This window comes from Saccostrea cucullata, unplaced genomic scaffold (genome assembly GCF_032062105.1).
Source record: "Saccostrea cucullata isolate Sc308-1 unplaced genomic scaffold, CSIRO_AGI_Scuc_v1 ctg2798, whole genome shotgun sequence".
NCBI classification, from domain to species: Eukaryota; Metazoa; Mollusca; class Bivalvia; order Ostreida; family Ostreidae; genus Saccostrea; species Saccostrea cuccullata.
Genome location: NW_026935147.1, coordinates 1 through 63,277, shown reverse-complemented (window position 1 = coordinate 63,277; position 63,277 = coordinate 1). Strand labels below are relative to the sequence as shown.

Sequence of the window (63,277 nt, the reverse complement as noted above, 5' to 3'; positions counted from 1 at the left end):
AAGGCACCACTCTTAAGAGTTTCAAGGCATTGGATCCTACCGTCTGGGGTTGAATCAGGTCACAATAGACATACATGGATTTCAGATTTTCATATAAATCCACAGTATTGTTTCCCAAGTAACTAATGTTGATCCATTTGGTCATGTTTTCTGTATCGTTCTGAAGAATGACTTTCTGACTGTCCATGCCTAGCTTATAAGCTAAGGATGTGGGGAAACGAATGCATAAGGGACTAAGCATTTTTTCATTGGTTTCATACATCACTCGATCATAGGTCTCGTAATATACTAATTTCATAGATTTGTCTTCATTTCCATCACCAAGGGTTTTCCATATTTTTTTCAATGATCTCTGTAGTCCTAGACTTATTTCCTCTGTTAAGGCCTTGGGGTGAGTGTAAGGCCCGGGTCTGAAGTGAATTCGTCTAATTTCCATCTTGCTATCTAGTTCAACGAGTGCAGGCCGTTTAGTATGGGCCCAATCGAGCAGTACAGGACATTGACGTAATGGCATTGGGTCTAAGGTTTTCATTTTAAATCTGCCATAAACATTGGGGTTTTTGATATGGCGAGCATAAGACTGAGGAACCAGGATGTCAAAATAAGCCTCCTTTTCTGTAATGTTTTTCAATGAATTGGGATACATCATTTCTGTTAAAGCCACTTCCCATTCTCCGTCGGTTAAATCTAGGGATTGTGGTAATAAGGTTTTAAACTGAGCAGTCGTATTGCTAGAAAAAGAGGCCATAGACCCATCACTGGGTAAAGTCATGTAAAACCCACTGCTCTCGCCCATGTTCAATCTAAGACTGAGACTCTAGACCTTAAGACCTTTGTATTTATAACAACACTTTTTGAAAAAAAATTTAAAAAATTTATTCAAAAAAGTTTACACATCTATTTCTTCGTCTTCTGATGATCGGTCCTCAATCAGTCGCTTCTACACCCCAAGTCCTTTCTTTTCCATCCAGTCTTTAATCCGGGTAAAGGGGATGCGACAATACAGGTACTGTGTATAAGTGTCTGGAAGAACTCTTTTTAAGGCTTCTTCTTCTTTCTTGGTCCTCATTAAATCTTCAATACACGCTTTTAAATACATGTACCAGAGACCTTTAGCTAGAGTTCCAAGATCATCGTGGATCTCCCATTTGTATTGCTGATAATGTTGGTTGGTTTTTACCCTCACTCTATATCCTTTGAGGGGGCAAGGGATTTTGACTCTTTTTTCCAACCACACTTTTTTTTCTGGAAATATTTTTGCAAGAAATCCCTGGTCAGCCCATGATTCTTTCCTGAAATCCTTCATGAATTGTCCTGGATGATGTTCAAAATAATCCATCACCGCTCCCAGTTTAGTTTTCATCCAAGGCCCAAAAGTTTCTTCGTCAATAGACCAGCGATACTGCATCTTTGAAACAAAAACACGTCTGACTTGTTCCGTGTCCTTTTTCAAAATTGAGTACAATGAGCGCAGGGTACTCTCAGCTCCGCTTTATATACCTTTACTGTTGCATCATCTTTTTGATATCTGTTGCATCATCTTTTTGATACTTGTTGCATCATCTTTATATATCTATTGCATCACCTTTTTTATATCTATTGCATCATCTTTATATATCTATTGCATCATCTTTATATATCTATTGCATCATCTTTTTGATATCTATTGCATCATCTTTTTTATACCTGTTGCATCATATGTATATAGGAAAAAATAACAACACTAGAATTTTTGGGTTTTTTTCTTTTTTATTTTATTGATTCATAACAAGAACATCATTATAATAACAAACATTCAAAACTTCTGTTCAGTTCTTTTTGTATGGGAAAAGGTCTCCTCATGTACAAATAGTCTGTTTCACAAGCACAGTCCATGATATCGTATCCTTTTACGACCACTTCTTCCAAATAGTCTTTTATACAATCTCCGGCTTTTTTCACCCATTTCCCATGAATCCAAGTCTTCTCGGGTCCCTGTGTTCGGTGAGCCAAGACGTAATTGACTTTCCATTTAAATTCTCCATATTTAGGTGATGTGGGTCATATTAAGAGCATATGTTTGCTTCTTTGGCGGTGCGGTAACTTGAATCTCTTATACAGGTAGATTTCATTGAGACCTGTTTGTCCTGGATTCTTATCAAAGAAATCTTGAATACATGTCTCTTTGTTTTTCATCCATTCTCCTTTGTGACTAGTCCCTTCAGGTTCTACTATTTTCCAACGATACTCTGAGCTTAAAAAATCCATGATGTGTGCTCTGTCCCTCACTCAGATCAGAAATGATCCTCTTAGGGTTATGGTGTCTCCTTTTTATAGGGTGTATCTATTTTTAGATTCTGGGATTAACTGGGTGAATTGGTCTTCTTGACCCTAGGGGTATGATGTATCATGGTAGGACTAGGCATGATGTAACCGACCGAAGAACTCACACAGACCATCCAATATTCTCGATTAGAATCGTGTAAAGCTAACATGACCACACTGGTGATGATGAGGGAAATACAAATGAATAATTGGGCAAAATACACAATTTCTTCTCGAGGAATATTCTCTCCACAACATTTCCAATGAGGTGTTATTTGATGAGATCCGTTTGGGGAATCCATGAATCGAAACTAGGGGGATATCCTTTCCACCGGACTTTGACTTCTTGAATGATTTTCTTCCCGACTCGTCGCTTTTTATACCCTAAGATTTCCTCCACTTCGTACACGTCGTCTTTTTTAATGATCTGTTGTAATTCTTTCTCGTAAAAAGTCCCTTCTAATTCCTCCTGGTTATAATCTTGTACTCGATACACGTAAGGATACCGACCGGGGACTCGTTGAGCAATGGTAAATATTTCCGTGGTCCAGTTCGGTAAATATCCTTTTTCAAAAGTGCGTTTAGCTTTACTGATGCGCACTTTATCTCCTGTTTTAAACTTGGGGGGGTTTGGTTTAGGTGATGATTCTTCCCCATATAAAGTTTTCCAGACTTTTAACACATTCGAGGGCTTCACTTGAGCTGGGGTTCTTTAGATACTGCGATGATAGGTATGATTGTAAGCATACACTAAATCCGGTAAGATCTCTAAATACCGTCTGGTTTTATTCCGAGTGAAATATCGCCACATGCGTGCTTTGAGGGTTCTCTGAAATCGTTCCACGATACTGGCTTTAGTGTCCGTATTGCGAGTGGTAAAGAAATGAATGGATTTAAACGCCTGTAAGAATTCTCGATTGGTAAATTCTTTGCCTTGATCCGATTGAATGCGGACGGGACGTCGATCGTCTTGTCGGAAAATCTCTTGTAATCCGCGAATCATTTCTTTCCCCGTTTTCTGTTTTAAAGGCACCACCCATGCATATTTAGATAAGACGTCAATGGCACACAATAAAAACGTATAACCGTCATTATGTTTCTTTAAACTGGACACATCCGCTAAATCTAATTGCCATTGTTCGTCTATATCCGTCACTCTGGTCTGTTGTCTCCGGAATTTTCTATGAATGGGTTTATGTAAGGTATAGGTATCTTGCTCTTTTAACCATTCTCGTATGGTGTTCAAAGAAATCTTATGTCCCAGACTTTTGACCTGACGATACAAAGTCTGTATGCCTCCATACCCTCTCTTGGGATCGTAATAAATCTCTGTTAAAATGTCTTCTACTCCCTTCTTCTTCTTCTTCTTCTTCATTTCTTAGGCAATGATAGCCAATTTTCCTCGATTTGTTCTAATTTCTTATTGGCTTCTTCTTCTTCTTGGGCTTTTAATTGCTTTTGGGCTCGATAGGGACTATTATGGCATGTCAAACGTTGCAATATTTGATTATCTTGTGATGTATATTCAAAATCTTGTGATGTATGTTCGAAATCTTGTGATGTATATTCAAAATCTTGTGATGTATATTCAAAATCTTGTGATGTATGTTCGAAATCTTGTGATGTATATTCAAAATCTTGTGATGTATATTCAAAATCTTGTGATGTATGTTCGAAATCTTGTGATGTATATTCAAAATCTTGTGATGTATGTTCAAAATCTTGTGATGTATATTCAATATCTTGTGATGTATATTCTAAAACTTGTGATGTATATTCTATAATCTTGTGATGTATGTTCGAAATCTTGTGATGTATATTCTATAATCTTGTGATGTATATTCAATATCTTGTGATGTATGTTCAAAATCTTGTGATGTATATTCAATATCTTGTGATGTATATTCGAAATCTTGTGATGTATATTCTATAATCTTGTGATGTATGTTCGAAATCTTGTGATGTATATTCGAAATCTTGTGATGTATATTCAATATCTTGTGATGTATGTTCAAAATCTTGTGATGTATATTCAATATCTTGTGATGTATATTCGAAATCTTGTGATGTATATTCTATAATCTTGTGATGTATGTTCGAAATCTTGTGATGTATATTCGAAATCTTGTGATGTATGTTCGATAATCTTGTGATGTATATTCGAAATCTTGTGATGTATATTCAATATCTTGTGATGTATATTCGAAATCTTGTGATGTATATTCTATAATCTTGTGATGTATGTTCGAAATCTTGTGATGTATATTCGAAATCTTGTGATGTATGTTCGATAATCTTGTGATGTATATTCGAAATCTTGTGATGTGTGTTCTACAATTCAGTGATGCGTGCAATAAAATTGCATGACGCAACAGAAAAGTAAGGACAATTTTCATTGGTTAGAAATAACGAAAGTAGCCGGAGCGGTCGTAATGCACACATTGACACAACTTCGCAAGCATGAAATTGGCGAATTCAACCTAAAGTCAAAATTATAGGTAATAGAAAAATTGTTTTGGTATCAAGAAGCACTAAGTCAGTCATAACGTGAAAAGTGGGAATCAAGAACATTAATTTGATTTGTTTGAAGGTACATCAAAAACAATTTAGTGGCTTATTCAGTTATTGCTGGACTAAAGGATGTTTTATCCTATTTTTACGTCCTCATATTGTAGTGATGTTGATTAATCGGTATGATTTATTCTATATTGGTGCTAGTTAGAATAATCTAACTGTGTCTCGGGACAAACTCTCACCACGCAGGGTTCGAAATTGCATGGCCCATTGCAGCTGCATTGACCGTAGCACTAGTCCAGGGACGACTTTGCAATAAATAAATAAATAACACGACAAATTTTTAGGAGAAGGTGAATGTCAGGAAAAGATTAATTGCTATGCATCATTGAATATTGTCATTCACAAATTTGTCCAATTATTTTTATAGTAAATGTATTGAGCCGGGCTCATTTACAGGATAATGAACAAGGACTGTGGTGACAGTTTAAAATCACGTTCAGACGTTTAGAGAATATGTAATACACACAAAAATATCTCAATGGCATGTATAATATTAAATAGTTTTAAAAATAAAATAAAATATAGCTAGAAATTAACAGCGAAAAATATTTATCACGTATCGTTTTGGGGTAATCCGGTTTTATATACAAACAGAAGTAAATAAACACCGATGCAGCAAGATTAAGGTCAAACGTCTCTGCACTGATGTGTCCTCAGCGGTGAGATTTGCATCAAGTCATTAATGATGTTCCCTGCATTTGTGTTAGCCTGATAGTACAACCTTTATTTATAGAATCAATCTAATTCAAATTAGATGTTAGATCCGCTTGCATACTCGCTACACTAACATCTAACAACATCCCGTTGAGGGTCACGTCAGAGGTCAAATTCTATCAATTAATCAAATCGCAGCTGGCAAAATCATCATATATTGTTGAAGCAAATAAATCTTGAGGCGTTCCGAATTTAACCTCTTACGTGACCCTCAATGGGATGACTTGTTAGATGTTAGTGTGTTGAGTATGCGAGCCGATCTAACATCTAATTTTAATTATATTGTTTATAGAATATGATGCAGACAGGGATACCTGGTGAAAACCTTTCGCACCCGTTGAATTACTTTGTAAAATATTAGTCAAAGGAGCCAGGAAAAAATATTAAACAATTTAATATTATGATAAAAATATTCAATTTACTATTTCTTAAGGTGATTTTGTTTTCTCAACAGCGGCTGGTCACGTACCATACTTTTACTCGTAAACTCAATTTGGCGGTGAAGAAGCAGCATTTTCTGTTGCTCACCGTCGCTATAGCTGAGCATTGCTCTACGAGCAATGTGCCCGGCTAAAAATCATAATATTTGTAATGATATATCATATTCTAGACTTGACATACAATAAACAATGATAAGAATTATTGTCGCATATCTGCAGTGATTTTCTTTGATCTTTCTGTGGTGATAATTTATCCCATATCACATGTGTGATAATACTTTCCAAACATGTTTCAAAGTTTTTACACTCTTTATCATACAGTTTTAAAGGACAGTTTTATGAGCTCATAAGTATATTAAATGGTTAATTTATCAAAACCTGCATTTAAAAATTCAGAAGTCTTAAGTTAAACCAAATTGTCCAGGGTATTCTTAGTAAGGTATGTCAAAGGTCATAGTTAAGTGACTTTGTAAGGCTAGTATTTTTTCTTTAGTTTTATGGCAATCAGTGCACATGGTAAATATCATAAAATTACCCCTTAAAGGTCTTATGCAAGGAGATAGCTAATTAAAATGAACAAATGTAGTTCTATGTATGATGTATATAGAGACAATAATATTTCTTTTCTTTTTTCATTTTCAGGAACTTTACGTAGGTCTACAGTTTTAATGTTGGACTCATGCACTAGGAATATCATATCAGCAGAATTGTGCCACTGAATCAAAGGGAACTCTTTTTTTTTTAGGTACGCATGATCGATGTAACTTCCTTGATGGTGTGTTGGCTGTTTGCCCATGTGTATTTCGGGGTATAGGTATGTTTAGTCTCAATTTTCTTTCTTAAAAGCTGCATAAGGGGTATATTTTTTCTGATCTCAAATTTTGTCTAAGCATTAATCTTTTTTCTCATTCATGAATTATCTGCTGAGAGTCTAGTTAATTAATTTATTTAATTAAAGCTATATAGTAACATATAGTGAAATTATTTCCTTGTGTGAGACCTAAAGAAAATCAGGTTACTCATTTTTATGACAATTTCTTTGATTTCAGGAGTAGCCTCCCCTTTTAAAGATCCAAAATGGTGATTTTACAGTGCGGCATGCAGTCTGTCATCAACGAAGAGTTTTGACACCTGTAATACCCATATTTCTACCATTCACCTCTGTAACCTTTGTTGAGTTCATCAGACTAGTAAGAAAAACAATATTGTTAATTGAAATAATTTTATCAAGATAAATAAAATAATTAATGAAAAAAAAATGACATGAACAGACTCCCTCATATAAGAAAATGTCACATTTTACACATTGCAATTATACATCATTTACATATCCACATTTTCCCCATTTACACATGCAGTTGAATAGATTTAGTGCTTAATAATACATAGCAACAATTATTACATGAATCCTAAGACAATTCACAAAATACATGAATGCATTAAACTGTGAAATACAGATTTCGTACATTTAATTAAAATGCACAACATCAGTACCCCCCCCCCCCCCTTCACAATCTAAAAACTTTCTTTTTAATTCAAAGTCACTAGGCAACACTAAAGATTTCCACTTATTGCTTTTCAGTCCAAGACAGGAAGTTGAGGAATAAAGTTGACAGGACATCCTGAACTGTCCTCGCTACCAGCTTATGAGGGAACCAGCTGCAGTGGACAAAGTACGTTACATCATAGGATAATAGGTAAGTCTCCGGAGTAGTGTTTGTAGCAATTCTCGTACTTGGTCCTGCATCGAAGATTCAGGACTATTGATATTTATCTCTGCATGGCTTGGTTCTTCCCAGAAACATGTTACTGGTGGTGGTCCCTATATTCTTCTGGCTTTTGTGGTGAGGAATGTTTCATTTCTAGCTCTTTTCTGATCACATTTTGTCTATCTAGCTGTTTGTCTGTCTGTCTGTCCATCTGTCTGTCTGTAAACTTTTCATATTTTCGACTTCTTCTCTAGAACCCATGGACCAATTTCAACCAAACTTGCCACAAAGCATCCTTGGGTGAAGGGGATTCAAGTTTGTTCAAATAAAGGGCCACACCCTCATTCAAGGGGAGATAATTGGGAATTAATGAAAATTTGATGGTATGTTTTAAAAATCTTGTTTTCAAGAACCACTGTGCCAGGAAAAATGAAACTTATGGAGAAACATCCTCAGGTAGTGTAGATTTAAATTTGTTCAAATCATGACCCCCGGGGTAGGGCGGAGCCACAATGGCTGACCAAAGTTTAACATAAAAATATATAGGAAAATTCTTTAAAAATCTTCTTCTCAAGAATGACAAAGCCATAATTGATCCTATTTATATGGAAGCATCCTCAGGTAGTGTCAATTCAAGTTTGTTCAAATCATAACCCCCGGGGTAGGGCGGGGCTGCAGTGGAAGATCAAAGTTTTACATAGAAATATAAAGGAAAAATCTTTAAAAATCTTCTTCTCAAGAACAGCAAAACCCTGATTGATCATATTTATATGGAAGCATCCTTAGGTAGTGTAGATTCAAGTTTGTTCAAATCATGTTCCCCGGGGGTAGGACGGGGCCACAAAGGATAATCAAATTTTATATAGAAATATATAGGAAAATTCTTTAAAAATAACCTTCTCAAGAAAAGCAAAGCCATGATTGGTCAAGGGACTACTTTTGGATTTAAACTTTTCAATAAAAAACCAATTTTTACTTTTTCCTAGCCACAGTGCTCAGGTGAGCGATGTGGCCCATGGGCCTCTTGTTTTTTTTTTTGTTTTTTTTTTAAAATGATCAATCATTAAATATAAATAAATCAGTTGTTAAAAAATTTGCTTCATATTTGAAGTGCTTTAAACCGACCCTTTGATGAAAGTGACCAGTGTTTTTTGCACCTTGGAAGGTTTATTGGTAAAATATAAGAAGGAAGTTATGATTTTGGTGTCACTATTGTTGTTATTTAAGTTTGATTTGATTTTTATATTACGAGTATTATGAAACTGTTATTTTGTTACTGAACGATGGTTAATTTTAATTGTGAACAAATGTACAAAGATGAGGAGTATAATATAGTTGGCTATGTATATTGCCCAATTTTTGAACATATTATGTAATAAATATTAATAACAACCTTTGAATAATTGGAAAGACAATATTATAAATATGATAGCATTTTTGTACATGAGCATACATTTTTGAAAGGAAAAATAAATTATTCAATTGCATTAAAAAAAATATTTTGTTTCATATTCTTGTGAATTATCAGATCATTCTTCTATTATTTAAATACTCTGTCATTATGAAACCTTGTTAATAATTAAGTAAATATTAATTGTACATTTGCACCAATTTTTACATGGCATTTTCACACTAAGAATGCCACGTGCAAAATTATATACAGGAACAATTCTGAACAAATATATGCAAGTGAGTTGTAAATTTGATATGTAATGCATACATTACAAAAACCCATGACAGTGTTCACTAAAATGAAATGTATGGACTCTTATATAAATACTTGGTATATGTGATATGGATATTATGGATGATATTTTTGAGAATGACACAAGTAATGAAATTTTTCAGCATTGAATTGGATTCTTGAACCAGAGCCATGTGAACCTGGTCCACCTGTACCTCTCATTGAAGACCTGTTAACATCACCAGAGTATGTTCATTCTGATACCCCTATGGTATGGTTACAGCATGCATTATCCCTGAATCCATTAAAAGAGCTGCATTGGCAACGAAACAACCCAATGTGGTCGATTGTAAGGAAATATAGCATATCAGCTTCCAACTTTGGTGCAGTTCTCAGTTCTAAGCAAAGGCGGTAAGACGTGTGATTAAATTTTTGCGAAAAAGACTTTTAAAATTACAGTCAAACTTTGTTATCTCAAACCCATTATCTCATATTTCATGGATATGTCACAGTAATTTTGAAGTCCAAACCATTTATAAAAGACTGGGACATTTTATTCTTGATAACTCTTTATGTGTTATTCTTGAATCCACGGATATTTCCAACATTTTTCTTGGTCTCATTGAGTTTGAGATAATGAGGTTCGACTGTAATGACTAGATATTTGTACATAAAGATGCAGGAAATATAAGATTAATAACCAAAAATCATATTTTCTTCTCCAGATTGACATTGTCACTGAAGAAACAGCTGATGTCGGCTTACAATCTGGAGTCCATCAAGGCTGTTGCATGGGGTATCACTCATGAAGATGATGCTTTGAGAAAGTATGAAAAGGACTTAGATGCAGCTGTAGAGCAGTCAGGTATACAGCACAAAATAACATTCATTCAACCTCTGACATGTTAACATTCAATGTGTCAAAACAAATAGCAGGACTTATCCTGGTGACAAACAGAAATCAATTACTGAAGTCTAATTGTAAAAAAAAACTAGAAATATGTCCATAGGACATGAATGCCCCGCCGAGGATATATTAGTAAAGCAACATGAAATTTGTACATGTATAAAATTTGATCAGTTTGGTTCAGGCAGGGCTTATAGTTAGTTGGGAATAAAAATGTAGGTCCAGCATCCAAAGCAAGTCTGGTAGTGTCCATCCCTAGATGCATCATCCACGCAAGTTTGGTTCAGGTAGGGTTTATAGTTACTTGGGAATGAAAATATAGGTCAGATCCAGCATCCGAAGCAAGTCTGGTAGTGTCCATCCCTAGCTGCATCATCCATGCAAGTTTGGTTTAGGTAGGGCTTATAGTTACTTGGGAATGAAAATGTAAGTCAGATCCAGCATCGAAGCAAGTCTGGTAGTGTCCATCCCTAGATGCATCGACCATGCAAGTTTGGTCTAAGTAGGGCTGATAGTTCCTTAGGAATAAATCTGCTCCAAAAACTTCAACCTGGTCACTCATCTGGAAAATGTAGGTCAGATCCAGCATCCGAAGCAAGTCTGGTAGTGTCCATCCTTAGATGCATCATCCAAGCAAGTTTGGTCTAAGTAGGGCTTATAGTTCCTTAAGAATGGACCTGCTCCAAAAACTTTAATTTGGTCACTCATCTGGAAAATGTAGGTCAGATCCAGCATCCGAAGCATGTCCGGTAGTGTTCATCTCTAGATGCATCATCTATGCAAGTTTGTATCAACATGTAAAGTTTGATAACACCATCTTGAATGGTATGTTTAAAACTGAGCTAAACACTATTTAAGAAAAGTCAGTTCAAGGTCAAAAAATGTTAATGCAGTTGCATAGCTCTCATCAATATCTATCAGCATATGAAGTTTGATGAAAATATCTTGGATAGTTTCTTTGAAACTTAGCTTTGAACAGAGCTAAACACAAAGTGGGACGGAAGGACAGAAGGACGGAAGATAGACATGACAAACACTATATGCCCCGGCCATATTCATGGCGGGGCATAAATATTCAGTTACCAACATATTCCAGAAAATTTGCTTTTTGAAGTGGAAGGATTATAAAAGCTCTACTTAGACTTTGTTTGCATTACAAAATCAATTGTATTATGGTTTGTTTGCATTCAGTAGTATTATAATTTTTTCTGAAAAGGATATGGTTGCATGAATCCGGAGTGTTGGGAGCTTCACCTGATGGCTTAGTTGTTCGACCACCAACATGCAGTGTATTTTATCAAACTCCAGAAGCCAAAGACGCCATTCCTAATATTGTAGAGGTGAAGTGTCCATATACAGCATCGTCTTCAACAGTAGCAGATGGGGCACAAAATTTGAAGGATTTTTCACAGGTAAATAACATTAAAAATCTGTATTGTCCAGTACTTTGAAATTAAAAATCTTGGTGAGTAAATGATTTCAAAACATGTATTAATTTACAAGTGCAGCTGTTCAATATGGTATGAAGATATTGAAAAAGGAGGGGATATGTACTGGTATAACACAACTTAAGTGTTTTTTGATTTTTTTTTAGATCTTAAACAAGATACCCTGTGCCTGAAAACCAGTCACCCATACTATCATCAAATTCAAGGCCAGCTACACATATGTAACAAAACATTCTGCGACTTAATTGTGTGGACAAGAGTAGACTGCATTGTGATTAGAATAGTAAAAGACATTGAATGGACAGCAAATGTTCCAAAACTGATAGATTTCTACATTAACATTTTCATTCCAGCACTGATGGAAAACTGAGTTCTGGTTTGAACTTCTTGACACTTAGTTTTGTACCTCTAGAATTTTCTAACAAAGGAAAATGGGTAATCATGTTAAATGTGTTGAATGTTCTTAAGTCTCATAAATGTATGATATGATATGTCACAATCCATCATAAAACTTCTGGCTTATAAGACTATTTTAAATAGCAATGATGATTAATAAAATCTATGTACTACATAAAAAAAGAATATCAAAATTTAGAATCATTTTATTAATGAATTGAAGATTTTATTCTCAAAGTGAAAATGTAACATTTTGGTCTTTCTTAATAGATAAATTGTTGAAAACATGAATTTGTTGAGTTGTGCTTTAAAGGTAAATATACTTTAAACTAGAGATTTAAAATTATAAGTAAACCCTCTTCCAAATTATATTGTCAAATGAAGAATGGAATTGCCAAACATTCTTGTAATAAATCCATGCTAACAAAAGGGATTTTCATTTTCTGAAGTATATGTATTACAACATACTACAAAGTTAACAAATATAACCATTGACATTGATAACAAATCAAAATTTGCTTATCCCTTGCACTTTGGTATGAATATCTTCACTGTTTAGTGTATACTGTCACACGCCAATGCAAATTCTACTCTAAATCCATTCATTACTTTCAAATGAAAGTACAATAAACAACAAACACACCATTTGGACATAGCAACGACACGCAGCAGCTTTATTTTTACAGAGTACATAAGATAATTATGTAAAATATGAAAATCAATTTGTATATATACATGTTTATGTTGGATTGAATAAATCATGATAAAAGTTAAACTTTATCGTGCTCTACGTGTCGTCCTAAACTGGTATTTAAACCACTATTCACCTCTTATATAGCCCTGCTAACGAGACCGGTTCTAAAGAACCACGTGATATTCACCAGGTATTCGAATGAAAACCTTGCAATTCCGAAAAAGTAATTCATTATCACACCAAGTAGAAATTGATTTCTGTCTAATTTGTTCCTCAAACGAAAGAAATCATATTTTATAATAAGTACATGTATCTTTAAGTAATTTCTTTCAAAAGTGGAGCTTGCAAGTTTACAAGACAAGAACAGAGTTGAAATATTTTTGTTGAGATTGGTCTGTAAGTAGATGGTATGTGACGGAGAATCTCGTAATTCTTTATCCTCTCGGCTCTTTCCACATGAATAAGTGCTTTAGCAATCTTGTAACACAGTGCTGCTTCTTGTATGGTAAACTGGCCTCGTGTCGATAAAAGAGCTTTTATAATTAAGCAGACACCCTGGGGCAACTGGTCATGAATGGTGAAACCTTTGACCACCAAAATAAGGTCTCCAGCTTTGAACTTTCGTAAAACTTGGCTGTGACGTACAATAGCTACATCAGAAGTAGAACCTGGGTACAGCATGGAGCAAAATGTAAGTGCACCATTTGGAGGCACGCAAGTTACTGCTTTAAAAGTATGGCAACTTTTGTACATACTGTAGGCCATGGCCTGATTATCCATATGTGTTGGGATGTCCTGGATTGTTTCAATTGCATCCATGAATGCTCTAGCAGAGGAAAAATCCTCAAAAGATTTTGGCAGAGACCCTGAAAAAAAGTTGGAAACAAATTAATTTGATTATTTGTAATTGTGTAAAAAAATTGTGTTACAGTCAATCTTTCAAGAATACAATAAATTTAACTGCATTAAATTTTTGCAAGTCATTATGATAAATTTTAAAACAAACCTCTGCATTTAAGCTGACTTGGAAAACATTCTACGCTACATTCTACACTACGCCATCAGACAGCATCTTGTATAGGGAAAAGACCACTAATTATTTTCCCATAGAACTCCATACAAACCTTAGGCCCTCTCAGTACTTTACTATGACAATTTCAGAAAAATCTTTAGCATCATTTCAAACTTTGTTCTAAGCCCTAACAAAAAATACTGAAAAAAATACATGGTCCCATGGCGTTTATAGGTCAAAATTGCAGTTATTTTCAACTTTTAGAGATTCGCAGTAAAGAACACGCGGCATAAAAAATCAACCCCCACTCCTAAAATCTTCCCTGGCATTTCTATAGTTTCTGTAATATTCCCTCATCCCATCATTTATTTCAAAGGTCATTAATTTTACTTTAAAATGAAAACAATTAAATACCTGATTTCAGCCAATGGCGTAACGCCTACCCATTCAGTATTCGGTTTAATGTTCCATAACAAACAAAGCCATGTGTGCATCCGGGGATTTGGTGCTCTCATTCCTATACTTACATACTTACCTGTCCCAGAATTAGTCAATTGTGGTAATTTCAAAGACTATACACCTACCTGTATGAAATTTGAACATGTATGAAATTTGAGTCCTGTGACTTCAGTGTATTGGATACTGTGACCATCTCAAATGATGACACCTTACTGCTACCAGCACAATTCAAAGGAGTGAATGACGTCTGGGCCGGTGATGATATTTGGATATATTGGTGACTGTAAGAAATAAAATATTTGTACAATGAATTGTTTTTGTGCTTTAATGTTAATAAAGTGATATTAAGTCAAAATTGAGTCAATAATTTCATAAGGGTGGATTCTACCACAGGAGTCTGAAGTTTTTATCGTCAAAAAAAAAAAAAAAAAAAAAAAAAAAAATCCGGAAAAAATTTTTCCTACCCTTAATTAAAAAACCCCAGGATGGCAACGTGTTTTGGGGGGACCAACCTAAACAAATGGATCTGGGCTTGGCTAGAAAAATCTCGCGACTAATTCAGTTTCCGGAGCGTTTTTGTTATTTATTCAATGTGAAAAATTCAATCTGCTTGACGACTACGGGCCGTTCCTAGCCCTTTTTCCACTTTGACAGCTCATCCTGGACTCCATGCCACTAAACCGGAAGAGAATCTCGCAGTGTATATTTGACGTTTATAAAAACTTGTTCAAATGAAATAAAATAAATAATTGTTAAACGTAATTTTATTCAGTTATTTTAAATATATTTAACAGAACTTCAAAAAGTTATTTATTCTTTTTCTTACTTGTACGACGATGTGTTCCAGGGACAGATAATTCAGTTTTTACAAGCGCCAAATTTAAATCACTGAAAAGCCATGTCGACAAAGAGCCAAACAGTTACACTAAGCGCCATTATAAAGCATAATTTTGTTTGAAAAATATATCTTTTTATTGATCACGTATGGTAACATAAAATTGTACATGAAGTTTTACGTGCATTGTTTTTTGGTTCTTTTCTTCAATTACGTCATTTATTCACCTCGGAGTTCACTTCCGGTTTAGTGGCATGGAGTCCAGGACGAGCTGTCAAACTGGAAAAAAGGCCATGAACAGCCCGTAGTCGTCAAGCAGATTTGATTTCTTAACTTGAATAAATAGCACAAACACTCCAGATACTGAATTAGTTGCGAGATTTTACCGACCAAGCCCAGATCTTTTTGTTTAGATGGGTCCCCCCAAAACACATTGCCATCCTGGGGTTTTTTTAGTTAAGGGTAGGAAAATTTTTTTCCGGATTTTTTTTTTTTTTTTTTTTTTTTTTGACGATAAAAACTTCAGACTCCTGTGATTCTACCCAGAATTAGGTAAAAAGCTCCAAAATTGGATAAATCGTAGTTAATTAAGCAAAATTCAAAGGTTTTAAAAAGACTGATATAGAATTTTTTTATGCTTATGCAAAGGATATTATTTAAGACTCTGATATACTAATTGATTCTTATCTAATCCCTCCTATTGCTCAAGTATGTACAAAAAAGTTTCCCCACCCCCCAGTGAAAAACGCTTAAAGAAATAGCAGGTGCCCCCTTTTATTTTTGTTTACAATTAATTTAGACAAGTTTAAATCAATCCTTTTGATAACAAATCAAAGTTCAATGTCTGTAGTCTTATACTTTACAATCAGAAGCTACTTTTTGAATTTTATTCTAAGAAAAGGAGAATTTAAATAATTTTTTTTAAAAATTAAAGAAAAGCAAAAACTGACTTCAAACCCCAAAATGTACTATACAATAAGAGGCTGGAAAGTTAATAAATAAAAAATTTACCTGCAATGTACAGAAAACTGTCCGACAAAATACATCGGGTGGGTAGGGAGTCTCCATTTTCTTCTTATATAGAGAAAATGCCCCTGCTGATCAGAGACCTAACACTCCCAAATAATAACAAAATATGTTAACATAACAGTCAATCTAAGATGTTCATCCCTCAATGGCAAGTTTTTATTACAGTAACTGAAATTGTTAGGAAATAGGAAATCACAATTGGAATTCCTTTAAATGTACCTTCTCTTCGTTGTATTTAATATCGTGGATTGATATTGGCTTCCTTTTACTAGACTCTATTTTTAGGGCAAGCAATTCCTTTTCCAGTTGTATTTCTGTTGAGAGGCGCTGCATTTCTTGAGTACAGTTAAATGTGCAGGATACTGAGTAGTTGTGCTCTGATATCAACTGAAAATATATTGTAAATCATGTACAGTTAAAAGAACTTTATATATTATTAAAAATTATTGAAAATGTTTCAGTGTTGGTCATTTGTCATCATTGGTGTTTTAAATGAGCTTTACTTTTTCTTGATATTGACATTTTGGTGCTTGTGGAATCTGCAACTGGTCCATCTGTGAAGATGACAGGGACTCCTCACTTTTGAGTTTTTTCCTCCTTTGTAAAATAATTAAACTTGAATTATTTTTTTATTCAGTTGTAAGCTACTCTGTTTATACATGTACCCTTTTAAAGTTTTTTAGTAAAATATTCTCAATTAAACTCCACCCACCCACCATCCAAAAACAAGATGTCGGTCACATTTTGAAAAATAATTTCACCTTTTTGTACATTCAGGATCAGAGAAATCCATGGCCTTTCCTTCATTCCATGCAAAATATGCAGAGTCCCCCTCCTTCTTACCATCCTTAAAGTGGCAGGAGCAGATGCGATCATTCTGATCTCCTGGTTGGCGATCAGCTCGTCTAAAAATATACATTATACAAAGACTGAGTGAAGGAGAATTAAAAAGCAAAACCTGTTCATTTAGCATGTTATTATCAAATAAGCTAAATGACTTATTTTTTCATTATTTTTTTTTAAATGTTTCATTTACTTGCAAGTACAAGATAACCATGTGCATAACATTAACAAACGGTATCAGTATTTGGTAGTAATAATACGAAATAAAATGTAATAAAAACAGCTGTTAAACAAAAATTAATCTTGCTACAAATTGCACATTTTTTGTAGTATGTACTCTTCATTATTCTTCTGCTATATTGATTACTACGAGATTTAACTTTTTAGCATGCATGTATAAATACTGTATCTGACAATGCAGCATCGTGACATATCGTTACAAGTACCTACAAATTTTGTCAATATATCTACGTTTACTGAGTTTTTTCCCTAGCAGGCCGAAATATCTCCATCATGTCACCAGGAACAACACTCGTGCATCTCGTAATAAGTGCTGCAATAAACAAACTGATGATTGTGTTTTTTCTCACCTGCATGGTTTTCCCGACGCTTCAGCTACTTTCGTTATTTCTAACCAATGAAAATTGTCCTTACTTTTCTGTTGCGTCATGCAATTTTATTGCACGCATCACCGAATTGTAGAACACACATCACAAGATTTCGAATATACATCACAAGATTATCGAACATACATCACAAGATTTCGAATATACATCACAAGATTTCGAACATACATCACAAGATTATAGAATATACATCACAAGATTTCGAATATACATCACAAGATATTGAATATACATCACAAGATTTTGAACATACATCACAAGATATTGAATATACATCACAAGATTTCGAATATACATCACAAGATTTCGAACATACATCACAAGATTATAGAATATACATCACAAGATTTCGAATATACATCACAAGATATTGAATATACATCACAAGATTTTGAACATACATCACAAGATATTGAATATACATCACAAGATTATAGAATATACATCACAAGATTTCGAACATACATCACAAGATTATAGAATATACATCACAAGTTTTAGAATATACATCACAAGATATTGAATATACATCACAAGATTTTGAACATACATCACAAGATTTTGAATATACATCACAAGATTTCGAACATACATCACAAGATTTTGAATATACATCACAAGATTTTGAATATACATCACAAGATTTCGAACATACATCACAAGATTTTGAATATACATCACAAGATTATCAAATATTGCAACGTTTGACATGCCATAGACTATATTTAGGTGTGAATGTTTTTAACACCCTTGATCTTGCCTCTACAGGTCGACTAATAGGGGTCAAAAAAGAAGAGGAAGCATCCTGAAATCCGCTCTCTTCCTCTTCGTCGTCGTCGTCACTCAAAGCCCCTTTAGGAGTACTGATTTTTCCTGGTTTCTGCATGGCTTTTATAAGGTCTCGATTTTGCAAGTAAACCATGGGAGTACGGGTCTCTTTTAAAGCTTGAGCAAATTCATCTAATCCTTTAGGCACCGGACGATTTTTCAAGGATCTGGTTCTCATGTTTTCGGCCATTATATCCACAATGTTAGAATCGGGCACTTTTTGACCTCGATAACTGATTTCTCCGTCTTTATCCCAAGTCAAGACGTTCCTTTAAATGACTTAATAATAATTCAGCTTTTCTTTGCATGGGTTTATTCACGCTTTGAATGATTTGTTGATCGATCTCGGGATCTGAGGCTGCTAGTGGTGCTGCTACTGCTGGAGCTGCTGCTGCTGCTGCGGGGGCTGGGGCTGCTGGTGCTGCTGGGGCTAAGGGTGCAGGGGTTTTTTTGGTAGTCGTTGGCTCTCTCGCTTGTTGTAAATAATTCCTATACCGATGAAGTTCTTGACCGTATAAAGCCACTTTTTCTTCTGGAGTTAAATCTTCACGTCTGGTAATCTGGTCCAATTCTTGACCTATACTCAGAGTAGATTGAAATTCCGGAGGTTTGGGGAGTTTACCTTTGAGTTCATTCAACAGATCTTCAGGTACTAACACCATTTTACGACTCATTTTTGTATCTTGTTGTTCCTCTTCTTTTTAATGGCTTTATAGACAGAATGTCCGGCATCCAACAGTAAAGGTGCTGCTGAGATTAAAAGGGGTAAAATACCTCCTCCTTTTTGTTGTACTAATAAAGCTCGTCTTTTCTGTATGGATTGGGGTCGGACCAGTCTCCTTAAGATGTGTTTCTTTGGAGCTAGTTTTCGTTTCTGAGCCGAATTGAGAGGTAACACCCCTTTTAATAGGTTGTAGACGATCTCACAAATTTTCAGAATACAATCTCCAGAACAATGTTTTAAAATCCCCGTTTTTAAAGACGAGGAATAGTGAGGGTCCGATAACACTCTTAAAAGAGGGGCATGCGCTCTTAATCGCGTACAACATCCCTTTTTCTTCTTGGCCATCTTTGAAAACAATGAAGTGAAGTCTCTCATGTCACTCCCTTTTATAGTGTCTCTCTCTTAAGGAGGGGCATATCCTCCGTGTTTGTCGCTCTCGTGTTTATCTCTCGCTTTCTCCCTGACATAAATTTTTCCACAATATCGACATTTATATCTCAGGCCTTTAGGTAGTTGAGGGGTGGAGGCCGTCAAGGGTTGAAAACGTGTGATTTTAGGGACATGAATGGGAACTTTAATTCCAGGGGAAGAGGAGGAGGAGGGAATGCCCACATTCACTCGAGGAAACACTTCTAAATCGCTGGCTCTTTGACTGCCTATGGGTCCCATAGCACGATCCATTCTCAGTTCTGCTTGTTTTCTTGGGTGGGGCTTTTTTCTTGGGAGGGGCTTTTTTCTTCTTGGGAGGGGCTTTTCTCTTCTTCTTCTTTTTTCTGCTCTTTTGAGCTGCTCCTCCGACACGGACCATCCAATCCGGAAACACTCTTTGTTTCTTATTATCGACTCTTACCACTACACTCTTTAAACGACGAACCCGCCGTTTTTTAGGACTATTCCATTTAAATAAATGACGAATGATGACTCCACCTAGAAATCCAGCACCTCTGCGTTTTAAAATAGCTGTTTTTCTGTCTTGATCACTGGCCGATTGATCGGCAATGATCTTTAAATCTTGACGATGATTATTAATAAACTTTTGGGTCTGTTTATTGATAGGTAAGACCCCTTTCATTAAATTGCGAGCTCCCATGGCAAACCAATTCAATAAGGCTTTACGCCCTAATTCGATTAAATGGGCTCGCTTCGCGGGATCTCGTTCCCGCTGTAAACGTCGTAAGGTTCTCACTAATTTACTCTTGGCTGATGGAGCCATGATGAGATTGAAATGAACAATGACTCAGAAGAGTGTGAAACACTTTTATTTATACTCTTGAGGCATGTGTACAGTCAACATTTCAAACATTCGACTTCTCAATCGGTATTGGTCTGGGGTCTGGGGACTCAAGTCCACGAGAAGATATCCGTGAGGTATCTGGGTGGCTTCCTGATAAGCAGACATCAAATGAGGTAAAGCTAGCTGACGACTCAATACACTGATCTGAGATTTGTCTCTGGGATTTTTGAATAAGACTAAATAATGAGCATTCAAACTAATGGTGCGATGAGAAGCAGCTCGATCAAATAAATTCTGAGTGATGTAAATCACACTGGTATTCCGATGATGCGCTTTACGGGTAAACCAATCCACAATAGATTCGATGGCTTTTCCTCCCATCATGTCGTCAAAAATGAGTAAATGGGGCACACTCAAATTGGCTACTAATTTCTCGTCGTCTTCTGGAATATTTCGGATGAAAGATACTTTATCTTTTAAAGAAGTGTAAGCGGGTTGCCATTCCCGATAACACCAGACGATTTTTTCGGGCCTGGGGGTGATCCAGTCTAGATTGTTCACTAATGTCTTGACGAATTCTGTTTTGCCCGATTTCGAGGGTCCAGCAACCACCATGGTAAATTCGTGTTTCAATTGAAAAGAAGGGAGGGGTGTCTCCTCGGAATACATGTTGATCAATGAAGGAAAAGTTGGGTTCAGGGTCTTATTTATAGTTAACACAGAAATAGGCGTTTGGACTGTTGAATCTCGCCTCGACAGATGGGGCAAAACTGAAAGGAAGGAGCACACAAAGCACAGCAGCACACGTGTCCGCAAGGTAGAAAAACGATTTGTAATTCCTCGTCTAAACAAATGTGACATTTTCCTCGAGCCTGGACGTCTGGTTGTGGGTTCAGTAGAGGTTTAATCTCAGGTAAAGGTTTATATCCCTGCTGATCTAAACCCGCAATAAACACATTCATTACCCACCCTCGTCCCTTATACAGATTGATGTAAGGACAATTGGGGTTCCAATAAGCATGTTCTACACAAGGATCGTCCTCGGGATCCCAATTACTAAAAATCATTCCACAATGAAAACAAGTAGCGCTATCTTTCACTCCCTTGTAGTAAAACCCGGCTCGAGCTAGGTCTGGTATTTTTCCTAAGAGAGGTTCTGGCCATCCCTGCTCAAAAGTAGCTTCTCTCTTTGAGAGCCGAGCATACTGGGGATAACGCATGGGTTGATCAAGCAACTTCTCAGTCATCACTGAACTTTTGATTTGTATTGCTCCCCTTTTTATAGGGAAGAAGAAAAACAACAACACATAAAAACAATTCAATTTTTTTTTTGTAATTAAAAAAAAAACAAACATATCAACATATCAATAACCATAAGGTAAAGTGTTATAAGAAGGTAACAATTGTCTCTTATCATATACAATTCTATACTTTTTCTCTAATGGTTTGTTCACGAGCTCATGATCACGAGTCCTCTGGATTTTGTCGGGATAAGGGACTGTGACTTCCTCTATTTCTCCTTTGAGCATTTTTTCTAAAGTCTCTGGGCACACGATCTGGGAGGTACGATGGTTGAGAGTGATTCCTTTGCATTTAAGGGTCTCGGTTCCTTTGTCCGTCCGAAAACCATAATTTTTAGGACCTGCCGACATGAATTTGGTGATGTGATCCCCGTCTAATTCGTCGGTCCATTCTCCTAAACTATGACCCAAGGTAGGATTAAAGGCTCCTTCCCGATGTTGGTAAATGATACTGTCCGTATCGAAATAAAGGACCCGATCTCCTAAAGGTTGTAAAGTCTCGTAGAAGTGTAAGCGGGCATGCGCGGTAGTAAAACAAGCCAGGACCACGTTTCCAAAGGGACATTCTTCGACGAATTCCTGTTTGTCTTGATAATTCACTAGCATCTTGTCTTCATTGGGGTTCTCTTTATTGACTAAGAGTTGCACGCCCTTGATGTCGAGAGTCGAATCTTGTAAGAGTTGCTGTAATTCCTCTTCTTCGTCCAAGTATCTGGTTTTGGGTAATAACAACCGTTGAGCAAATTTTCCCCACAGACAATTTAAAAAGAGTTTAGCAATGGTTCTTCTCACTGGATTCTTCTCGATACTGAGAATGTCCATTCGGATGCCTGTTTTGTCGAAGACTTGATATATGTAATCTTGTTCTTGTTCTGAGGTCTTACAGTCGGGGGGAAATCCGGACGCTTCCTGTTTGATCTTGAGGAAGGTATCGATGTAAGATCTGAATAAATCCTGACTGCTTTCTTTAAAATGCCATACTTCGTAGATTCGATCTAAGGTATATCCCATGTCTAGGGCTTTATGTAATTCGGTCGTCACCCAAGTACCTGTGAGACTACGTTCCTGGTCGGTGTGTGGACATCGATCTTGAGACGTAGAGTCCTGTCGTTCGGCACACGTGCGACATAAGGGAAATAATAACTTGCCTCCCGTCCGATAAGGTAATACGGGGTGATAGAGGTCTCGGGGAGGTAAGACCCGACAGTGAATGAGACCGAAATAATTTCTCACGTCCTGGAACTCGTCTGTGATGATCTCGGGATGCCCTACGGGAAATGGTCTGTGTTTCAACACGTAAGGGTATAGGGAACAGACGTCCACGTATCTCATGTCCCCTTCCTCACAATATAATCGGGTAGCATTGGTCCGACCTCCGTACAGGGTTTCTCGAGGTTTCAAAGGATCCGGAATGTCCAGGTTTCCTACAAATTGCTGTAAACTCTCATCTTTTTGCACTTGCTGATCGAAATCGTGCTCGCAGATATCACGAACGGTATACCCCATGTCTTCTAAATCGCCAGTCCTTCTGAGGGTTTCTTCGTGTAATTGCTGGTAAGTAAATTGGGTCCGATGAGGATGAGTTTCGGTTTGTAAACTGGGATAGCAGGTGGGGCATCCGTGCCAATAGCACCCGTAAAATTCGTAGACGGTGCGAGTCGCTTCCTGGTATCCGTCGACGGTATAATTTCCGATCTGGACTTCGCCTCCGTTTCTGGCATGTTGTATGTGACATCCAGTCTGTTGACTCATCCAGGTGAGCCACCGAAAGGCTTTAGCAGAATATTGTCGTGCCGGTTGATACCCGAGGTTCGGAATGATGGCAATGGTGTCTTCAGGCATGAATTGTCGACGGTAGGCTAAATTAGCAGCACTGGCAAAAGTGATGGATTCCTGGAAAGGGTCCACATTGACCAAACTCTTGAGGGTGGCTCTAAACTTTGCACAGCATCGGCGTAAAATGTCGACGTCCGAGACACAATACCCTACAAACTCTTTCAGGAAATCAAACACTTTCCCCCTCTGTTGGTCGTACCATTCAAAAAAAGCTTTTCGTCCACTGGTAGACATTTCGTCCGGTTTGTAGAAAGCTGCCGGTGGATAAGGTCCTACGTAATTCTGGTTCTGTTCCGTATTGAAAAAGTGGGGGAAATAGCCTTTCTTCAATTCGTCGAATCCGAAAGCGGAGGGCATCTTGGCTAATGCAAACGGTAAGAAACTATACGAGTCGATGAATTTCAGTCCGCATATTTCCATGTATAAGATCTTACTGCCGGTCATGATGACGTTAGGTTTCAGGCAAGAGGAATGCACCAGGTGATTCAAAATGAACTGTCCGTCGTAGCCTTTGAAGTTATGGGCGATGATAATGGCCTCGTCGTGTACTAAAGTGGAATTCTTAGTACCTGTAGTGGGTTGTAATAACCAGTCCATGAACTTCTTTAAGGTGTCTGGTCCTTGAAATAGGTGCTGACGGGGTCCCATGTGTTGACAATGAGGACAGGGTTGGTCTATGGGTAAGTGACTGCAATGTTGACAGACGCGGTGTGCCACACACAGATTAGGGATGTGAATGCCGGTTTCCTGAGTGCATTCGAAATCGAAATAGATGTAAAACTCTAAGGTCCCTTTCCCCTTCTTCTTCTTCTGAAGCTTCTGTTGTACGTAGCACTGATGATCGGTATCGACGATTTTCTTACAGATCTTACACTGTTTCTGTCCTCCGCACTTGTGATGAGGGAATAATTTCTTAGGTATCCAAGACTGACACTTCTCGCATTGTTCCATTAAATTGCAGACAGTAGTGGTGGTCTTCTTACTATGGGGTTTTAAATGATTTTCGTAGCAGGTCCTGTTCTTAAACATTCCATGGCATTCCTGGCATTTAATCTTGATCCCTTCATCGGGACAATTAGGGTGATGTCCTAAACAAAAGGTACAGCGATGAGGGCATTTGGAGCGATGTTCTGTGACATTCATGTACCCCACGTCGCAATGATCACAGTAATATTGGTTCCCCGTTACTCCCGGCATGGATATGATGGCATCGTAATGATGGTCGTCTAACAAAATGTTCAAACAAGTTCCGTCTCCCCAGCCTTTGAAGATGCGCTCTAAGGTGAGTTTAGTCGAAGTAGACTTGAACTGAAATATTTTCAGTCGATACTGAGGAGCTAATACCTGTTGTAATTTCGTCCACTCTGCATATCCACAAGCTTGAGTGATATCACACTCGGCCTGTTCCATGAGGGCTATGGCTTGGTTCTTCTGGTCATTGGCTCTTACATCTCCTTTCCGCATACGAAGCCATTGTTTTTCCCATTCGGGGTCTGGATGTTCGGGTTTTTGACTGTGTAATCGAGTGACGACGATGGCTCTAGCTAAACAAATTTATCCCAGGGATTGACGATCCGAACGATGGCTCTTTTATTGTTCTTAAAAGTCTCCTTATTCACTTGTAAATGTTTGGTTCTGTCTCCACCACTTCCTTCAGGATACTTGATGTGTAACAGATCGAATTCAGTGGAGCCGTCGCCCAGTTTGAACTCCTTTTTGGATTGTTGCACGTCTTGTATTTTTTTAAAAATGACGTCTTCGTTTAAATCTTTACATTGGGTAAACTCGTACGAAATGTCTGATTCCAGAGAATCGTGATGAAGGTTCAGGCGGAGGTAATCGTTAGGATTACATTGCATTTCAGATTTGAAGTCTTGTAACATGTTTCTGAATAATCGCCGAACGAATCCTGTGTTTTCTTCTTCTTCTGGAAATTCATCGAAATGAACGACATATCTATTTTCATGCGCTTTAAATTTTGAAGAGGTCCTTTCTTGAGCTAGTCTCATATGATAATACTCAGAAATGGGTTTAGGTGGTAAATCTATTTCTCTCTCGGTACTTTTTCGTTTCAAATATTCGTTGAGCCTGTACCTGTTTTTCTCTAGTAGAATCCATGACCCCAATAGAAGCCGGCTCTGACTGTAGAATGAGCCGAAAGTCGGAGAAAACCTGTATTTATACAGTGGATGACGTCACGATGCATAGGTAAGTCTATGGTATTTTTTGCACACGGCCCCCCTTACAGATGATGCAACAGGTATAAAAAAGATGATGCAATAGATATATAAAGATGATGCAACAGATATATAAAGATGATGCAACAGCTATAAAAAGATGATGCAACAGGTATAAAAAAGATGATGCAACAGATATCAAAAGATGATGCAACAAGTATAAAAAAGATGATGCAACAGTAAAGGTATATAAAGCGGAGCTGGACATGGACGATCAGTCTGTGTGAGTACTTGGAATTGGACACAGGTAAAAAAATGGAGCAGACAAAAAATATGACAGAGGAAACGGAGTATTGTTGGTCTATTAACGGAGAACATTTTGGAAAATGGATGAAAACTAAAGAAGAAGCCATCCAGAATTTTTATGAACGCAACAGAAATTATTTAAAATGGCCACCGAATTTAAAGTACAAAAAATTTTGGTTGGTAAAAAGAGTGGAATTGGATCCTGAAGATTATGAAAAAAATCTTGACACCAGAGAAGAAAAATACTGTCTGAAGGAGAGAAAAAATGGATATTACGGTTAACAAAAATACCAATTGGAGATCATGAGTGGGCCTTATTGTGGGGAGAAGAGTTCCTGGAAAATTCAACTTGGATTGTGTTTTCATCAATTGATAGAAAAGAGGTTTCGAGAAGAAAAGAAGCTTATCGGAATTTTTACAGATAGGCCTATTTATAAAGTGTATGTATATTGTCGCATCCCTTTATCGCCTGAAGAAAAACAATCTCAAGAAAAAGGAGAGGTAAAGCAAGAGGAAACTACCCCTGATGACTGATAAGGGACAGAAGAAAAAGAAAATGTAATTGGATGTATGTATTTTTTCATTGTAAAATAAAAATTGAAAAAAAAATCAAAATCTGTGTTATTTATTATTGTTTTCAATAAATCCAGTTTGAAAGATGATGCAACAGGTATAATAAGATGATGCAACAGGTATAAAAAAGATGATGCAACAGATATAAAAAGATGATGCAACAGGTATCAAAAAGATGATGCAATAGATCTAAAAAGATGATGCAACATATGTACTGAATTGACCCGGCTATCCCCCACAGGGGCTGCACTCTCTTGACCCACCTATCCCTCCCAGGGGCTGCACTCCGTTGAACCCCCTATCCCCCAGGGGCTGCACTCCCTTGACCCACCTATCCCCCCAACCCAAAAAGTGCACTCAGTTGACCCGCCTATCTAGGCTGCTTATACTACTCAGTTCAAAGATGTGCACTACACCATAACCCTAGAAAGAATTTTTAAAAAGCACTTGTAAACAACCAGTAAACTCCTGATCTGTCCTTCTCTCGCTCAGTCACTGCAGTCAAAAGTTGTCTCTGATGACGTAATTCGTTATGGGCGATAACTCGCGTCACCAAAAAAATATTGATAGCCCAGGTAATTTTTAATCGCGCAGCAGAAGTCATGCCAGGCGGTTTTCAATTTAACAGCTATGGGAATTTAAATCATATGAGACCGGTAGACAATTATGCGTATATTATTCCAATTTTACAAAAATCTCCGTACTTGACCTTTAAAATATCTTCTCGAGAACAACAAAAGCCATGGTTAGTAATACACATCTATAATAGAAGTATCCTCAGGTTGTGTGGATTTAAGTTTGTTTCAGACATGACCCCTTGGATAGGGAAGGGCAACAACAGGGACAAAGTTTATTATAGGAATATATAGGAAATATATTTTAAATCTTTTCAAGAACAGATTAGCCGCGATCAGTGATATTTAAATAGAAGTATCTTCAGGTCAATGTTTTATCAATTCATTGGCCAAGGGTGGTGGAGGGGGTTGCAGGAACATCTACTGAATACATTTAACAAAAACATTGAAAAGGCTCTCTCAACACAATATTGAATGGATCCTGCACCTCTTTATGGTTGAAGATCAATTTTAGCAGCTGGTTCCTGTTCTCCTAGATGGCAAAGTTAAATTCTATAAGATACTTTACCCCAATATGGTTTGAGTTTAATTTTTAAATTCAAATCCTTAAAATATCATTTTCTTTAGATTTTAATCATATCAGAACTGCTTAAACGAAGGCGTCTTTTCTAACGACGTTTCTGAGACAAAGGACTCGATTTATGGTTATCATAAAGTTCTTTCTGGGAAAGAATATCCTTATCCACCAATCCTACTGACTTGCAGTTATGTATTTCTTTTAATTTGTGAACAGAATGCAACGGAGCATGACACGTGGCTGCCTAGACCACGTGATTCGCGCATGGGCAAAACTGTGGCATATATGCCTTAATTCGGAGAGGACAACTTTAAACAGTAATGAATACTGAAACCTGATATTAATTGTTTTATGGAAGTTATTAAATTAGTTCGCAAAATTTTTATCATCAACACTCGTTGATGCTTTTTTCCCCTGACATTTTATATATATGTACTTTGGCATATTTTGTGCCTGTTATGTTGTAAGAAATAGACTTAAAATATGTTTTGCTGCTATATATGTATAAATTGGTTTTAAACCCCTTTCAAGCTTAACCTGAGAGAGAAATAGTTATAATTTTGCAAAAAAAGTTTATAAACAGCAATATCTTTAAATGTACTTTTTGCTTAATATTTATATTAATCAATTTTGAATATGATTGGAAGATTTGCGTGCTTTTCTTGGAATCATATATTCAAAATTTTTATAATGGGCGTGTAATTTTCATGACGATAGAATTCCTACCATCCTATCGCAAGGAATTCGAGTTATATGAACAATGTATTTCAAAAGTTATATAAAAAAATTAAACTGAGTTCAGGGTTCATGCAAAGCTAAGCATCTGGGTATTTTTGGAACCATCTCAAAAACATAGGTAGCTTTACTATACGTTTCATGGCAAGATGCTTAATTTTCGAACTTCTGGGCAAATTACACAAACAAAACAATGTACAATAGAAATTTTGCTCAAATTTTAATATTTGCTGAATAATATCATACTGTGCAATATAGCTACATTAATCCAAAGGATTCTTTGTTTTATAAATAGACATTTTTAATTTACATTGAAAGCTCTTGATATGTATTATATTAGATTGAAAATACATTTTAACCAGATACCTGTCGTTTTTAAGAATTTGGCTTTCAACATTTCCAGTATTTTTCTTACAGCAGTCTAATAGGAAAAAAAATAACAATTTTAAAATAGTAACAATTAAAATGCTTTTTTATATGGGAAAAAAGAGCTAGGAAAAATGATTACACGTCGTTTCAAATAGGGTCAAAAGATGGCGAAACAGGTTGAAATATTGTACATACAATTTAAGTACCTTGTTTTTCTTGTTCAAAGGTAGATTTCTGTGGCATATCACCTGTTATGGTTGTGATCTGCCTTGTTTCTCTGTTGGTTACAGAAGCTAGAGCGATCAAAACAGACATACCAATAATAATAAGAAACACCACTCCCAATTTACACCAGTTTGACAAGGTTTTGTTTTTCTGTGACAAAATAAAATTCAACACTTTCAATATGTTTTATTAAATATAAATATGTATTTGAAATTGGATAGAAAGAATTAATACAGCTAAACTAGTTTAGTACGAACACGGATATAGCGAATGTATGCATGGATATAGCGAAGTCATCTTGGATCCCCAGCTATATAAATTTAATGACTTTCTTAAACGATTATAACGAATTATGGATATAACAAAGTAATTTTACAGGTCCCAGTGACTTTGTTATAACCGAGTTTTGCTGTAGATATTACATGTCGCGTGTAATGTGATGTGCAGACATTAAAATATGCTTTACCAAAGAATTTCATTTATGTCTAAAGGCATTAATAATGAGGATGTCCTGTTTCTAAGAGAATATTTACTACGAAATTCAATCTGATCTAAGGAGAAGAAAATATGTTTTTTTGTAAACAGAATTATAAAAATTGTATTTAAGACATTTTTCAAATGTATAATTCCGATGTTGAAAGTTCCTAAATATCTGCTACTTATCAGCTATTTTTGAAGTGTGAATATCAGGAAAAATAAATTACATTAGAAGTTCAATAAGGAAAATGCCAAAATGAAGATACAGGAGGAAGAGTTATTGCCCTTGGAAACATTTTTTGAAGATTTTTCATTGCACCTATAGAAAAGCATTCTTCCAAAACAAACTGATTTATTGGGAATAAATCTGAATTAATAACAGTTTCTGCAAAAACCTATGACGTCACAGCAAGATGGAAATCCCATACTTAAATCTATATATTATATACCAGATTCGACATGCAAGACACAACAGAATCTGTCATATCTATTTTTTTTTATTTTGAAGGTTTTTAGAAAATGATATCAAACTAACATCTGAATGCTATGGGTGCTGTGATGGCTTTATTATTTTTTTTTTTACTTTCGACTTCCTTACTTATGTAACAATTTAGAGAATTTAAATTACTCAACGAAACATTATTATACCACACGCTTGAAAAGTGGGAGGGTGTATAGTAATCGGTATTTCCGTCCGTCCGTCTGTTACGCTTTATCTCTTATATATCCGCAACTCCTATTCTAATACTGAGTGAAATTTAAATAATTTAATTCTGGCTGTAACGCTGTATTTGATTGGATAAAAAATTTACTTTATTTCGTATAAATGGGTTGCCTACGTCACAATGACTTGCGTCAAAAACGTATCAATCCGCCTGACGTTACATTCAAATTTTGTACAAATGAAGTCATTTTGTAAGAACAATTATGATCTTTTTTTCTTACATCAAATAAATGAAAATTAAATTATAAGCAATGAATATAATAGCTACCCATTTTATACGATATAAACTGGGTTGGAACAATTAACGCTTCTTATAAAGCGTAAACTGCCTATGACGTCACACACATATATATATATATATATATATATATATATATATATATATATATATATATATATATATATATATATATATATATATATATATATATATATATATATATATATATATAAGCTTCTGGATAACATTTGATAGGACGAGTTATTCCTTTTTACACATTACCGTAAAACAATATATAGCAACACAATGCAATTCCTTCTCCACAAGGGTCATCAGTCAAGGTACATCAGCAACATCAAAGTAAAATCTTAAGGTAAGTCACTCCTGAAATTTGTTATATCAAGGATTTTTTGAGAAGTATATTTTGGATAAGTACTCATAAAGTGTAACTCAAAATCACAAAGAAAATAGGGGGTCAGTGTGCATCCTACTGATCTACGGTACATTTAAGTTGACCTTTTTGCACTTAAATTTCATCTCTTTGGTTAATTACTTTAACCCTTATTATATTTGATTAGATGTAAGCATGGCAATAAATATAATCTTATTTTACGTAAAATAGTTTGAATAATATTTAACATTAAATAAATCTTGCAAATTAATGCGCGTAAATTATTGTTTGACCTTTTTGCACTAAAAAATAACATATTTGGGGTATTAAAAAACTTAAAAGGCAATAAAAAATTTTCTTATATCAAACTTTTTACGACTTGAGTGCTGATCAGTCACTAGTATCGAGTAGTTTAAAATAATGAAAGAAAAATGTGGGGTCAGTGATGTTAATTTTGAAATATTTGTCAAAATATGTGATTTTCAGGCTAAAAATGGTGTAAATTTGACCTTGACTTCTTTCATATATTTTCATTTTTTGGAAAAGTTTGTTGAGGGAAGGTGTAAAACTTAGTCTAAAAATATAAATTAAGACCTATATTAAATATTTTTAGCAATATAAAAACCGAAAATATTCTCCAAGTAAAAGTATGTGAGGCTAAATTTCCATTACATTAAATTTTATAAATGTGCAGATTTGCAGAATTTTCTGCTAAATATCCTTCCACCAAAATAAATAGTCCCTCATAAATCTTGCTTCTTTGTTGATTTTTGAGCAGTTTTTTCATTGAATGTTAAAAAATTTACATTGTTGAATATAAATATGTTATAAAAATTGAATTTTGATAAGTAGTTTTGAAGTAAAAGCTTCTGCGTGAACTTTTCTAAAAAGCTGAGGAGTGACTTACCTTAATTTACCATCAGTCCTATGGTACAAAAACAGAATATTCGAATGATGATGTGTCAGTTAAAGAGTATGATCTTGTTTCAATAAAAAAAACTACAATATTTTTTTATCAAGCTTGCAAGTGGCTATTCTTCTATTCAATACCTGAAGTCACCATTCCATCTGAATAAATTATGCTAATTTCAAAACCTTCGCAATAGCTGATAAATGAGTTTATTTAACATTTTCAATTTCAGGAATACTTTACGTTAATTTGTCGATATTCGCTCCGTATTTTTACTAAGCGTATCCTGTTACGTTCCATCTCTAATTGTCTTAATTCTTATTCTTGTCTTCAAATAGAAATTTCACAATAAAGGTCCCCCGTTTTTTTTTACTTGCAGTGCCATTTAAGCTTTCATTAAAATGTCAGAAATCATTTCACTGTTTTTGTGTATTGATCGCTATAAATGAAGAAGTTCAAATCGGCGATCTTTTACATTGAAGCCCCCCCCAAAAAAAATTAATATTAAACAAATAAGATCGATTTTCAAAAGGAATAACAGCCTGAAATAAAATAGTTTACGATCGCTACCTCTGTTCCTGACAAAACTAGAGGTACTGTAAGCGATGAGCTCACTAAATGATACCGCCAGCCTCCATATGGTTATAATGGCAAAGTCCATGTTTGCTGTGGCCGGAAAACCCCAAAAATATTTCAGATCAAAAAGTAAAATAGGAGGTGCAAAATGGCAATTTGTAATAAAGATTCTATCAAAGTTTCATCAAATTTCATTCAGTGGTATGAGAGGAGTTGCGGATAAGAGATGGTGTGGGTACCCCAAAGCGTAACAGATGGACGGACGGACGGAATTAACGATTACTATATATCCTCGCGCTTTTCAAGCGGGGGTATAAAAAACAAGCCCTCTGCTTGCAACATCATCACACGTACCCAATAATAATCAATTATTCCGAATTTTTTTGATCGACAAATAAGCTACCAAAATACAATTGTTCAGATGGAGAAAGGCATTTTTACAGACTCCGGACCAGGATGAAGTGGGCGGTGCTAACTGTCAACAAGCTTTTCTCTCATTGGTCCTCTGGTACAAGTCACTTACACAATATTGCATCTATCTCGCCCATATGCGAATAAGATGCTTTTATCTTGGCAGCGCAATATTTTTTGTCGCAGTTATCTCTCCTTGTTTCGGCACGAGTTATCTAACTTTCAATTATATAAAGAAGGATGCTCGTGCTGCAAACTCTCTCTTTGCCGATTACACGCTAGTTGCAAGGTTGGTATTAATCAAATTTGAGAAAACAATGGCTAAATGTAGATTTTAGAAATAGATTCTTGCCTTAAAAGTTTAATTGCTATTACTATTTTTATGAATTCGTATTGTTTACGTATCAATTCGATAACAAAGGTTTTAGATCAGGTCAGATGCATTTCAATATGGCCATTTGCATCACCATGTGCTAGCCACCATCTTTGTCCTAAGTGTAAAAAATTTAAAGTAATCGAATTATATCATGTAGGCCTAATTGATAATAATTTGATAACTCTATTTCATGCGAATCTATGATTATTTGACTCTGCTCAGCTTCATTTCTTTGTAACTGATGACTATTTATTTAACTTAAATAAAAATGCATAAATTAATAAGAACAATACAGGTAAGCATATTACTATTTCTTACAAACAGTAAACTGTTACTTTATATCACTTATGATAACACCAACTTTCAAACTGGTGTCTACAGGTTTCCAGCTTGTAGAATTACAGTCTCTGCTTCCACTCAAACAGGGGGGAGGGGGGGGGGTGATTAAAAAACTAACCCTAAGTGCACAGAGGAAATTGCAACAAAGGAAAATGTCTCAAAAAATATTTCCAATTGAAAAATGGACGGATATCATGCTCATGTTTGCATCTATTTACATATCTGCCCATCCACATAAAGTAATAGATATCCTATGTTTGTCCATACAGTTCGCTTGGGGTTTGAATATGACACGCAGTATCATCTTCGGAAAAATATAGATCCCCCCTATAGTTCTTGGGCCTTAGTTGATTTAGAACTGTGGTTGTTATACATAAATCCTAGTTATTATTGGCTGGAATTTCTCAAGACTTAACGCGCGCTCTCAAACAAAAAGGTGCATTGATTTCAATTTTAAGGGGTCCTGCAGTCAAATCTGTGTTAGTACATGCGCACTATGCACCCAGTCATACAATGCAATTGTCAAATTAAGAGCCCAGCTAAATAACATACCAGTGAGTAGCTCATTCGAACGCACCTATACTCCTTTCGAACCCAGCCCATGCAACCACAATAATTTGAGTTTACAATGTAGAAATCCATATACAAGACATCAAGCTCCACCAAACTACTAACAAAAAACTTCAGTCCCACACCCAAAAATACAAGGAGAATGGCTAAAAATATTTTGGCTGTAGGAAACATACCAATTAGAATTCCTATATAAAGAGTGACCTTGATCCGAAGCTGATCGTTATCTAAACAAACCTGTAGCAACAAATTGTTGAGTGCATGGTTTTGCTCAGGGGTTCAGACTTTATAACTCAAGTCCAATGTTACATATAAAAAATAAATAAATAAATAAATAATAAGTAACCATTTAATTTCAGCTTATCAATACAGGGATAATAATAATGATGAAATAATAATAACAAAGAAGTTGAATTAAGAGGGGGGGGGTGTTTCTCAAATGTTACCTCAGAGTGTCTCCAGTGGGAGTGGTGCCAAAGAAAGATAGCTCGGGATGGCGATTGATAACGCACCTTTCATATCCTGCAGACAGCAGTGAAAATCACTGTATAAACCATAGTAAGTCCACAGTCATAATACATCCTTTGTTAGTCATAAAAAGGTTGGTGAAGGTGCATATTTTTGTAAAAGTGGATATTAAATCAGCATTTAGGCTTCTACATACGTTCCCTGGGGATTTTGACCTTTTAGGATTCAAAGTTGAGGGTATATATATATATATATATTACTTAGATGATTTCATACTTGCAGGGGAGGAAAGGGAGTCATTTTTAAATTAATGCAAACGTTACAAGGGGTTTGTATTCAACTGGGGGTTCCCCTTAACTGATGACAAAACGGTTTATCACACTCGCTGTCTTGCAGGCTGAGAAATTGAAAAATGCAAATGCTGATCAGAATACCTCTTGGAAAATGTATCAAATTGACGTCCATTCCGTAGGAACATTAATTATTAGTTCTACGGCAGTTATAGTCATTGTTACGGAAGCTCAATTTTTCTTACAAATTTGTTAGGAGCTTGTATGATTCAACCCGGGGGTGTCTAAGCCTCACCATCATATTATGTTAAACAATGAAACGAAGCAATTTAAGATATATGCGTAAGTTTCCTAGCACAATTTAATGGTCAAGTTTATTTCCAAGAAAGTGATTGGTCGTCAATTGAATTTAATTATTTTAGATCTGTATACAGATAGTGCCGTTTTTGCACATCTGGGTTGTGGAGCATACTTTTGAGGGCAGTGGTGCTATTTCCCTTAGCCACGTGAATGGGTGACTACAGTAATTCAGATATATTGCATGACATGACAATATTAAACCTTATCCCAGTAGTTTTGGCTGTCGGTTTAAGTGGTAGTCAGCTTGCAAATAGGAAAATACAGTTTTATATAGATAATGGGGCAATGGTTACGGTTTTGAATAAACAGTCCCTTAGCCACGTGAATGGGTGACTACAGTAATTCAGATATATTGCATGACATGACAATATTAAACCTTATCCCAGTAGTTTTGGCTGTCGGTTTAAGTGGTAGTCAGCTTGCAAATAGGAAAATACAGTTTTATATAGATAATGGGGCAATGGTTACGGTTTTGAATAAACAGTCCTCAAATCTAATAGAGTTATGAAATTAATTCGTTCATCTGTGTTAAACTGCATTTCAAACAATATATTTTTTCGTGCAATTCACGTGCGTACTAATTAATAACATTGTTGCCGATTCAATTTCTCCTCAGCAGCTGTGGCACCGTTTCTTGCAGGTTGCACCACATACATCACCGCAACCAGTAGTGTACTAATCGAATTGCAGAACCTTATATCTAGCATAAATTAAACAAGTTGTTAAGGGCAGCATTTACTGAAAACAGCAAGGCTTATTAATTAGGCGTAAGAGCATACTTGAGCTGCTGCTTGCAACAAGGATTAAATAGTATTTGCCCCCCTTGTTATTTGATTATTAGATTTGTTACACACTGGTTAATCAAAAGCCTGGGGTTTTCGACAGTTCGTCCTAACTTAGCTTCTGTTTCTTATAATTGCAAACTTCAAGGTCATAGAGACCTAACAGAAGAGTTCATGGTTAAAAGTTGTTACAGGGGTTAAAAAGCACAGCTCACAGCTTTGACAGTAGGTTCCCCATTAAAAGATCCATATTAAAGCAGATTCTTAAAATTCTACCCTGCATATGTACAAATTCATATGAGACATCATTAATTGCTTTCAGCTGCATTTTCTATTGAATATTATAACTTTCTCGTACAAATCCTCAGATAAAGTTGTTGCCAATACAGAAATTTTAACTTGCCCTGCGCTAATCTTCAAAGGTTTTAGAAATTAGACCTACCCACTACCCAGGGGTTCAATTAATTTGTCATTATTTCCGTAGCTCCTTTCAGGTCTTCATCCTCGAGTCTTGGGACTACAAATCCCACTTCTTTCGTATTGGGGCAAGTACGGAATTTGGGGTTTTATATCAAGTTCATCTCAAGTTATCCAATCCTTAGGAAGATGGAAATTGGATTGCTATAAAACTTACAAACGTATTCCAGGATTTTAATTAACCTCAAGTTATATATATAGTTATTTGGGTAATCAATTACAGAAATTAAAAAAGAGCTTATGCAGAAGTTAAGAATATGCCTGGTCGGTGTGACTTAAATTTGTAAAGATTAGATATTTCAATTTGGTGGCAAGCTTGCAGTGGTATATAATTTAAAGAGATGATATTGGGAAAACAACATTGAGAAAATTAAAGAAATTCAGGTTTAATTCTTGTAATTTATTAAAGATCCAATTTCCTCTTGTGCACTTAATATGGGCTCATATTCTGCTCGCATTAATTGGCATTATTCTGCATATAATATGGCCATGGAGAATACTAGAAAGGGTTTTAATGCATTTTTCTTTAACAAAGTTTGTGATGATGGGGATTCTGTAATCCACTATCCTGGCATCAAAAAACATGCCAAAATTATTTAAAAGGGATGGGGTACATTTATCCAAGTTAAGAAAATATACTTTTCTTAAAACAATTCAGGGGGTATTTAGGCCAATTAGTAGGCATGGATGCAAGTTTTATTCATCACAGTAATGACTGAAATCTGGAGACGAAGGGTCACGGCTGTTTCAGGCCGCTCAGGACCCCCACTAGTAAAGTGGCGGCGCCCCCATTCGTAGATGCTTTGTTCAAGCCTATACGACTGGGGTCTTGTGGCGAACTGAGCGGCATACATCATTTGAACTATGATGTAACATGGGTTCATTATTGGACCACTGCACCACACAGGGTCAAAGTTGAATACCATGTAAATATTGTGACACTGTACACAAAACTATTTTAATTTTATTTTCTTCCTTGCCTTCTGCACCTCCCAGAGTCATGGATGTGTGATTATTATTCTAAATATTTTATTTTCTTCCTGGACTTCTGCACCTCCCAGAGTCTTGGATGTGTCAATATTATTGTTGCACTGCATAGATATTAATTGGTTAATGGTAAATACACTTACAGTTTTAAAATTCACGAAGGACGGTCAATCTTGACATTTCATATTATATACATATTTCCATCCATGACCCCAATTCAGTATAATATTTATTTGTCAATCATGAAATCAAAATATACAATTGAATAAAACACTATCAGACTTACTTGTAACATGCTGGCACATGTGGAGTTGCTTGGGTGCAAAGGACCATCTTCCTGCATGGAATGATATAAAATTATATTAATAATAATATTGTGACGGTGCACATTTTAATGTTTTTGAATTCTGTCATAATTTTATATAATCAATAAAATAAATATTTATTATCACTGATTATATAAAATTATGACAGAATTCAAAAACATTAAAGGGTAGTGTGACGGTGCACATTTTAATGTTTTTGAATTCTGTCATAATTTTATATAATCAGTGATAATAAATATTTATTTTATTCTTCTAGCTAAATTATAAGCAAATTTTATTTAAAAGTTTATGATTTTGAAAATAGGAAATATTTAGAATTAAGTGTACCTTCTAAATAAATAAATAAGTTTTATTAGTTCGGATTAACATCCACGCTTACATTTGTAAGTCCCCTTTATTTCTTGATCAACATATGTTACAATCTATTTTAAGTAATACTTTCTCACATATCGGCAATTATCAATGGTAAAGTTAATTTGTAATATAAATATTTGCTTGTCTATCTATTCATCTGTCAGAACATACATATTTGAGTTAATTGCTATCACTTCTGGATTAACTCTTAACAATAGATGCCAGAATAAGTGAGAAACTCTTCGGCAAGTTAAATCAAACTCTAGGTAATAGGGGACGCTATCCTTGTGAGGCTCCGTTAGGGATATCAATTAAAATCTATTAATGACAATTTTAATTAAATATAATTATCCCCCTTGAGTGACCTCTCAAAGGACAGGTTGAAGGTTTAAGTTTGTTATCCCGTCTCCCTCCCGTTACTTACGCTCGGGACACGAGACAATAAACACTGTATAACCTCAACCTTGTCATATTTTAAAGGTCAGTATTGAAACTTTTACTTATTTTATATTTTTATCAAATATTTAGCATTCTTAGTTATGAATTCAGTTTTATTCTATATTAACAGTTAGAATTATCATTTATCAATTATAGTTAGGATACATATTTATAATTGTAAAAGATTAATTATTAGTCATCACATTATTAGGTATAAATTCCTTTAAAAAGTTAAGCTAACTAAGTCAGGGAATAAATATCGTACTTCGTCGCATTATTATTAAAGTTAATTATACTGTTCTATTCCCTTCTACAATATTTTGTTCAATGTTATTTTGTTAAAATGATGTCACATGTTAAATTGTATCAGACGCCATAACTTTTGTAATAATTGTAGCACCGGAAATGTAAGCGGAAGTAAGTTTTCAATATGGCCGCCAATATTTAATGGCGGACCACTGTATTGTATCTTTAGTATAAATTTAAGTACTTGATCATTTAATTCAATATAAATATTTCATGTTTTGTACATTAATATCAATCAATAACATCTTGTAAATTAATTGATCTTTATTATGTTGTAATATACTTACTTACGCTCGGGACACGAGACAATAAACACTGTATAACCTCAACCTTGTCATATTTTAAAGGTCGGGCCAACAAGGAATATCCAAAGGGCCAAGGACAAAGGTGTACTAGCGTAAGGCAATCCAGAGCTAATTCCCTGGCGGCTGAAACCTACGCCGTAATAATATACACATTTCGTTACTGTTTTAGAGAGTCATATCAATTATATAAAAGATGTTAACCACTTCAAAAATTTTATAGGTTGTTTGATATTTATTTTACTTGTAAGTCACGAATCAATAACGAATCAATAACATTCTTCTCTACCATTTTGTCACTGGCAACTTGTTCGATTGTTACGTAGGCACTCTACAAGATTCGCACAAAAATATCCTCAGTGTGACCATGTATACAAATAACATTTTCAAAATCCACTTTTATAATGCAAAGGTCTTTAGTATGCCATGTGAAATAGGACTGAGTCTGACAGATTCATGATAATAGCATCTCGTTTTTATATTTTTATATAATTATTTTTATTAATCTGCCATGTATATACTCCTGCAAATTGCTAAAAAAAAGTGTCTTTGGGTATTTTTATTGAGTATGGATATATTTTATATGAAAATGAAATCTTACACTTTCAGAGTCATCAGATTTCTGGGATCCTTGGGAACTGTTAGAACGTTGTGAACCTTCTGGTTGGAAATTCCGCCTAGTCTAAACATACATGAAAATTAATGCATTATTCCGAATTTATTATTTCCTTTTATGATTAAAAGGAATATCAGCAGAGGATATACAATAGAAACTTAATTCGTTTACCATTTTTTTTTTTTTTTTGCTTTGTTATCCTGTAAAGTTTGCTTTGTTATCCTGTAAAGTTTTAATCAGAACTGAAGCGGAGGGGTTATCAAAAAGATCGTGGACGGCGTAAAAAAAAATAACCACTTGAATTACATCAATGGATTTATGTTCCTTAGTTTGTGTAACCTAGCCAGGGAGACTGAGCTCGTTTTTTGCACAGGGCAGGCGAAATAAGAACAATTGTGTTAGAATGAATAAATGTCATTTATTTTGTAAATGACGAATAACATATATACAAAACAGGGGGTCATTCATAAACATGTAACCCTTTTAATAATACATGTGGTGATGAACACATCATGACCCCCTAAAATACTACATATGAAAAAGATATTTACACAAATCAACAGATAGGGGGCCTCATGACACATGAGTACCAAAAATACCTGACATGCCCCCTACTGTAAACACATATGTAAAAAATAGGAATATCAATAAACTGCCTGCCCACAAAAAAGGTGGGTAGGTACAAAACTTAGGCCCAGTGAGTAAGCACTAAAACAAAACCTGCTATCTTAGGGGGTAGAAGGGGTGGAAGGTGGGTACAAATTTCACTGCACCAAATTTGTGTGGCTTCTATCAAAATTCAATGAATGCAGCATGGCAGATTGCTGAATTATGATTGGCTAAAAGGCAAAATTTTGGGTTAGGTTAAAACTAGGCCACAAGACGTTTACACCCGTAAGACGGATATGGGTAAAATAAGTGAAAACTAAATAAACACTGCACATGTCACATAAAAGTTATTATTTACAATAATCACTAATTTATGTTCCTTAGTTTGTGTAACCTAGCCAGGGAGACTGAGCTCGTTTTTTGCACAGGGCAGGCGAAATAAGAACAATTGTGTTGGAATGAATAAATGTCATTTATTTTGTAAATGTCGAATAACATATATACAAAACAGGGGGTCATTCATAAACATGTAACCCTTTTAATAATACATGTGGTGATGAACACATCATGACCCCCTAAAATACTACATATGAAAAAAGATGTTTACACAAATCAACAGATAGGGGGCCTCATGACACATGAGTACCAAAAATACCTGACATGCCCCCTACTGTAAACACATATGTAAAAAATAGGAATATCAATAAACTGCCTGCCCATAAAAAAGGTGGGTAGGTACAAAACTTAGGCCACAAATCCAATTAAGAATTGGATCCCCCCACCCAAAGGCTGCCTGGCCAGGATTACCAGTATTAACAAAAATCATATGTATATGGAAAGGGGAACACAATATACATAAATTGCAACTGCATATCATATGATACCGACATTGAAAACAGGTGACAGCAGACATATTCTGACCTGCCAAATATTCAAGAACAAGAAAAATTAATCAACATTTCATTACAGAAGTCAAAGTTCTGACATGTTTTGAATACACAAGACAAGTTACTGTGGACTGTGTTAAGTTCACACTACACTCAACATGATAGTCAACAAAATTTCTATGGTGTCTTATACACAAATGGACAATGTCTTATAACAGCAGACAAATTCTGACCTGTCAATCACACACTTGGTAAACCAGCAAGGTCATATATACTTAAAAACTGATAAATTTCACCAGAATGAAAAAATTAAAAAATTAGTACATCTTCCCATTAGGGACAAGAATTGTTGTTGCAGAAAAATTAACGTTAAATTTTTACCTATGGAAATTGGTAAGAGCAAAGAAGATGAACCACTACGAGAATAAAATAAAAATAGAAACTGTTCATTAATAGAATTATCTTTACAGCAGACAACTTCTGAACTGTAAACCTAATGACAGCAGACAACTTCTGAACTGTCCTTCCTAATAACTATTAAAACACTTCAGGTTTATTGGCAGCAGCCAAATGCTGACCCACCGTGTGTAATTACAGAAAGGAGCTTATATAGCAAAAAGAGGGGAAGGGGTCACCTTGTTACCTAAAAACGGAAGGAGTTGATGCGTATGTACCTACGAAAGGCGTCAGAGTTCCATCGACCTAATTTTTGAATAAGGCTTTCAGAATAGCCTAAGGAGGCTGCGTAGGTAGCTGCGCCTATTCTGAAACTATGACCCTTAAAGTTGTTTGAATCAAGCCCTATAAACTCTACTGCTGATTTTAAATGGGTGGTTACTTTTGCATAAGAAATTGGGAGAGCATCCATTGTTTGAAATAATGGGCCAGATGTGTGCTTTGAATATTGTAAGTATTCAAGTAACGCATGCACCGGACAAAATGATGAACCTTGAATAGCTTGGACGGAAAGAACCAAAGGGGTATGTTGCTTATTTGTTTTGAACTCACGCATGATGATTTGAGCTGCTGACAATGTAGGCCCTACATAGTCAAAAGTGACATCCGCGCGCTGTAAAACATGCTTGCCGCTATGTAGTGATTTTACAGCAACTTCCCCTAATCTCAAAAAAGCATGAAAAGCTAACAAAAACAGAGCCCGAAGCAGGATGCGAAGTGAATACTGAGGGACAGTGTGAGCTAGGGCATTTAATATTTTTTGTAAAATGTCCGGTGTGATAGGTAAACGTGTATCTTTTGTTGGAACAGACGACTGACAACCCTTTAAAATCTTTCTAGTAGTAATGGCCTGCGTTGGGTCATGCATATTTAAAATTTTGTGGACATAACTAATTGCAGATATATGAGATGCTATGCTGCTTGGTGAGTAATTGACCGAAAACAAATGACCAATAAAGTTACACACATCTACAACTGAAACGGGAAGAGAGACAGTGGGCTTCCATGATCTTAACAATTCCCATGTACGTCTGTAAGCTTGAGCCGATGATGGAGACAAAGCAGAGGCTAGCAGCCGTTGACAAACGGTACTCAAATTTTCAAAAGTTCTACAGGGATTGCAGTCTGGTGTGTATTCAAGTGAGGAGCTACTCTGAAGGCTTCCTGAAATTGAAATCGAGAGAGTTTATCTGCTAATACATTTTTCTTGCCCGCAATGTGCTTTGCTTTAAAGAATATATTGTATGAGAGAGATGTTAGCACAAGGCGTCTTATAAGCTTCATAAGAGTTTTTTCTTTGCAAGATTGTTTGTTGACTGCATGCACAACGGCCTCGTTATCTGACATAAACAATATTTTCTGATTAGCAAGGCTTGACCCCCAAATTTCAAGAGCAATAACAATAGGGAATAACTCCTTAATAGCTATCTGGTGATGTTCTAAATCTGGTACCACATCCCACCCATGAGCAAGCCATTCTGTACCAAGAACTCCTGCAAAGCCAATAGAACCTGAAGCATCTGTGTATAATAATGCTTTATCTGATGATGTAAAAAAAATCTGGTAAAATTACTGATTTTCCATTGTAATTTTCAATAAAATGAGACCACATTTGCAGGTCAGCCCTAGTTTCACATGTTAGCCTGATAAAATGGGAAGGATTAGACACACCACAAGTAAGATCTATAATGCGCCTAAGAAAAGCTCTACCAGGTACGACAACTAAACAAGCAAAGTTTAATAAGCCTATCAGAGACTGTAGTTCTTTAAGGGTAATTTTCTTCCTATGCTTTACTTCCTGCAACTTATTTCGTATCTTGACAAGTTTTGTTTCAGGCAACCGCAACACGTGGGAATCTACTTCAATGCCATAAATTGTTAAAATGGTTGTTGGGAAATGGGTTTTTTCTTTTTTAATTGGAATACCCGCCTCATTGCATATTGACAGAAACTGTTGCAAATCTAGTAAGCATTTGTTGGAATCTTTTGGACCTATGAAGAAAAAATCATCAAGCATGTGAGACATGCCTGCAGCCTCAAATTTTGTGCACATTGCCCATTGTAGACCTTTACTAAGGGATTCGAATATCTGACAAGAGCTGCTAGCTCCCATGGGCAGACATTTATCATAATAGTAACAACCTTGCCATGAAAACCCAAGAAGTTTGTAATCTTTGGGGTGTATAGGTACGATCCGGAATGCATCCTGAATATCTGTTTTTGCCATGAGAGAATCCTTACCAAATTGTCTTAACAGGGCTGTGACATTGTCAATTGAATCATACTGAACAGTGGCACACTCTTGGGGGATTTGACTGTTAACAGAATTATGTTTTGGAAATGACAAATCGTGTATTACCCTAAATTTCCCTGGTTCGGATTTTGGTACCACTCCCAGGGGTGATGAAACAAAAAATTCAAATGGTGGGGATTTAAAGGGACCAGCAATTCTACCTTTCTGTATGCCTTGATCTATAAAATCATCTATGACAGATGGAAAATCGGTTGTACTTTTATGATTCCTTGAAATTGTTGGAGTTGGAAGACCTACATGTATACATCCTAGACTAAATCCCTGTCTAAAACCATCTATCAAAAATTTAAGTTTCTGTGGTTCATAACCCTCTAAGACTCTATGCAGATTTTTTGGTTTGATGGGTGTTGGGAGCTCTTGAGAAGCTTGATTTTTGAGTATCTGGGCATTTGGATTTGGGGTGGTTTGATTTGCACCGAATACAAATGTGTTTATAGGGGCAAGGGTTTCGACTGCATCGTTCACCTCTGTTAAATTGGAAACAGAATCTCGTACGAAAGGGTTGATTCTGTTGAGGCTTTGGACCTTGAAATTTTATAGTTGCAGCTTTGAGTCGCAATTCCTGAATGGGGTTTTGCCATGGAACGTTAACTGATTCTCTGAGTTTTCTGAACTGCTCATCATATAGTCTAAATGCATGGTCACCGTGCAAGGACTGCACTTCACGGATCATATGGCAGTATTTGAGAAGGTAAGGGGCCTCATCGGGAAATTTCTCAATAAAGATGGCTGAAAAAATGAGGAAAGCATCAGTCCCTGGCCCAGAGTGATGGGGACTTTGGTTTTTTGACCTTGATGTAAGTTAATGACCCCAGTAGAAATGGTTACTGAAAGAGGTTCATCTTTTGTGCTAAGTAGTGATTTTAAATCAATATATTCATTGTTCCAAATTTTTTGTTTCAACTTAAAAGACACTGAAGCACCTAATGGGATACCATCTTTTACCTCTATAACCTGATTGGATGACCTTGCTGGCTCACCTAAAAACAATTGATCGAGAATTGTTCCAATTCCAGCTGAAGATGCACTGCCTCCTTGGCCGGTCAGAGATACCTGAGGCTGAGTTGTTGATGTTGTAGCTATTGACTGACTCTGCTGGGATACCATTGATGATGTCACCGTGGATGGCTTGTTCACAGACTGTTGTTTTATTACGGCAGCTGCCAATTTGTCATAGTCTATGGAGGGGGTAGCGTTCGACTGTACCGTATTCACATTTGCTTCGGCATTTTCAACATTTGTCTCAGCCACCGCAGTAACATCAGCAGTATTTCCCACATTTCGCTTTTTACGAGTTTTCGACGAATTCCCCGATGTACCATATAATTTCCGCTTAGGAGGCATGGTGGTGACCTGAGAAAATTTATGTAATGAAGTAAAATCTGTAAATATCATAAATATGTTTGCAATATACACAAGTTATGCATACGAAGTCTGAACAATGCAGCATTATTGTATGCATTAAGTATAATAATGACAACACCTAATGCAGTCAATTGACAGTCAAAATACAAGACCTGATATTTTGTACAGGTATGATACTTGCATGTCTTGAAAGGAATGACATAAATTAATTGACTACGGTTTTGGTGATTACAATTTCATGGACAAATTGCCCCGAACTTTATATGCAAACAGAGAAATATGATATTAACCTGCACTTCCCGGAGCCGTACTGCATGATATTCATCTTAAAAGAATGTAAACTATGACAATATGCATATGCAGCAGCATGAATAATATGGAAATGCATAAAATTATGAACTTGCATAGAATATGATAAAATGAACTTGCTCTATTTATATAATGTGTTAGGTCCCACATAGAATTTAGAGCAAAGTAGTTAGGGCAAGTGCCCTGATCTGTGAGTGCATTGTTGCTAATGTAAAATGCGCATGGTCTCTCATAGAATTTAGATCAAATAATGATAAAATGATATATATCACTTGTGCGATGCTCATAATGACATATGCGTATGGTCCCGCATAGAATTAAGAGCAAATTATAATAAAATGAACATACTTATACATAAAATGTTCATGATAAATTATGCGTATGGTCCCGCATAGAAATAAGAGCAACTTATGACAAATGAACATGAACTGTTCACAAAGTAAAATGCTTATGGTCCCGCATTAAATAGTTAGCTCAAATTATGGCTAAACACAGGATTTGTAACTGCACTGTTCATAGAGTAAAATGCGTATGGTCCCGCACAGAATTAAAAACAAAATATGACAAGTGCCACCACCTGTTCTATGCCATTCATAATATAAAATGTGTATGGTCCCACATTTGTATTTATAAGAAGGGAGTATGATCCTGCATACTCAATTAAGTAGCCAAGCAATTTATATTGTAAAATGTGTAATAACACTTCCATATGGGTATGGTCCCACATAAGTACTAAAAGAAGCCACAACAATAAAATTTACCAAAAGATGTTTTGCTGGGTTTTAACTTCATCAGGGAAAATGAAAGTAAAACTATACATGTGGTCCTGCATAGTCACCACTATACTGAAAAATTGTGTATGGTCCCACAAATATCAAGTATTTCATTCTCATGCATTTTCACCTATTAAAAACCCAACAAAATACAAAGACAAGCCAGTCGATCAGTATGTATAATTAATATCATTCAAATTATACTGGCCTGAGAAAAGCTTTGAAGTGCAGTATTGCTGAACGAATGCTGCACCAATATCTGTGCATTGGGGAGGAAGACACAACATGGACTGGTGAACCTGGGCATTGTAGGTGTACCCCGTCATGACAGTGGAAGTTCAGGTCACTCCAAAATCCCCTGTGGTGCCAAAAATGGACCCCTTCTAGGTCGGAACATCCTGCCTTAAGAAAATTGTTTGCGGCAACGATTTTCGCATTAAAGTCGCCGGAGGACGCCCAAGGCTGACGACGCAACAGTTGACCGACAATCACAACTGGGATATCCATCCCCTCGTGTAAATAACTTGCTATTGAAAGGATATCCGTTGATAATTTTTCCATCTCATAGCGCAAAATGTCATTTTCGCCAATCTGAATAAAACACACATGTGGTTTGTTTTTAAATTTGATAAAATCCTTTAACTGGGACACACGTAATCCTCCTCGGGCACATACCCTCACATTAAAATTGTCCGAATCCAAATTTAGATTCATGAGACTTGAGTTTGAGTCCATGTAACGCTGGAGCCGAGACACAAATGAATGTCCTATTATGCAAACACTGAGACGCTTCACGTCGTCCATGTTGTGGTCCATCTCCCTTTTGTAACCGGTTATAACCGGATCGCGCACTGCACGGGCGGGCCGAGCCAAAATTAACAATTAGGGTAGTGCAAAAGCGTTTGTTTACACTCACCGTTCTCTGCCAAACAAAGATATATGATCGATATAATGTCACTAGATGTTCCTTGCAGATGAAGGACGTAGGTCATCAATAAACTTCGCAAAATCTTACAAATTTCACTGCACCAAATTTGTGTGGCTTCTATCAAAATTGAAGATTTTATGAGGGCATATTGCCCGAAATGAAATATTGATTATATGAAGAAAACTCATAAGATATAACATTGCAATGCCTTCAAATTTAGCTCAAAAATCAGCTGTTTAAAGTGACCACCCCTATGAAAGTTTCTTAGACTCGTCCATTTACAGGTGAATGACACACCTGAGTGACCACTAAACAATGCTTTCAATTTTGCAATTGTGATTTATAACAACACAATATTATTATTTCAATCCTTTAATGATTTTAATACTGGTATAACATTTTTTCCAGGACATTTCTGTGCAGCTCTATGACTCACATGGTCTCTTCACTCTGAAATATATTAGAATTAAAATTATATAACAAGGCCTAAATTAAAATATTGTTTGTTTCCCTTAGCCGACCCAGATTTTTAGCAATGGGTAGGTAGGTAGGAAAAATATTTTATTTTTTTTCTTTTTGACTTTTATAAAATTACTATTAAAATAAAAAAAATCAACATGTTCATATTCTTCCTTATTAGTCTAAGATCTTATGCTTCATGGAACAACAAAATGTACAAGTAGTACTTAAAAAAATCTGGTGTAAGCTATATATCTTGCTTTGCATGTCATCCTGCACCTACTTTTAATATAAAGCTTATTTTATGTAGTGTATGCACCTTCTGATCCTTAGCCACCCTCTGTAGTATGCTAGTTAGTTTATAACATAACTTCATGGTGGATGTCACAGTGCCTTATAACATATGGATCACTAACCAGTCCCTCTAAGCACTATAGATACTGGAGGTTCTAACTAGTACTGCACTTAGCAATGAACCTAACTTCATTCAGCACTAAGATTCTGTACTCTCATCCTTAGTAATTGACACTGAATATTCTTTGTTGAACACATTTAATACTTATCTTTAAAAGAAATCAAGTATTTAAACATCTGTCTGAATATGAAAACTTCTAAATAAATTGAGAAAAGAAATTCCCTACTTGAGAAAACATAGACATGCAATTACATTTTTTTTCTTAAAACATTACTGTTCATGTCGCTTTCATCTTAATATTACATAAAGGAATTTTGATTTGCATCTAAATTGGGTTTCTCTTAATGATAACTTTTTCACTTCTTTTGCACTGTGCACAAATTGGAAGAACAGTTCTAAATTTTTTTAATGTCTCCTTGTCCCTCTCGGCCTGTTCTCCTGCGCAGTGGCAACAGATGGTCTTGTTGACCCCCAAGGTATTGTTCTCGGCATAATACGGAAACTCAATGGGTGAGTTACAGTTTAACTGCATCCTTACACAGATGTTAAGGTTTTCAAAACCTGAAAGTATAACAATTTTTAGGTATATTTGCAACATAACATAGAATATCAATAATGTTTCCCTTTATTCAACATATGATTTTTCTTACTATTCAATATTCATCTAAAAAGTCTAGGTATTTTAAATATACAAACCATCTGGAACAATCTCTGACCCACAGCTGTAATCATACTTTTCCAGAATTCTGTGCACTGCTCTCATATCTTGGAGGGAGTGTTTACTCTTGGAGTATATGCATCGAGGCTTATTGCATTCATAACACCTCTTGATGAGCCTGACGTTCTGTGCAACCAACCCTGAATTCCTGATACCATATAATACCAAAATTCAATTAAAGAATAAATATTAAAATGCATTATTTTTTCTATAAATTCTCTGTACAAATTCTGTTTATTCACTCTATATACTTTATCCTTTAATACATATTTAATTTACATGTTTAATGAAATCACATGTTGACAATAAAATTACCTGAATTTGTTCAGCAACAGCTGTAGCCCTTGCATTTAATGCTGATGGCCTGTCCTTTTCTGATGTATCCTTACCAACTAGGTCTTCAAAATCTTGATAATGGTCTCTGTCATTTTCTTTGACCTCTGGATCTGGAATCCATGGAAATTCTGTTGCTCCTCTGTTTGGTCCACAACAGGTTATGTCCCCACATCTGTGAATCTGAAAGATGTATGTCCTCTCTCTACAGTGATCAGCAAGGAATTTCTGGTAGTCTGTTGGAAGAAATTATCCTATTATTACAAATCACAAATTCAAAACACAACGTACCTGGAGTCTGATATTAACAAGTTTTTTCTGCATCATTTTAAAATCATTTACACATACCTGCATTAGATTTCAAAAATCTTTCTTGATATTTCCCTAACTCTATATTGGGAAAAAGATTTCTGACAGTCTCCTCAAATGTTTTAACAGCCTGATCTGAAGCAGCTGAATGTACTTGAAAAGGTTGTCCTTTTAGCATCAGTCGCTCTGTTCTTTCTTCCAGAATTTCACGCAAAGGTCTTACAGCTTCCATCCAAGCAGGCTTTACCTCGGGATTTTTCTCAGCTTTTTTCCTTATGTCAGACATTGTATTTGCAGATTTTATCACTTGCTCAACTTCACTGGTGCTTTCCTCTCTGCATAGTGCCACATTCTGAATTGCAATGTTGAGAATTGACATGATTCTCTCAGCTGGGTTGAGCCAGCTATGTCCAGGAGCAGTTCTAGCTGCCACTAAGAAGTCTAGGTTTAGCTTTTTGAATAGAACAATGAGACTCAGTTTTACTGAATGGAATGTCACTCTGTGATCTGGGCCTCCATCAGAATAAAGTACCAAACCCTCAGGAATTTCTGTTTTCCCCTCCAACATCATTGATATCTCGGTAGCATGTCTCCATGGTGAGCTTGACTGAAAGATTGAATCCTTATAAGTAACATGTACTACTCCTCTGTAGAAGGAATCATCTTTTTTCTCAGGAATGTCAATTCCAAACACACGGATGGAGTCAATGACCCTTTACTTTGCATATCATGGTCTAGCGCACTTAAGTTTGACTGCATTGGAGCAATGGATTTTTTGCCACGTACACCTGTGGAAACATAAAGTCCAGGCTCACCAAAATCTACTTTGGATTTATCGTCAACACAAAGAAAGGTCACAGACGGCTTATATTTCACAGAAAAATGTCTGGAGTACTTAAACACTGCAGCACAGTAGTGATCGTCCTGATGACTAGATCTCAATTGGCGAGTCTGAACTTTGAATTGCAATGGTATCTTCGATTTGTAAAGTTTTGACACATTTGTATGGCTGTTTTTTGGGACAAATGCAAATAAAACAGTGCTCTCACTAGGTATATTTGTATGTTCTGGCAACTTAGAGGCGACTTGATTGATCAAATCCCTTACTGAAACAAATTGAGATAAGTGCTCCACATTGTGACGTCGTTCATCTGCAGCAGTCATATCTTCAATGATTTCAGAAAGTTTATCAAAAAATGAGTTAAATGTATCATTTGGACGGCCAGGATTCAAGTGCCTTAAATCGGTAACTATATCTGGGTCTTCTGACAATATAGCTTCTCTTATGCGATTTTCAATGCCTTTGTTTTGCTCAGCTGATGAGTCTAAAGTAAGCTCAGTGTAAATAACCCTCAGAACAGCAGGTGGAACTGAAACTGCAGGTAAGTTGCAAAATTTGGATACGAACATTTTTCTCATCTGTCTTGTATGAAACTCTGGTAGTAAAACCCTAATTTTCTCATACACCTGAACAGAACACTGCATCACTTCATCAGTAGCTCTTTCTTCGTTTGTCCTCCACAGGACAATGGTACTTCCAACTGCCCCACCTGGGTTGTAAGTAAGAATGTCAACAGGGACGGATAACTTCAAATATTTTAAAAAGTTCCATCTTTGTTGACTATCCATAGGTTTCTGAAAACTTGTGTGTTTTTTCTCATCATAAAGCAAGTATGAGTATTTTTCACGCCTTGCCATTATGTCATCCAGAATGGAATATTGTGGAAAAACTACATCTGTTTTTGAGGTTCTATGTTCCAAAAAGGCATGGTCTCCAACTTGTCGAACTGGGTGATCTAAAATCTGACGTTTCTGCTGGGCATCATTTGACATATCCAGGAAAGTGGCATACGCATCAAGGGATATAGCTAAATGTTCCAGGTCTCTCCGAAATTCTCCCCACTGGGCAGTAAACGCACACGTTACTATGTTGAACAAAGCTGAGCTATGTTTCTTTATCTCAGTTGACTGAATTGAAGGAGCCTTCTGTTTCTTTTTTTTCCAATCATTGAGTCCTTTAAAAGAAGACTGAAGAAACCTGAAAAAGAAGCATAATTGTAAACAGAGATATCTTTCTAATTATTTTCTATAAATAAATAGATTTTCATTTTAGAATTATAATAAAAAATTACAATTTTTATCACAATAAAATGCCTATGATTTTAGTAGGAACATGCTCTCCCCTAGCCCCTTTCTGAAAGTATGATTCTGAACATCTGAAAGTTTAGATATACAGAGATATCTTTTATATATTGTATCTGATAAAGTGTGCTATATTTTGATACATGATCAATCTACAAAATACAACAGGCTAAATTTTAAAGAGAAAATCATAGCACTTATGCCAACTGACAGACAACCTTTTAGGAACTGGTTTGACGTCTTTGTAATGTAAACTTCTCTCCATTATTTTTTCCATGTTTCCATCCAAGTACCATAATACATCAGTTATTGCAGATACGTGTTTTCTAATTACGTCGTTTGTCATCGACAGAGGAAATTCAGCTCCACATTTGGCCATTTCATCACAGATATTATTGTACATTTTGTCTTTCCCTAAAATGGAAACAAAATAATATTTAATTAATATTTAATATATTGCCGAACTATCTGTAGCACATGCCAAGAAATGGTAGGGTATAACGGCAATTTATCTTCATTTACTTGCAGCAATACATTGGAAATAAATATTAATGTCTATACCTGTAAAACGCAGTGAATTTTGGTCTTTTAGGGGTGGCGGTTTCCTCTTCGTTGATGACTCCATCATTTCTGTGAATGCTGTTCTTTTTTTTCCCTGGGGCTGATCCTTTAAATCTAACTCTAATCCTACACTCTCGTCCCTTTCTACTTTGAAACGTACACATTTTAAAAGATTGTTAAAATTTTTCATAGTCAGCAATGGCTCTTGTAAGTCTGGGTGAAAACAATCGGGACTGTTTAGTTTTTCTGAAATAGTAACGGTAACTCTGTCCGTTTTATGCACGTGATAGTCTGAACATTCATTGGCAAGATCGACATATATATCTGCAAATGTTGTTTCATACATAGTACTCTAAAAGTCTGTTTATACAAATCTGTTTTGAATTGCCAGCACATGTTGCGGTTATAGAGGCACACACGGTGAAGCAATCCTCGTCTGAAAGTGACTTGAAGGTAGACAAACTCCTTTTTACCGCCATGCTGTCAAACATACCGCCATTCTGTCAACATTTAACGAAGTTCCTAATCTCAATCATCAACACGCTTTATACAATTGGGGAAAGGGAGAATCAAAGCGTCTAAATAACCTAACACAGGTTTTGGTGAAAAAAGCTAAACGGATAAAAACGGATAAAGATACGAATCAAATAAAAAAAATATTTTTGTGAAAATTGAAATAAAATATTTTGAGTCGGGCTAATTTTCGCGGGTCGGTCGGCTAAGGGCAAACAAACAATATTTTAATTTAGGCCCAATGTAACTGGGTGGGTTGTGGAGGGATTGCAATGTTATATCTTATGAGTTTTCTTCATACAATCAATATTTCATTTCGGGCAATATGCCCTCATAAAATCTTCAATTATATTTCAGAAAACATCATAAGATATAACATTGCAGGTTCAAAGCTCCAACTAACCTAAAGTCAAAACTGCTTTGGAAAATCCATCTGATTTATCTAAGCATGTAGACCTACAATAAAATTTATAAAAGGTTCCTGCATGTGACCAGTCTGCCATTTCTAATACCTCATTTACAGATGTACCTTTTTTAAAGGCCTTACTGGTTGATGCACTACGAGCTGAATGAGGCTTAAATTTAGCAGTATCAATACCTGCCATGGCCATAACATCCCTTATCCAATTTGAAACTGTATTAGCTGTTAAACCTTTATGTGGTTTAATAACCGACCGTAATATTGGATCACCTGAATGCTCATTACGAGTCCTAAATGTCTTTGTTCTGTGTAAATACTCAAGTAAACATTCAACTACACACAGATTTTTATGATCTGGAAAACGTGCATAGAACACTTCTTTTGAACGGCAATCTCTTTGCGTCTTTGACAACCCTGGCAAAAGAAATTTAACACCTGATGGTATAACTTGCAGGAACCCCTTATCTAATCTTGCTATTTCTGAAACTCTTTTGGGGGCAGCAATAGCTAGAAGCATAGCCAACTTTTTTGACAAGAGTTTTAGAGACAGTTCTTCATTACTTGGGAGAGAAATAAAATAATTTAAAACCTTATCTACATCCCATGTCTCTTTATATCTTGGTAAGGGGGGATTTCCTCTTAAAATACCTCTCATTAGAAGTTTTACCATGGAATGCTGACCAATGGGCAAATTATTGACATGAGGCATCACGGAGGAAAGAGCAGATCTGTGAACATTAATTGTTCTATATTGAAACTCCTCATAATACAAATAGCTTAAAAAATCTAATACAAAGCTTATAGGGGCTGAAAATGGATCAACCTCCCTTCTGACACACCAGCTAACCCACTTTTTCCAGGCTGAATTGTAAGAAGATGTTGTGCCCTTTCCCCATGAGTTACAGATGAGATCTTCAGTCTCTTGCGATAAGTGCATTGTTTGCATGGATCTCCTGAGACAACCCATCCGACTAACTGGAGTGAGTTGTTTCTCACTAGTGGGTGAGGTTCTCCCTTGTCTGACATTAGGAGATTGGGAATTATTGGGAGGAGAATGGGATCCTGAATGCACATCTTCAGAATCGTTGCATACCATGGTTGGGCTGACCATGCTGGGGTTACTAGGAGAATCGTTGCTTTTTCCCTCTGAATCTTGCTCAGACATTGAGAAATGAGACAAAACGGGGGAAATGCATACCCCCTTATTCCCACCCAGGGATGCAACAGTGCATTGTGTGCCATTGCTTCTGGATCTGGCATCCAACTGATGAACTTGTCTAGTTTTGCATTGGTTCTGTCTGCAAACAGATCTACTTTGCAATCTATTGTTTTGTTCATTAGAATTTGAAATATGTATGGATCTAACCCCCAACTGCTTGAGTCCTTGTGATGTCTGGACTCCCAGTCTGCTATGACATTTTCCTTTCCCGGAATGAATTCTGCTCTCATTGAGATACTCTTTTTCAGACACCATTCCCAGAGATCTAATGCTAACTGATTGCACATCTTGGATACTGTTCCACCCATTTTGTTGATGTAAGTCATCGCTGTTTTGTTGTCTGTTTGAATAAGAACAGCCATGTTTGTTTCTTGTTTCAAAAATGCCTTTACTGCATGCGTTATTGCTAAAAGCTCTAGAACATTTATGTGATAATGAATCTCGCTTTGTAACCTTACACCCCCTATTCTGACATTTTTGCAAGTTGCCCCCCAACCTAGATTGCTTGCATCTGTCTGTATAACTACTGATGGCTGATTCATTACAATACTCTTCCCATTTGTGTCGTTTAAATGGTGAATCCACCAGAGTAGATCTCTCTGGGCTTCTAGAGTTAAGAAGACTTGAGCATTGTAATCTTGATATTGACTGAAAATTTGGTTCTTTGCCATTTGTAGATGGCGATAATGTAACGGGGCTGGGTATACTGCTTGAATGCTTGCTGTGAGATTTCCTATCACTTCTGACAATTTCCTTACTGAAACAGGATTTGAACTGAAAACCTCTTGACAAATTGTTCTTATCTTCTTTGTCTTCTCTAATGGTAAGGAGAGTGTCATTATACTGGAGTCTATCTTGAATCCCAGATATTCTAGAACTTGGGAAGGGACTAAATTTGATTTCTTGAAATTTATCAGAAACCCTAAACTTTCTAGTAAATTGACTGCTCTCTCGCCATCTATCAATGCCCCCTCCTTGGTCTGATTCATGATCAGAATATCGTCCAGGAAAATCACTAATCTCACCCCTAACCTTCGAAGGTAACTCATGGGAACTTTCATTAATTTGGTGAAAACCCAAGGGGCTACTGTTATCCCAAATGGAAGACAAAGGAATTGATACACTTTCCCTTCCCAAATAAATCTGAGATATTTTTGATCTTCTTTTATAATGGGAATTATGAAATAAGCATCTTTCAGGTCTATTTTTATTAGCCAGTCCCCTTTTTGAATCATATCCCGTACTAGATTGATTCCCTCCATTTTGAAATGTCTGTATATCATGTAACCATTTAATTCTTTCAGGTTTATTACAGGTCTTTGCCCCCTCCCTTTTTCTCTACAAGAAATATGGGGCTTATGAACCCGTCCAATGTGTCTTCCATTTGTAAAATTGCTCTCTTTTCTAAGATGTTGAGAATTTCTTGGTTTACCAATGCATTCTTTTCCTTGGAAAATCCCTTGAAATGAGGAAGATTCACTTGAACGGGGGGATTTTGAAAGAATTCTAGTTTTAAGCCTAGCACTGTTTCTAGAACCCAGCAATCTTTTGACAGATTTTCCCAGTTTTGATGGAAATATTTCAACCTCCCCCCCACAGGGATATTCTTGAGATTTTCTGTCAAAACAGGAAATTTTAATTCTGAGGTGATTGGCCTTACCTTCATTTCTACTGATTTTCTGTCTTTCTGGAAAGAGGAAACTTTGCTGAACCTCTGCCTCTCTGGCTCTGTTGTCCTCTGTAGTTGTGGCCCCCAAACTGGTATCTGTTGTTTGAGGGCCCTGTCCGAAAAAACCGCTGGGGTCGACCTGCACCATTTCTGAAAGAGTTCCTTCTCTCGTTATTGTTATCATAGAAATAAGAGTTCTTATTGTCAGACTTGAATCGTTTTCTTTGTGGAAGAAGATCTGAAATCTCTCTATTATCTTTACTGTCTTTAGCTAACAGCTTCCTAAATGTGTTTCCAAACAGTTTATCTTTTGATTTTCTTAATGCTTTCTTTCCAGAACTGTCCTCAATTAGGTCAACACACTCTGGTACAAGTTTGCCTAATAAGGTCTTGCGTCTGTCTGTGAGATACACATAATGAGCATTTCCAATAAACACTAATGCTCTCTGTACAATATTTATAACATCATTGGGGTCTATGCCTTTATTAGCTTTTCTGACCTTTTCAGCTTCATGTCAAAGTATGGCTAATGGACCAGTAGCATCAAGAATGCGATTTTGTGTATTTATTATAATTTTCTCTTTTTTGTTGGACATGGCCTGATTGAATCTTTTCCTAAAAAGTTTTTTAATGATTCTTTCAGTTTCTTTTGATTTTAATCTTTTTGTGTTTGGTGTTTTACAGTTCTTTGTTATTTCTTGTCGAGTAGCTTTGGTAATGCCATTGTTAGCATACTTCTCAATGTATTTCGTTATTTTCTTTGGTAATTTCTCACCTCCCTTCATCTTCAAAACCTGTGAAGGATTGAATATATCTGAATCTGAATCTGACTCGGAATCATTTGAACTACTGCTGTCATCTGAACTTGATTCTTCTGAATCGCTATCGCTCTCCTTCTCACGCTTTCTCTTTCTACTTTCACTTTTGGATGCATTAACTCGTTCGTTTCTCCATTCTCTTCCCGAACCTTCATCAGAGTGAGGTTCTTCATTAGTGCCCTGAATCGGCGTACAAGCATTATTAGTGCCCCGTATTGGCGTATTTCTTGTGCCCCGTATTGGCGTATCTTTTGTGCCCCTTATTGGCGTATTTTTGTCTTTATTGCCCTGAATTGGCGTTTGCTCATAATCACTTTCTGCATCGTCGGAAATTTGCTCGTTTTCCGAAACACAAACCTGCAGTCTATCAGAAGACGGTGTTCTTCTCCCTAAGGCATCTGGGGAGAAAAGCTGACTTTGCGCCATTCTAAACGTCTGCAATGCCTATAAAAACATGCGAAACGTGGAGCGATAAACTTACGTCCACTCACTTGTAGAGCTAAAATTAAAAGCATTGTTTAGTGGTCTCTCAGGTGTGTCATTCACCTGTAAATGGACGAGTCTAAAAAACTTTCATAGGGGTGGTCACTTTAAACAGCTGATTTTTGAGCTAAATTTGAAGGCATTGCAATGTTATATCTTATGATGTTTTCTGAAATATAATTCAATGAATGCAGCATGGCAGATTGCTGAATTATGATTGGCTAAAAGGCAAAATTTTGGGTTAGGTTAAAACTAGGCCACAAGACGTTTACACCCGTAAGACGGATAGGGGTAAAATAAGTGAAAACTAAATAAACACTGCACATGTCACATAAAAGTTATTACTTACAATAATCACTAATTTAAACAGATTTAGTAAGAATCATATTTTCAAATAGAGAATAAAATAAAAGTGTCATATTCTAATACTGTATACAGGGTAATTGTTGAACCGTGTTATTTACACCCTTTCACAATTACAAACAATTTTGCCCCGTTTTAAATTCGCTTAGTCACAGTATTGTTTGAGAAATAATACTGTGTTCTTTTAATTCGCTCCGTTTTAAATTCGCCCGCCTATTAAAGGGTGACAGGAGCGAAAATAAAACAGGGGCGAAAATTCCCGTGTACACAGTAATTTGACGATGATTTGTAAGAAATTCTATGATGATGTTTTGCAACCAAAACTACGATGCATTTTCTACATGAATCTAATAGGAAAATCTTTTGAAATGAGAATTTATTCACCGGTGTTGTGTACACAGACTGCAAAGTATTAATTTTATCGCAGTAGTCCACGAACTTTAAAATACATTGATATCTACGGTTTTCACTCATTTGGATTTTTTGTTTTGATTTTTTGTGCTCTCTGTACAATTGAATTTTGCTTTTTAACTTTATCTCACTTACGTTGAGTTCCACAGCTTTGTAGAGAAACGACGAATTGTTCTACAATAAAATTAAGATGAACATTTATTACAACATATCAATTTGAATCGTTTAAGCGTTTCTATTTCTTTAATAGAAGCTGATAGTGTTAATTTAAAGATCAATTGATTGTATTTAGTTTTGCAACCTGTTCGAAAATTCTTCACCCATGAATAATGGCTAATATAGAGACGTCATCATTTATACCGATGTAGAGCTTAGATTTTAGACTTATACTTGGCACTTGTTAAAAGCAATTGAACAGTTATGTATCTTTATGTCGTGGCACGGGGTTTCGGTTTTAAAGGTCTCAACCAAGGACCTACAACTTTCAATCCAAAGAGCCGATCGCTTTGCGAAGGAATAGAAACACATTTTTTATCGAATTAGGTCAGTCGCGACCTTCCAATAACAAAGCGAGTTCTATACCAAATGAGCTACTGTGATGGTTCAATTCCATTCAAGGGAAACATAATTATTGATATTTTAATACCAAAATCATTTGTAATCATTTGCTGTGGCCTTCAACTCGACATTTATATATATCGACGACGTATTGTCAATTAATAATGATAATTTCCATTCCTACGTCGATACGATATATCCTGGTGAGCTTGAGATAAAAGATACCACAGAGTCCGACACTTCTGCTTCATACTTGGATATTTTACTAGAAAAAGACATTAATGGTAATCTAACAACCAAGCTCTATGATAAACGTGATGACTTTAACTTTTCTATCGTCAACTTCCTTTACTTATGCAGCAATATACCTTCATCACCTGCATACGGAGTATATATATCTCAGTTGATTCGATACGCAAGAGTGTGCCCTACGTATGAACAATTTCTTAAACGAGGTAAATTATTGACAAGCAAGTTGATGAAACAAGAATATCAACAGTCTCGTTTAAGGTCATCATTTCGTAAATTCTATGGTCGATACAATGACCTTGTCAGCAAATACAATTTATCATTGAGTCAAATGCTGACTGACGTTTTTCATACCAATTGTTAGTCCATTATTTATACACTGAATTGACGACGGATTTTTTCCGTTATTTACTGATCATGACAACGAGCACACGGGGGTGTGACCGGTTGGCAGGGGATGCTCACTCCTCCATGGCACCTGATCCCACCTCTGATGTTTCGGAGGTCCGTGTTTGCTCTGCTCTTATTTTGTATATTGTTTAATGGACGTTGAGATTGAATACTGTTCATTATCTCCATATCCTTCTTGTATTTCATGCAAATCTAAAGATTTGCAATGCTTTAATCATTATGAATAACACTTACAATCATTCTTGCATTCAGTCCAAACTTAGGCCAGTCACCTTCCTACATTGTAGAAAATTAAAAGGCTTAAACAAAAGAATTGTAAAAACTTATATCAAACAATTCAAATTCCCTTGTCATTGGTCATTTGCAAAATTATTTGGTTAAAAAACAAAAAGATGCTTGAGTTCTGACTGACAATATCTATATTATTTTTGGAGACTAGGTCTTCCAACAATCTATTGGAATTCCCATGTGTACCATTTGCGTTCCGTTACTAGCAGACCTATTTTTGTATTCATGTGAAGCAGAATTTGTATAAAATCTTATGCGTGAAAAGAAGAAAACACTTTCACTCGACATTTAGATAAATCGACGACTTATTGTTAATTAACAATGGTAATTTTCATTTTTATATCGATACGATATATCCTGGTGAGCTTTAGATACAAGATACTACAGAGTCTGACACATTTAATTCACATTTGGATATTTTACTTGAAAAAGACGTTAATGATAATTAAACAACCAATCTCTCTGATAAACGTGATGACTTTAATTTTTCTATCGTCAAGTACCCTTACTTAAGCAGCAATATTTCTTCATCACCTGTATTCGGAGTTTATATATTTCAGTTGATTTGAAACGCAAGAGCATGCCGAACGAGTTGATGTAACAAGAATTTCAACAATCTCGTTTAAAGTCATCATTTCGTAAGTTCTATGGTCGAAGCAATGCTATTGTCAGCATATATAATTTATCAGTGAGTCAAATGAAGGTATGGACGGTTGGCAGGGGGTGCTCACTCCTCCATGGCACCTGATCCCACCTCAGGTGCTTTCGAGGTCTGTGTTTGCTCTGTTCCTATTTGTATTGTTTTAAGGACTTTTGATCTTGAATACTGTTCATTATCTCCATATGTTTTATGTGGTAAGTTTGTCTTAAAATCAGAAAACTGTTTGGTTTTTTATGGAAATTATATTGATTTTGAGAGATGTATTATGATCATATTGCTCATGTATGAAAAAGTAAGCTTTACAGTGTTTATGATTTGAAGGTAATTGATAACATTGCATATTGTCAGTTCTTTTGTGTTTGCTTATTAAGGCGATCTGTGTTTCTTGTAGTATTGGAATATGTTTGGTTGATATTCTGATTTTTTTTCTAAATGTCCAGATTGTTGATCCGTATTTAATTGACGAATAAATCAAATTTTCAACATATTAGGTGTTTCTGTTATGTGGAGGAAATTGAAGGTTGAGACATAAAAAAGGCCATGAAATTCACAATTTTGAAGAGACAACATTGCTCATTAAAACTATACATTTGGCATGTTTACTTTAGTACAGAGACAAATCAGGGGAACAAAGAAAAATATGCTTTTTATAATCAGCAGTGCTCAACCCCATGGGAACCCCACACATTGCACAATTTTTGCTAATCATCATTTTTTATTAATACTAACAGTTTATCAGCTTAATAACCAACAGCAGAGAAGATTTTCAAAGAATCAATGCATTTTTACTATATCATCATAAGTCTAATATGACTTCATGATTATTGTCCCCAATGAGTGTTATGAACTGATCGGCCTGATGAAAGATATGTTAATAATGTTATAATGTATCTAACTTATTTTGTCATGTGTTTATAATATACATATATTTACACTGAAGTTAATCTCTGATTTGATATTAGGTGTAACTTTTGTACATATTTGGTTTTTTATGGCATTGTAATAAATGCCCATTTACAAAAACATTTTGTTTTTATATTTGCAAAAACAGAGTAGAATCATGGATGGAGAAAATGGATTATATTGAGGAAAGTTGAAGACGATTGTAGAATCAAATGCATTGTAGCAGTAAAAAATCAAACATCATAGAAAGTTCAAAAGCATGATATGAATTCTTGATTCAACATTGAATACTTTCTATTCTAGCGTCTGTTGACAACACAGAGTCTTCTTTTGCCATCTATTAAACTGATCATTAACAGTCACTGAAAGTTCTGGTACATTAAGATAGCTAGTCATTCAGCCAAGTTTCTGAATTTCTTCTAAAACTTTTCAGTAAAGTTCCTGTTGCTTCTAGTAGGGGTTCATCGTGTGTGTGTGTGTTGTACAAAATATTGAAGAAAAGCTAATGTTTTTCATGAGATTTAGTACATGACTTTGGATAGGTGTTTGCTACGATATGACACCTAAAATATGTTTTAAAAATTAAAGAAAACCTCAGTTTGCTATTAAAGATGAAAATGCTCGACCACATAACATGAAGATACCCTCCAGATAACGGTAAAATACTTTGTCGATCAATCATATAGTATTGCACGAGTATTGACGCGTTCTTGAATATGACAGGGCTTATATAGGCTATGCCTGCTGTCCGATCCATTTATGTATTTATTACAATAAAAAATGTTCAAATCAAATCAATATGACAGGAATTCAACGAAATTAGAATTTTTAAAACTTAAACGTTAACATGACCAGTAAGTGCTAATTAATCAATTCCAATCCTGGCCACTACAGGGACATATACTAAGTAATTCATTTCAATGTTCATAAAAACTAAAACAATACTTTGTAACACGCTGATGAGAATTTTTGGAGAATATCAACCTTCGGATCTATGGAATCCGGAGAGGGTAAGTTGTTCACATGTACCGCACCATCAGTCATGGAGGTTAGGTTTTATGATAGCGATGCGATGATTAGATAAGGCGATAACTACAACGCAATGGAGCGATAAGGACGACAAATAAATACCAAAGGCGTGCTAGCACAATGATTTGGTGAAAATTGTGCAGTGTCAAGCATAGATAGTGGAACGATGTAATAATACGTGATGACGAGATATTGTGATGACGATATCGATTACCAATGATACAGTTATGATGTTTGCAATCGCTCGCATTGTAATGTCATGCTAATTGTTATAAAGCTAATGCGTATCACTCAATTTTACTTTAATTTGATTCCACGCAATCACGTAAAAAAGTCCCTTGTTATATGTCTTATGGATAACATCATACACTTAATCTCAAAAGTTTTATTTTGATATAAGAGGGTATATAATAAATTTATCATTATAACAGTAACTTAATCCGAAGAGCCATATCACGCTTCGCGTCTCGTTTGATCTGATGATCCGCGCCTGTCAACTCGACGTGATCTGGCTCTTCAGATCATGTTATAATAATATATTTACATCCACTGAATAATTTCTCCTTTATTTCTTAAGAAAACCCATTGCGTTCATCACTGCATGAACTACATTAGGTATGTCGCCAGTACAGATTTCTTGATCAGTGGCTGTTCCATCAATGAAACGTATAAAGACGTTTGCATCATTAATACAATAATTAACCTTTTTATTCAAACTTTAAATGATTATTTAAACAGATATAAATATAAACAATTTCTTTGTTTGTTATTACTGGAATGAACGGTCGCAGCTATTGCAGAAAAAATTCACATAACCCCCTTACGCGGGTTATGTATTTTTTCTGCAACAGCTGCTTCCGTTCATT

The 63,277-nt window shown here is 35.8% G+C and overlaps 7 protein-coding genes and 1 long non-coding RNA gene across 10 annotated transcripts; 2 read left to right on the top strand and 6 right to left on the bottom strand.

Annotated features, from left to right (window-relative positions):
* Window positions 1-2,575: 2,575 nt before the first annotated feature.
* LOC134242027 (uncharacterized) lies at window positions 2,576-3,679 on the bottom strand. The gene is made up of 2 exons (XM_062724032.1): window positions 3,154-3,679; window positions 2,576-2,976 (listed from the first exon to the last, which is right to left on the bottom strand). Exons 1-2 carry the CDS (start codon window positions 3,677-3,679, stop codon window positions 2,576-2,578), a joined length of 927 nt encoding a protein of 308 aa, XP_062580016.1.
* Window positions 3,680-4,399: 720 nt separating this feature from the next.
* Window positions 4,400-7,223, top strand: LOC134242033 (uncharacterized). The gene is made up of 3 exons (XR_009986788.1): window positions 4,400-4,802; window positions 6,678-6,849; window positions 7,085-7,223. It is a non-coding gene; the product is annotated as an uncharacterized LOC134242033 (long non-coding RNA).
* Window positions 7,224-7,572: 349 nt separating this feature from the next.
* LOC134242032 (uncharacterized) lies at window positions 7,573-11,737 on the top strand. Its single transcript, XM_062724039.1, has 4 exons — window positions 7,573-7,732; window positions 9,593-9,839; window positions 10,154-10,293; window positions 11,552-11,737. Exons 2-4 carry the CDS (start codon window positions 9,697-9,699, stop codon window positions 11,599-11,601), a joined length of 333 nt encoding a protein of 110 aa, XP_062580023.1. The 5' UTR covers window positions 7,573-7,732; window positions 9,593-9,696; the 3' UTR covers window positions 11,602-11,737.
* A 3,974-nt stretch (window positions 11,738-15,711) lies between these two features.
* On the bottom strand, window positions 15,712-17,829 carry LOC134242031 (uncharacterized). Of its 3 annotated transcripts, none has more exons than XM_062724036.1 (6): window positions 17,642-17,827; window positions 16,970-17,113; window positions 16,712-16,805; window positions 16,428-16,595; window positions 16,191-16,288; window positions 15,712-15,739 (listed from the first exon to the last, which is right to left on the bottom strand). In XM_062724036.1, exons 1-6 carry the CDS (start codon window positions 17,719-17,721, stop codon window positions 15,718-15,720), a joined length of 606 nt encoding a protein of 201 aa, XP_062580020.1. In that variant the 5' UTR covers window positions 17,722-17,827; the 3' UTR covers window positions 15,712-15,717. The 3 variants fall into 3 exon arrangements, with proteins under 3 accessions (XP_062580020.1, XP_062580019.1, XP_062580021.1); XM_062724035.1 differs by having other exon boundaries at window positions 17,529-17,823; XM_062724037.1 differs by lacking the exon at window positions 15,712-15,739 and having other exon boundaries at window positions 16,191-16,294; window positions 17,529-17,829.
* Window positions 17,830-21,827: 3,998 nt separating this feature from the next.
* Window positions 21,828-25,064, bottom strand: LOC134242026 (uncharacterized). The gene is made up of 2 exons (XM_062724031.1): window positions 24,322-25,064; window positions 21,828-23,982 (listed from the first exon to the last, which is right to left on the bottom strand). The coding sequence occupies exons 1-2, from the start codon at window positions 25,062-25,064 to the stop codon at window positions 21,828-21,830; spliced, it is 2,898 nt and encodes a 965-aa protein (XP_062580015.1).
* A 23,485-nt stretch (window positions 25,065-48,549) lies between these two features.
* LOC134242029 (uncharacterized) lies at window positions 48,550-49,220 on the bottom strand. Its single transcript, XM_062724034.1, has 2 exons — window positions 49,049-49,220; window positions 48,550-48,913 (listed from the first exon to the last, which is right to left on the bottom strand). The coding sequence occupies exons 1-2, from the start codon at window positions 49,113-49,115 to the stop codon at window positions 48,678-48,680; spliced, it is 303 nt and encodes a 100-aa protein (XP_062580018.1). The 5' UTR covers window positions 49,116-49,220; the 3' UTR covers window positions 48,550-48,677.
* A 170-nt stretch (window positions 49,221-49,390) lies between these two features.
* Window positions 49,391-53,161, bottom strand: LOC134242028 (uncharacterized). Its single transcript, XM_062724033.1, has 4 exons — window positions 52,416-53,161; window positions 52,073-52,268; window positions 49,752-51,750; window positions 49,391-49,639 (listed from the first exon to the last, which is right to left on the bottom strand). The coding sequence occupies exons 1-3, from the start codon at window positions 52,759-52,761 to the stop codon at window positions 50,352-50,354; spliced, it is 1,941 nt and encodes a 646-aa protein (XP_062580017.1). The 5' UTR covers window positions 52,762-53,161; the 3' UTR covers window positions 49,391-49,639; window positions 49,752-50,351.
* A 986-nt stretch (window positions 53,162-54,147) lies between these two features.
* LOC134242034 (uncharacterized) lies at window positions 54,148-57,481 on the bottom strand. Its single transcript, XM_062724040.1, has 3 exons — window positions 57,013-57,481; window positions 56,229-56,387; window positions 54,148-54,908 (listed from the first exon to the last, which is right to left on the bottom strand). The coding sequence occupies exons 1-3, from the start codon at window positions 57,479-57,481 to the stop codon at window positions 54,148-54,150; spliced, it is 1,389 nt and encodes a 462-aa protein (XP_062580024.1).
* Between the last annotated feature and the right edge of the window lie 5,796 nt (window positions 57,482-63,277).

Excerpts from the sequence above, each read along its gene's own strand:
- LOC134242027 (XM_062724032.1), bottom strand. The coding sequence starts at position 3,679 with ATGAAGAAGAAGAAGAAGAAGAAGGGAGTAGAAGACATTTTAACAGAG. Across the intron at positions 2,977-3,153 it reads CAATACGGACACTAAAGCCA|TCTGGAAAACTTTATATGGG; the intron begins GTATCGTGGAAC and ends ATGTGTTAAAAG.
- LOC134242032 (XM_062724039.1), top strand. The coding sequence starts at position 9,697 with ATGGTATGGTTACAGCATGCATTATCCCTGAATCCATTAAAAGAGCTG. Across the intron at positions 9,840-10,153 it reads CTCAGTTCTAAGCAAAGGCG|ATTGACATTGTCACTGAAGA; the intron begins GTAAGACGTGTG and ends TTTCTTCTCCAG. Across the intron at positions 10,294-11,551 it reads TGCAGCTGTAGAGCAGTCAG|GATATGGTTGCATGAATCCG; the intron begins GTATACAGCACA and ends TTTTCTGAAAAG.
- LOC134242031 (XM_062724035.1), bottom strand. The coding sequence starts at position 17,647 with ATGCAGGTGAGAAAAAACACAATCATCAGTTTGTTTATTGCAGCACTT. Across the intron at positions 17,114-17,528 it reads CCTGCTAGGGAAAAAACTCA|ACGAGCTGATCGCCAACCAG; the intron begins GTAAACGTAGAT and ends GTATATTTTTAG. Across the intron at positions 16,806-16,969 it reads GATCCTGAATGTACAAAAAG|GAGGAAAAAACTCAAAAGTG; the intron begins GTGAAATTATTT and ends TATTTTACAAAG.
- LOC134242026 (XM_062724031.1), bottom strand. The coding sequence starts at position 25,064 with ATGCGGAAAGGAGATGTAAGAGCCAATGACCAGAAGAACCAAGCCATA. Across the intron at positions 23,983-24,321 it reads GGCATTCACATCCCTAATCT|TTTCTTACCGTTTGCATTAG; the intron begins GTGTGTGGCACA and ends CGACTCGTATAG.
- LOC134242029 (XM_062724034.1), bottom strand. The coding sequence starts at position 49,115 with ATGAGAGCAGTGCACAGAATTCTGGAAAAGTATGATTACAGCTGTGGG. Across the intron at positions 48,914-49,048 it reads GTCAGAGATTGTTCCAGATG|GTTTTGAAAACCTTAACATC; the intron begins GTTTGTATATTT and ends TTATACTTTCAG.
- LOC134242028 (XM_062724033.1), bottom strand. The coding sequence starts at position 52,761 with ATGTATGAAACAACATTTGCAGATATATATGTCGATCTTGCCAATGAA. Across the intron at positions 52,269-52,415 it reads AAATTCACTGCGTTTTACAG|GGAAAGACAAAATGTACAAT; the intron begins GTATAGACATTA and ends TTTCCATTTTAG. Across the intron at positions 51,751-52,072 it reads GTCAAACCAGTTCCTAAAAG|GTTTCTTCAGTCTTCTTTTA; the intron begins GTTGTCTGTCAG and ends CTTCTTTTTCAG.
- LOC134242034 (XM_062724040.1), bottom strand. The coding sequence starts at position 57,481 with ATGGCGCAAAGTCAGCTTTTCTCCCCAGATGCCTTAGGGAGAAGAACA. Across the intron at positions 56,388-57,012 it reads GGTTTTGAAGATGAAGGGAG|AAATGGTGCAGGTCGACCCC; the intron begins GTGAGAAATTAC and ends GAACTCTTTCAG. Across the intron at positions 54,909-56,228 it reads GAAAATCAGTAGAAATGAAG|ACAACAAAACAGCGATGACT; the intron begins GTAAGGCCAATC and ends TTATTCAAACAG.